Raw genomic sequence first — 60,948 nt, 5'->3', positions numbered from 1 at the left:
CAGCCCTGTGACAGGCAGGGTGGGGGTGGGGGACCACCACCATCCCCCAATTCACGGCAGGCGTCCAAGGTCAAAGTCAAAATGCCCTGTGCCAGGACCACCCAGCCCAGCCCTGCACAGTCCCACTAGCCCGGTCTGTCCAGCCTGCGGCAGGGAACCCCGCGCCCTCCCAGTCTGCCTGTGCCGGTGCCGGTGCCCCCAGGAGCAGCAGGGAGGTGGATCCTGACAGCAGCCTGCAGAGCGCGGGGCGGGGGGGATGGGGCGGGGACGAGGCGTGTGCTCCGCCCCACCCGCCTGCCCGCCCTTCGCGGTGGCCGTCGGTGGCGACGCGTCCTAGGAGCGCCAGACGGAAGCGCTGCTGGACTGACACGTGGCCTTGGGCGGTGCTGCCCGTGTGGGTCGCCGGCGGGAGCCCAATCTGGACGCGCTAAGCCCTGTGCCCGCGGACGGCCGCCCCCGATGCAGCCGCAGCCGCTGCCGCTGGAGGAGGCCCGCGGGGACGGGGCCCAGAACACCCAGTGGTCCAGGTGGGGCCAAGGTGTGGGTTGGGGGGCGTGGGGGGAGCGTGGTGGCTTGGGGAGGGGCCGAGGCCACCACTCCAAGCCCTGAGGCCGTGCACTACCCAGACCCAATCCGGGATCCTCCTCCCTTGCATCCAGTCCCAGGGCCAGCGAGTGCCCCTTGAGCCCTCTGCAGGCCTCCAGGGTCCTGGGGTTGCGCAGGCAGGAGGAATTGCAGGAGGCCTGCCTGGGGGCAGGGGGTGTTACCCTAGATGGTGGAGAGCCAGCTCACAGGCACGGCTGGGAGTCCTAGGACTGACCCTGCCAGGTAGGACCACACGGATTTCTAGGCTGAGGGCCGGGAGAGTGGTACAGGGTCACGCGGCAGAGCAGCTGGGGAGCCTGTGGGTGGGGGGTGGGGGAGTCCTGCCTCCACCTGCCAGCTGTGTGCTGTGGTCTCCATGGACGGGGCCCAGGCCGACTGCCCACTCCTTTTCATATTCTGTGTCCACGTCCACTGCCACGTGCAGAAGTCCCCAGGGCAGGAAGACACACAAGGGTCCCTCTGAGGAGGGACCCCCAGACCACATGCCTCAGCCCTTGCTCTAGTTCTGTGGACCACGGTCCCTCAGGCCAGCCAGCTGGACGCTGGATCCAAAATTGGGCCCTGGGATCCCAAGGCCAGTCCACCTCCAGCTCTGAGTGCCCGGGGAGCCTGCTCCCTGCAGGGCGACGGCTGGTTCCTGCCCCCTGCCCCTGCGTCCAGGCCCAGGCTTGCAGGAAACCTCTAAGGGGAAGCCCCCCCACCCCCCCGAGGCTGGGGCAAGATAAGGGCAAAGCTAGTGGGGAAGTTGGAGAGAGGCCAGCATTGCGAAGTGGCCCACAGAAGCTGGAAGTTTCCTGCAGGACGAGGTATGGAGAAGGGCCGGGTCTCCTGCCAAGCATCCGGGACAGGGCGCTGCGCTCAGGGGTACGGCCGGGGCCAAGAGTGCCCTGTGGCCTGCCGTGCTCTTGTCTTCCCTCCCCGCTGTCTGGTTATGGAGGTGCCGATCCGGGCTTCACGGCCGTGTGGGCAGAGTGTGTGGCTGTGGCTACAGCATGTCTCGCAAACTTCCCTCTTGGGTTCGGTTTCCGTGGCTCTGCCTGGCCTTCCCTTAACTTCTACCCTCTGTGGCTCAGGAGGGAGCACCTGCAGCTCCCCCGGCCCTTGGCAGGTGAGGCAGCAGGTCCGGAGGGGTCTGGGGGGTCCTGGATGGACCTGAGCTCTGCTGGGACGAGGTCATCCCCACCCCCGCCCCTGAGTGGACAGTTCTGTCAGTCACAGGAAGTGTGGCAGTTTATTGCAGCCGACGTGGCGTGCCCTCGGTGTTGACAACCTTGCATCTGCTCTTGTGGCCCTGGGAAGCTGGGCTGCCACTCACCAGCCGTGTCGCTGGGGTGGGGGCAGCCGGTGGCCCCGGACCTGTGTGTGCTCTCCAGGCCTGCAGTGCGAGCACAGTTCCCTTTTCTGAATCAAGGAGCCACGTGGCCACGCATTTGCTCAGCCGTGGATGCTTCTTATGCACAGGGGCCATTGGCAGAAAGCACAAGGTTCTAGAAGGTTCATAGGAAGCATTCTGCTGAGCTCGGGGCATGGACCTGAGGCCCAGGACCGGGCAGAGTGAGCAGGATGGAGCTTTCCTGACCGTCCTGCCGTAGCCTCTGTGTTCCCAGACAGCCCTCCGCAAGATCAAGGAGTCTGGGCCTGGCGTGCTCACCAGCCCTCAGGCAGCTGTCCTAGTCGAGTCGCCGCCTCTAGCCAGACTTGCTCGTTCTGTGTCCCCACCAGCTGTAGAGGAAGTCACTTCACCCGCCTCACTGGCAGTGCCAGGGGGCCTCCAGGGCCCAGGGAGGAACCCGCAGCACCTGGCCCCACGCAGGCTCACAGCACACTGGTGGTCTGCACGCTGAGGAGCCTTTCTTGGCATGCTCTGGTCAGGAGGAGGCCAGGGGACTGCCACCCTTCCGGAGCGGGTCAGCCTCAGCTGGCCTTCCGGTGTTTCCTTCTTTCTTTTTTTTTTAAGATTTTATTTATTTACTTGACAGAGAGAGATCACAAGTAGGCAGAGAGGCAGGCAGAGAGAGGAGGAAGCAGGCTCCTCACCGAGCAGAGAGCCTGATGTGGGGCTCGATCCCAGGACCCTGGGGTCTTGACCTGAGCTGAAGGCACAGGCTTTAACCCACTGAGACCCCAGGCGCCCCCAGTGTTTCCAGCTGGACTTCCCATGCGAGCTCTTGAGCTCACCAGGAAGATGCTCCCGATGGCCAGGTGGGCAGGTGACCCTCCATGGCTTTGACCACAGAAGGGAATAAAGCTCCTTTGTGTGGGCCCCTGCGGATGGTGGCTGTCAGGGGATGTTGAAAGCTTTGCTCCCACGTGCGTCCTCCTAGTGCCCTCGGGCAGGCACATGGATGCTGGCAGCGAGCCCGAGCGCGGAGGCACAGGGATACTGTGGGCCCACGTGGGTCACCCGGGATGGGGCATCTGGAGGCCACAGCAATGCCGTGGGGCAGGCACAACCCCAGGGGCTCCCCGGGCGGCAGCCGGCTAGGCACAGGCCAGCAGCTGGCCCGGCTCGAATGGGCCATTTGGACTGTGTTCCTCTGGGCCTCCCTAGTAGGCCAGCAGGGCTGTTTGCTCAGAAGTCCCCGACAGGCCTGCTGCCCTCAGGATGGGCACATGGGGACGGACCCGCTCACAGGGCGGGTTTGGTCTTAAGAACCAGGAAGGGGGGGCATGGTGTTGAGGGGTCACTGGCCCATTTCCCCGTGGAGCGCCCTCCCCCAGCCTAGCCAAAGCAGGGTCTGATGTCTGGCTTCTGGATCAACAGAACTGGGTGTATCTTTAGCATAGGATCCTATTTCCCACTGGACTCATATGTGAGTGCAGAGGGCAGCAGAGGGGTACCCCAGAGTCCCACCCATGGCACCCCTCGGACACCGAGACCTAGCTTGAAATCTGTGGTCCCACCTCTTCCCCGTGTACGTGGATGGACCCCCAGCCCCTCTGCCTACAGAGTTCTCTACTGCGCTGCACGCCCCTTGGAGAGCCAGCCGGCGCGTTGGACCTGGAATTCCCAAACCAGCCCCAGACGGGGCCTGGCCTACAGATATGGGGCTGCTGGGGGACGGAAGGCCGGGTTGTTGGAACCGGACTCATTCACCCCAAACCCCCTCGTGGTCCTGGCAAACCTCTCATCAGCTGTGTCTGCTGGTGGGACTGTGGCCTCTTCGAGGGCAGCGGCCATGAAGGGATGGTCCCGCCGCAGGCCTGGCCAGGTGGAGTGCCTCCTCCTCCTCCTATGGAAAAGTACATGGTGGTTTGCAAGGGGGTTGCTCGCCCTTGGGCATGCCGGCCAGAGGACGTGGACATGGTGGCCTTACCTCCCTCCCAGGCAGTTGCAGCGGCTCCTTATTGGGACATCAGGAACGGGCTGGTCACTCTGCTGTTTACTGACCTGTCAAGGGGCAGAAGTCACGGGCGTGAGCCCTTCTTCTTTGAGGACACAGGCTCCAAGAGGCCCGTCCACTACCCCAACCAGTGGTGCCCCCGGGCTAGCCGTGCGCTCCACGGACGGCAGGTGCAGACTCGCACTGCCCGTTGAGTCCCCAGAACGACTCCCACGGTCAGCTGTCCACCCTGCTGGGCGGGGCACCTTGACGTGCCCCTGGCCAGCTCTTACCCCGGAGAGGCGGGCCCTGTGCCAGGTTGGGGCCTGCCTGTGGGGTGACAGACACGTCTCATTAGGCCCATCAATCCGGTCCCTGGCTTGGGCACCACCTGCCGGCGAGAAGGTGCCCTCAGACGTAGGAGGCCGTTCTTCCTGGGGGAGAGGCCGGCCCCTGCCCGCGTGCCCTACTGGGGACGTCTGGTGCGGGTGGGGCCGCTGAGCTCCCTGCCAGTCTGTCGCCCTCGCCGCCTGCCCCCTGGCGCCACGCCCACTGCCTGAGGCATTGCCAGCCCCACCCCAGGACCGCCGGCGGCCGCAGCACCCTGCCCGTCTCCCACCCACGTGAATGGCTCCCACGGCTCCTCCCTCTCTCGTCGAAGAAAGTCAGCTTTGTCTCTGAGGACGGTTCTTGATTTCCAGAGTCTCTCTGAAGGGCCCAGGGTCCCTATGCCCAGGGCACCTCCTGCCACATCTGTCCGTGTCCTGCCTTTGTCCCGTCAGCAAATGCCAACATGGCACTAGGAGCCAAAGCCCATCGTTTGTGGAGATCCTGCTGTTTGTTTTGACGTCCCGGGACCCCATTGGGTTCTCACCGCTCCCGGCTGGGGCAGTTTCTGACTTGCCTGGCGTCAGGGCCCGTCACGGAGCGTGGGCCAGGACTCTGAAGGATGATCGCTGTGTGGACACCTGCCCTCGCCGGCAGGGCTGCTTCCGCCCTGCCCAGGTTCTCCAAGAGCCGACTGCCCTGAAGGCGCCGTGTCCCCTGCCCGAGATCCTCTGCCGGGCAGACACCGCTTTCCCGGGCACCCTCCGGGGACCCACGGTCCCGCTCCCACCCTGTGGGAGGCCCTCCCTCGGCCTCAGCCCCAGCACCCCCCGGGCGGCTTACTGAGCTGCCGGCCGGCTGGTCGTTCCCGGCCCTGCTGCTGTGAGAGGCCCATCGCAGGCTCAGCCGCAGACCTGGGGGCGGGGGTGTTTGGAGGAGGCCGTGCAGCTCCTCCAGGCCTGACGCGGCCCCTTCTGTCCCGCAGGCCCGAGTGCCAGGCGTGGACGGCGACGCTGCTGCTGGGCACGTGCCTGCTGTACTGCGCCCGCGTCAGCGTGCCCGTGTGCACCGTGTCCATGAGCCAAGACTTCGGCTGGAACAAGAAGGAGGCGGGCATTGTGCTCAGCAGCTTCTTTTGGGGCTACTGCCTGACGCAGGTGGTGGGCGGCCACCTTGGGGACCGGTGAGCAGCGCTGCTCCCCACGCGGGCTTGGGGCTGCCCTGGGGCTGGGGCTCCTGCAGAATGAATGTGCACCTGCCCGCCCACCCACCAAGCAACAGACGAGCTGGGAGAGCCGGGCTCCACGGGGGAGGCCGGGAGGGTGGTGCGGGCAGGTGCACAGCACCCTGAGGAGCCCCCGGCAGCCCAATGCGGTGCTTGTCGGGACAGATGGACAAGCTGGACCTGCGCTCCTACCGTCGGCCTCCTCTGCAGAGGAGGAGGCTCTGGCCGTGGTTTCTGCAGGTGGGATCTTCTCCGCCTGCCCGGCCGTCTGGCCGCCGCACTCCCGTCACTGTCCCCTGTCCTTCTGCAGGATCGGCGGGGAGAAGGTCATCCTGCTGTCCGCCTGCGCCTGGGGCTTCCTCACCGCCGCCACCCCGCTGCTCGCCCACCTCAGCGGCGCACACCTGGTCTTCATGACCTTCTCGCGCATCCTCACGGGCTTGCTCCAAGGTAGGGCTGCCTCGTAGCGTCCCTCTGGTCTCAGCCGTGGGAGAGCAAAGCGGGTGCACGTGTTGTCCACATGCGTGTGTGAGTGCACATGCGTGCACATGCCTGTCCTCACGAGTGCTCCCATGTGGGATGGGCCCTAGATCAGAGGAGGCATGTCCACGGCCCTGTGTGGCCGCTGATAGGGTGGCCGGAGCTTCGGGCCTGGCTGCGCGGCCCTGGAGAGGGCAGCGGGAGTGCAGACCGCGCTGGCCGACGCCCGCTCTCAGCGACTCTCACCAGCTGGTTTGCCTGCCCTGGAGATACTTCCCAGCCTGGCACATTCTAACATCAGACGCCCTCCTCTGCTCCAGAGACATGGCGGCAGCCAGCCTGATGTGCGGTATCTGTCGCCACCATGGCCTGTGGCGCAGTGGGGATTTGCTGAGTGTCCGTGTGTCGTGGGCACAGGCTGCCCCCGGGGCCAAGCCCCCCAGCATCTCTCCCAGTGTGCTAACCAGCACCAGCAGCCTGGCTTACTGGCATCAGCCCCTGCGGGAGCCGGCTCTCGGGGTGCCCAGCCAGGTGGCCCTCAGCTCAGGCCATGTCCGCATCTTTCCCAGTGGCCAGTCTGTGGCCCAGTACGGGGGCTTGAGGAGCAGCCATCGCTCTGGGCGACTGGCACTTGGGGGGGGCTGGGGGCGCGGGGCCCTGACGGGAGGGCAAAGTCCCGTCTCACCCGCTGGCCTCTTAGTTCCTCCTGGTACTTTTAGAGAAAAGCGTGGAAGAGGGAACCACAAAATCGGATTTTGAAAATCAAAATAAAAATCAGATTGAAATCATTGTAGACTCACAGGACGTTGTAAGGAAACTTCAGCTGCTCCCTTCCTGCCCCCCCGACGGCGATGGCCCTGGGGTGTGCAAGGCAGGGTCACACGGGGCGCTGCGGCTGCACAGGGCTGGGCGTGCACCTTGGACGGGAGTGGGCACGAGTATGCACGTGAGTGTGGACGTGAGCGTGGGCGTGCGTGGGCATGAGTGGGTGTCCATGCCAGGACACAGGCTGGTGCGGCCTGGGGCCAGCGTCAGGGTGATGGCAATAGGAGCCCCAGCTGGGACCCAACGTCGCTTCCACGGCCCACGCAGCGAGTGTGCTGCCGGCCGGCTGTGGGTGCCGGACTGTGGGTGCGGCTGTTTCCCATGCGGGATGCGGGGAGTCTAGCTGAGTCCTGCTGGTCCTTGGGGGTGAGGTCCGCAAGAAGGACACCCCAAACTCGACTCGTCCCAGCCTGGCTCCCACCCTGGCTGGCCCCGCTCGCAGGACCCCGGTGACTCTTGGGGTCACAGCTCCCCGCTCGTTTCAGGCGTGTACTTTCCGGCGCTGACCAGCCTGCTGTCCCAGAAGGTGCGAGAGAGCGAGCGAGCGTTCACCTACAGCACCGTGGGGGCCGGCTCCCAGTTTGGGTGAGTCCCGGCCCAGGGAGCCCGGGCGACCCAGGGTGTGCCCGTGGGGTCCAGGCAGGGACAGGCCACGTGGGCACATATGCAGCTCAGGGTGACGTGGGAGGCTGGTTCGGGGCTGCAGGAGACCGGCCGTCCTTGTGCTTCTCGGGGCCAGGCGCCAGGTCCCCGGCGCCTGGGCCAGTGGCGTGGCTTTGAGGCCCGTGGGCCGGGGCAGTGGCCAGTCCACTGAGGCTCCTTCCATCTGTGCTGGGGGGGTGGCGAGAGAGGGTGCAGTCCGCTGGGGGCACAGGGCGTGGTCCTGACGCCATGCCCGTGCTCCCGCATGGAGGCCTCACTCAGGGAGAAGGGCCACATCATTGTGCTGACGGGGCCTCGCTGCCCCAGGGCTCAGGCCCCCGGTGCCATTGCCCCCAGGATGGAGACAGGAAATCAGAGGGCCAGGGGATGCTACGGGTGGGCCAGGAGCCACCCAAATTAAACCCAGGGCACCCGTGCCATGGGAACTCTGGATAAGCTGCCTGGGGCTAACGTACCACGCAGGATGTGCCGTTTTCCTAAACCCCGCCTCAGCGGGGGCCTGAGCCTGTGTCACAGGCTGGGAGGCACCCGGAGAGACTCTGCCCACGGAGGGGCTGAGGGGAAGGCACCCCCGTGCCTGCCGGCCCTGCTCTCCCTCCTCCGTCCCCTCTTTAACTGTCCTGGCTGCAGCTCTGCAGACGCCTGGCATGCGGGAGGGCCGGCCCCATGGGGGGGCCTGGAACCCCGGAGCCGCCAGGCGTCTGGCTGTTGTGCTGCTTCTGGGTTTAGAAATCGCAGGATGTCAGCCTGTGTGCCTGTGAGATGGACAACAGGGGTTTCCTCTGAGTTCCCGAAACCGTCCCTTCTTCTCTGCCACCTTTTTAGTTTAGAAGTCACACCACCATGGGGGACCGGCTTGAAGGGCGGGAAGCAAGGAATTAAAGCAGTGCGGGGACCCTGGGTCCAAGGCATCCAGAAGTCTCCCCAAATTCTCCAAACCCCTCACAAAACATGCTCAGATGGGACCTCCTGAGCCTGCTTCCCTGGTGGCAAGGTCCCACGGGGCGGGGGGCCGGGGGTTTCTCAGAGGCATCACCTGGCCTGAGGGAAGCCTGGGGTCACGGCCACACCACGGTCTGTCCTCTAGGATGCTGCTGACAGGGGCCGTGGGCTCCCTCCTCCTGGACCGGTACGGCTGGCCGAGTGTCTTCTACTTCTCGGGTGGCCTCACGCTGCTGTGGGTGTGTTACGTGTACAAGTGCCTACTGAATGGAAAAGGTACCGTGGCCAGGTGGGCGAGTGCCAGCAAACACAGCTGCCCAGGGAGGGGCGGGGGCCCGGTGCCCGTCCCCTCCCGGAGCCGCTCACCGTCCGCTGGACGCAGGACCCTGAGCTGCGGCTTTGCCCCACCTGGAGCCTGAGGAAAGTGCCCACTCTCAGGCCCGTGCAGGCGCGCAGGGACAGCCGCCCCTCAGGCACGGGCAGCTGGGGGGCAGCTGGGCTGAGGGTGGCAGGAAGCAGGGCTTGGGAGATCGGCGGGCAGGGGAAGGACTGAGGGTCCACACAAGTGTGGGGCCCCCAAGGTAAATGCTGACAACCCAGGATGCGTGCGGGGAGGACGGCGTGGTGGGGTCACACCCGGGCCGGGCCCGCGGGAGCTGCCCCCCCAGCAGGAGCCGGTCGGCAGCAAGCGGTGCTGTGCCCTGACGGTGAGGATCTTTCATGTGCAAATGCCCTGCTCCCCTCAGACCTCATCCTGGCCTTGGGCATCTTGGCGCAAGGCCTGCCGATGTCCAGGCACACCAAAGTTCCCTGGAGACAGCTCTTCCGGAAGCCTTCAGTCTGGTGAGCCTCGGGACCACAGTGCATGTGGGGGTGTGGCGGGATAGGGTCGAGCGTGGTGGGTCTTGGGTGTTCCCTGGTGTGGGTCCAGCCCTGGCTCCTGACCTCCACGCCCGGGCCCTGTGCGGCGCGTGGGGGGCCATGCTCGCCAGAGCCCCCCTTGGGCAGGGCTGGGGTACAGACGGACGCTGAGCCCGGCACCTGTCCACAGGGCAGCCATCTCCTCCCAGCTGTCGTCGGCCGCCTCCTTCTTCGTCCTCCTCTCCTGGCTTCCCACCTTCTTTCAGGAGACGTTCCCCGGCTCCAAGGTGGGCGAGCCGTGCCGGCATTCTCAGGGACAGGGAGCGCCGCAGACCAGTGCTGGGACTCGGGGTCGGCTCCGGCATGCGGGTTCATGGCCCCGTGATGTCCACCGCCAGGCTTATGGTCGGCGCCTGGGCCTGGCGGGGTGGCTTCCTGCTGCCACAGCCCTTGCTCCCGGGATGGACCCCGAACGCTGCCCCTACAGCTCGGCAGCCGTTCTGTGGATGGTCATTTCTGAGGGTGGGCCAGCGGGGGTCAGGACGTGGGCAGGGCTGTCCCCTGCCGGCAGCCTGGTATACACCAGCCCAGCTGTCCAGCCACGCTCCCCATCTGGTGACCAGGACCCCCAAGGTGGGCCGTACCTGCAACTGAGCGGCTCACGGTGTGGGGAGCCCTAGGGGAGGCTCGACCTGCAGGGAGACCGCGCTGGTAGGCCTAGAGCTTGGCCAGTGGGGGGACTGTCAGGGCCAAAGAGGCCCCCACACCCGGGGGCCCAGGCTCTGTGGGGGAGAAACTTCCTGGGCATCAGTGGCCTTGGGCGGCCACCCAGCCCGTGCAAACTGTCCCCTCTGAGGCCTCCCTCCTCCTGCAGGGTTGGGTCTTCAACGTGGTGCCTTGGCTGGTGGCGATTCCTGCCAGTCTCTTCAGCGGGTTTCTGTCTGACCGTCTTATCAGTCAGGGTGAGCCATGGGGGGGGCACTGGGAACCAGCCCGGGCTTTGCCACACTTGGGGGGCGGGAGGCACCCCTCCTGGGGAGTTCTAGAGGGATGGGAAGGGGCCTTGCTCCTGAGGACCTCCTGTCAGCATGAGACCCCAGCCTCAGTTTCCCTGGGGGAGGGGGGCGCCATGAGAGGACCTGAGTCCCGTGGCCGTGGCGCTTCTCCCCAGGGGCTGGATGTGGCCCCGAGCTTCTTCAGAAGAGGAGAGGTCATCTGAAGGGGTCAGAGGTCATAGGTCGGGTGGGCCGTGTGTGTGGCCCGGAGCCCCTTTGAGCACCCCCCGAGGGTGAAGAGCTCAGACGCGCTTGGATGTTAGTCCTTCCTGGTCACCGAAGTGCGGTCCGCGCACGGTGAGAGGAGGAGACGCTGTGGAGACCCGTGCAGAAAGCACGTCGGTGACCGTCCCAGCCGCCTTTCCTCCGAGCGTCTGCTGCACCGCGACCTGGGGGGTCCTCGGGGGCACGCCCAGTGCAGGGCTCGCACACGGACACACATACGCTCACGCACTCACACCGCACCTGGGGTCACACATGGCTAACACACGCGCTCACACACGGCACCCGCACGCACAGACACACTCACGCACACGTGCACGCACGTGTGCACCGAGCACACAGGACACCGGGAGCAGGTACGTGCTCACGTGTGTACGCACGCCTCCTGCACAACAAGGGACGCCCCGCCTCGAGCCCAGGGCCTGTCCCTTCCCGCCCTGTCCCCTCTCTGCAGCCGCGCCGGCTGGGACCCAGCAGGGGCCGTCAGGGGCTCAGCACAAATGGGCCGACGGGACCGTCTCCCCGTCTCCCCCTGCTCAGGTTACAGGACCATCACCGTGCGGAAGTTCATGCAGGTAGAGAGGGGGTGGGATGAGCCTCTTTGGACACCCGTTTGTTCCCGGGACCCGAGGGGTTTGACCGCCAGTTGCCCGACCCAGAAGGCATTTGGAGGGTGCCCTCGGTCAGTGCTGGGGGCTGGCTTGGCTGCCTTGAGCGCTTCTCCCAGCTGTGTTTGTGGGTTCTCTGTGCCGCCGAGCCTGGCACACGGGCTGGGCTGCTCCCTCTGAGTCTGACCAGCGGGACTGGCTTATCACGGAGCCTCGCATCACACATCCCCAGGAGCGGGGGGCTTTCCAGTGTCCACCACGGCCTGTGCCCTGCCACCCCCCTTCTCCCGCAGGTGATGGGCCTCGGGCTGTCCAGCGTGTTTGCCCTGTGTTTGGGTCACACCTCCAGCTTCTGTACGTCTGTGGTCTTCGCATCTGCGTCCATTGGCCTGCAGACCTTTAACCACAGGTAAGTGCCGGGCACCCCCCACCAGAGCTGTCCCATGCTGACCACGGGCACCTGGCAGCATCCCGGGCCGCCGGCATCCGGGTCCGTGGGAGAAGACACGGGGCTCAGGCTCACCTGAGAGCGAACCACAGGGCCACGTTTCTCCGCGTATCACGCTTGCGCGGACCCAGGATATTGGGAAAAACTAGATTTGCAGATGGGGAGGGGCTGGAGAGGAGCGCCCTCTGGCCCCTTTCCTCTGGTTCAGTGGCCCTCCTGAGGTGCTCAGCAGGCCCAGCATTTGACAAGGAAAATGTCACTGGAAATTGTTTTAGCAATCAGCCGCTTAATGGTTTTCAAATTAGTAGATAGCAAGTGACTATCTTGTCTTCCCGTTGTTCCTTTCATCCTGGGAGTGGACTCCTGCACTGTGTCGCGGTGGGAATGGGACAGCAGGGTGGGCACGGTGGCCTGAGTGGGGCTGTGGCCCTGGTGTGGTCTCGAATCCCGGTGCCCCAGCGTGGCAGGCCGGCCCTGGCTGGGCTCAGGTCTGAGGACCCACTTGGCAGTTTCTAGGCTCCAGGCGCTCAGAGGGCAGCCCTGGGCGTAGGGGAGTGGTGGCCGTCCCGTGGTCACTGCTTTCCTCTCTCCCGTAGTGGCATTTCAGTCAACATCCAGGACCTGGCTCCATCCTGTGCCGGCTTTCTGTTTGGTGAGAACCCCTGGCCCATGTTTGAATAGGAAGTGACTGTTCCCCCACAGGCATCCCTCACCCAACCTCACCCCTCCCTGGGCCCCTAGGGACCGTCCCAGGGTAGGGGGGCCTCCTGTGACCTCCTCTGTCCTGTTCACAGGTGTGGCCAACACAGCTGGAGCCTTGGCAGGTGAGAGGCAGGTGTGGTGCCTCCTGGTGGCCCCGCCCCCATGTCTCCCCACCCCTCGGGTACCCAGCCCTGCAGGGTGGCCACGGTGCCCTTGAGGGTCCCACAGTGCCACACCAGTGGGGAGGGGAGGGCGCAGCCCCTGGAGCCGGCAGGGCGAGAACCCAGCCACTTTCCACGGTGTTCGCTTTTCTGATGGCGTACCCCAGCCCCCACGAGACCCCCAGATGGGCGTCAAATCCTTGAGGCCCAGGGTTCGCGGGGTTGAGTGTCTGGATGCCAATGTCAGGGCTCGTTCTCCATAGGGGCTGGAGAGGGACCTGTTGGGGGGGCACTATCCTGGGCAGCCCATGAGGTCTCTGGCCCTCTGAGACCCTCGGAGGCCGGCCTTCCCTCGGCCTGGTGGTGTGGACCCCTGAGTCCAGGTTCTGTCCCTCAGGCCGCCCCTGGCCTCTCCTCCTGGAGCTCCGGCACCAGATGCGCTCCTCGGCCCTGCCCTCGGGACCACCTGGAGCGCTCGGCCGGTCTGCCCCCCTCTGCTGCAGGTGTCGTGGGCGTGTGCCTGGGGGGCTATCTCCTCGAGACCACAGGCTCCTGGACGTCCATGTTCAACCTGGTGGCCGCCGTCGGCAGCCTGGGGCTGTGCACGTTCCTGCTGTTTGGAGAGGCCCAGCGAGTGGACCTGAGTCCTGCCCACGAGGACCTCTAGCTGCCCCTGCCCTACGTTTCCTTCAGTGCCATCTCCCTTGGGTGACAGGCTCTGTTTGCGAGCCTCCTGCTCGGGACGGAGCAAGCAGAGGGAGGGTGAGCAGGAGCCAAGCTGGGCAGCCCTGGGGGGAACGTCGGTTTCTCCAGCGAGGTGATCGCACCCTCCCCCAGGGCTCGTGGATGGTCAGCGGGGAGAGAAATTAGTAGTTTTAGTAGTGGCTGTGTCGTCACACACACAGTCTGTTCCATGTAGATCCACGTGCCCCCAAGGTCATGACGGTGGGAGGGTTGCCCATCACTGCAGGGGCTGGGGCACCGCTGGCCTAGACACCCCCCACCCCCGGCATGTGAGGCCAGATCATTCTTCATGGGGGGAGGGGACTGTCCTGTGCACTGCGATTGCATACCTGGCCCCACTACAAGGGGACCCCCCCCACTCACGACAACCAGCATGGGCTCCTGGCATCACCACATGTCCCCAGGGGAACCAGCCATGGGTGGGAACCACAGTTCTCATGAAGGCCATTAGTGGCTGTGGCATCAGTGCTTCTCCAGGAAGCCAGACTGAGACCCCGATTCAGTGGGCGGGCCGTGGACTAGATGCCCATCTTTGGGGACCCGCCCCGCCTCCCCTGTGGGTCCTTGGCGCTGGCGAAGTGCTCTGCCTCCCTGGCAGCCCCTGACGCCAGCCTAAGGGGACTGTGGGTCCCTCTCCCACCCAGGGCGCTCCCTGGGACCAGGGAGCCTCCCGCATCGTCCTTCTCTCCTAACAGAGGAACTGGTCGCCTTGGGGATTAGGAATAGGTCCTGCAAGATGTATACGTATTAAACAGAAACTGAGAACGTGGAAGAATCACCCCAGACTTATTTAAATGATGGCTATTAAACTGGAAGAGGAAGACTGTTACTTTATTACTCTTTCTTATTTTTTTTAAAGAATAACCACTAGGAGGAGAGCTTTGCTGGGCTCGCAGCCCAGGAAGCCTGCAGAGATTGCAGGCAGGTGGAGGAGAGTGAGCAGGGGAGAGGGGAGGGGTGGCTCGTGTTCCGCTGCCTGCCGCCGGCGCCCCCAGAATCCGGCCGCAGGGCTGGGGAGCACCCCACAAGGATGGCAGGCGTCTTTCCCTGTTTCTCCCTCTGCTGGATCAGAAAGAACCTGAAAGAAGGGTTCTTGGTTCTCAGACTGTACTCTGGCCTCCGTGGCTTTGACCAGGGCTGCACTAGGAATATTACTTTTCCACAAAAGCCTTCGCGGTCCTTGGTTGGAGGTTTCACCGAGCCACCCTGGCGGGCGATGGCGGAGCCCAGCCCCAGAGACTCCCCGTGGCCAGAGTCCCGCCCCCGGCCTGGTCGGGTCCTCGGATGCTGTAGCTAGGCTCTCCTTGTTCCCGGGCGCGGAACGAGCAGGGTCCTAGCACAGCCGTCCCCACCAACCGTTTCCGGACTCTTCCACCTTCCCCACCTGAAACTGTCCCCGTTAAGCGACACGCCCTTGCCCTGCTCGCAGCCTCTTGTGCCCACTGTCCACGTTCTGTCCCGGCGGATGTGGAGGCTCTGGGTCCCTCACAGCATGGGACTTGAGCAGTACGTGTCCTTCAGTGACTGGCCTGTTCCACGGAGCGTGATGGCCTCCAGGTGTGTCCACCCGGAAACGGCCGCCAGAGTTCCCCTCCCTTTTCAGGCTGAGCCATACTCCACTGGGTGGACAGGCCACATTTTGTGCATCTGTGGATGGACACGGGTTGTTTCCACCTCTTGGGTGCTGCGAACATGGGCGTCTCTAACCTGTAGCGAGCCATAAGCTCTTTGAGGGCACAAGCGAGGAGGTGGCCCTTCCCGTCCTTCCTCGGTCTTGCAGGGTCTAGGACTTTGAGCCCCTGAACGAATGTGGGACTCAGGAGGCGAAGGTGGGTCTTATCAGAAGGGGAGCCGGAGACTCACGGTGTCAGCCAAGGCCCCGGCCTCTGGAATGCCACAGGGGTCCCCTCAGATCACTTCCTCAACATCAGAGGAGGGAGGGTGGTATGTGGGGTTTGGGGACACAGGCCTGGTGCCCGGCAGAGGGGCCCAGCTCCTCCCAGCACTGCCGTTCGTGGTCTGGAGCATCCTGGAGCTGGGTGCGCTCTCCATACCCCACCCAAGGTCAGTGGTGGACCTCGGTCAGGCCTCCCCAGAGTCTGGGGGACACGGCTGCCGGCAGAGAGGGTGCTGGTGGCAAAGGGGTGCTGGAGGGTGGTGGCAGCAGCCCTGGGCGGAGTGCTAGATGCCACACGCGGTTGGACACATTCCTGCCCCGGGCACTGCTCCTGCAGGTCCCACCGGCTGATGGGGCCGGGTCCGGTGGTGACATGGGCGGGGGGCCAAGAGGGCAGAGCTTCGGCCACCTCCTTCAGCACACAGTGAACCGAGCCTCCCAAACACTGCTGAGCCCAGAGGAGGGGCTCCAACCCCCTGGGTTCTGGAGCGGGGCGTGCGCCTGCGCTTAGGGCACCTGGGTTCGCCTTGGGAGGCCCCGGGCTGCTGCCGCCCACAGCTGGCCAACAGAGGGCGCCGTCGGACAGGGCTGTGTCCCGCGGCCGTCCAGAGCCAGACCCTGGTCTGCCGTCCTTTTGGCGCCACCTCCCCATCTCCGCCCCCGTCCACCCCCGGCTCTGGGTCCGGCTGCTCAGCGCCCAGGGCAGGCGGAGTTCCCAGCGCTGGGCTGCACTGTGGGGACTGTTGGGAGGACCATGCGGTGCAGGGGTCGTGTGGCCACCGCAGCAGGGGCGGGGGGGGGGGCGGGAGCGGCTGCTGGGAAGGCTCTGGAACAGGGCGATTAACGGGCCAGGGAGTGGAGCTCCAGGGCTCGTCCCCCTCCCCTCCCCCTTCCCCAGGGTTGGGGACCCTTCGTCCTCAGGGGCACAGGCCTCCTCCAATGGGGCTGTCCCCCGACCTGGGCAAGCAGGCAGTGGGACTGTGGGAGTGCAGACTCGGGGAACAGTGGCCTCCACGGGAGATCCCTCCAGTGCTGGTCCCCGGGGCCTCCCTTCATCCTCCACCCACGTACAGGACCGTCCTCTCCTGGTCACCACAAAGGACACTTTTCCCTCATTTCTCACTTCTTTCTTTTTTATGGAGAGAGAGTGTGAGCTGGGGGGAGCAGAGGGGGAGGGAGAACCCCAAGCAGGGTTCTGCTCAGAGCAGAGCTGGGAGGACGACCCTGAGGCCACCAGCTGAGCCACAATCAGGAGTCCGATGCTCAAAGGACTGAGCCCAGCGCCCCTCCCTCGCGCCTTTTTTTTTTTTTTAGATTTTATTTATTTATTTGACAGAGATCACAAGTAGATGGAGAGGCGGGCAGAGAGAGAGAGGAGGAAGCAGGCCCCCCGCTGAGCCGAGAGCCCGATGTGGGGCTTGATCCCAGGACCTTGGGATCATGACCTGAGCCGAAAGCAGAGGTTTTAACCCACTGAGCCACCCAGGCGCCCCGCCCTCGCGTCTTTAATGGGCACTTAGGGCTCGTCAGTAACAGGGAACCGTCCCCACCTCTCTCGTTGCCCTCCTTGGCCCTGTTTCTGGCTTTGTCCTTCCTCTGTGGGACTACAGTGCCCTGGGGGTCCCCACTTGCCCCCTCGGGAGTTCCTGGACCTGCTCCCTCCCGGGGGTCCTCCCTCAGAACCAGGGAGACTTGCGGAGGCCTCCCCAGGCTGTGCTCTGTCCCGACCGTCTGCAGTGGGTCATTCCGTCACCCTCTTCCGGTGTCCGAGGAAGGAGAGAGATGAGCGACACGTCGGGCGGCACTTTCACGGGGATTTATTTTATTATGTTTAATTGAAAAGCATTGAGGTGGCGGCATGAATATTCAGCAGGGCGGCTGCGGCGCGGGAGTCGGGGCTGATCCTGGGACGTGCCCCAGCACGAGACCCGTCACAGAGGGAGTGAGGTGGGGAAGCTATTAATTGAAATAGCTTCATTAATTAGTAATTAACAGCAGGGAGATGACTGTGTCACACGTCCTATTTCAGTGGATGCCCTTCATGTGTTATGGGGCCTTTAATTAAAGGACGTGCATTTTAATTAAAGGCAAGCATGGCCCTTTGGCCTTTGGAATACAAAAGACACTCCCAAGTTTCAAAGAAGCCATCGGGGAGGCTGGTCCAGGTGGCGGGGAGTCACGTCCTCCATGTTGGACCCCATCGCCCTCTAGGCCCTCCCTGGTCAGTGGCCCCAGGCTGATCCCCCTTCGAATCTGCTTAGCATCCTTCCTGAGCCTACGGTGGTGGCCTTTGGGGCTGTGAGTAGGGGCTGGGTGTTGGGCGGAGACGCCCTGGGCCAGTGCTGAGCCTGCACCGTCCACTTGCCCCAGGCTCCACATCTCTGCCTGTCCTGAGGGACCAGCACTTACCCACAGCTGTGCCTAGAACCGGCGGGGGTGGGCCAGGGTGGGGGACGCTCAGCCTGCCCCTAACATCCTGGGATCCAGGTGGGGTGTTTCCTCTCACTGGCCAGGACCCAGCAGGCAGATCGTGAGCTGCCAGCAAGCGGTCGCCTGCAGAGACCTTGGGTCCCCTCCTGACAACAAAGATGTAACTGGGCAGCTTGGGACCCACACCCCTGTCCTGCTCTCTCTGTCTCTGCCTCTGTCCCCCAGAGTGTCCTGTGCCCGTCACCCTGACCACCTCCTGAATGACATTTGCCGAGGTCACAGACACAGCTGGGTCTGAGCCTGGGGGGTGGGGCAGAGGGTAGACTCCAGGCTCCGCATGCCCTCCCAGCCTTCAGACCGGGCGCCTGGGTCGCTCGGATGTACCTGCCCTTTGCCCTGCCTATATTGTCCACCTTGAGATCTTGGCCCGGCCTCTGTCTCTGCCTAGATCACCCCTGGCCCCCCAAGCAGCGGACAGGGGCTCGCACACACACACGTACGCGTGCACACCTGTACACGCAGACACACACACCCAGCACTGGTGGAGGTTCCCACTAGACAAGGGCTCGGAGGGCAGAACTCATGAACGGTGCTCCTTCGTGCCCCCCGCCTGGGGTCTGTCCCGGGGGTTACTTGGTGGGGGGGCTCCATGGAAGCGGGACACAGGGGCCTGGCCCAGGAGCAGAGCGCTCTGCCCTCCCGTCTCTTTGGCCGGGTGGAAATACTCAGCATCAAGAGGAACTGAGTCACCTGGGGCGGAAATCCTGGGGCTGCCCGCCTTCCCACCATCAGGCAGCTTTGCGCCCACCTCAGGGGGAAGTGGGCTCAGGACAGGGACACCCATCTGCCCCGAGAAGCCCGTCTCTTATTTCAAGAGCAGACCCCAAATTCCTTCCCTTGAGCACCTTGAATCTAGGTGCTCTCTAAGACTGGAAGGTGATTTCCGGATCGGGGCAGGAAGGGCTCCCCAAGGACACTGGGTCACTGGAGCCCCCGCCATGCTGTGAGAAGTTCAGTCAGGCCTCCAGGGTGACACAGGGGAGGCCTTCTGGCTAACTGCCCGAGGAACTGCCGCGAAACGACCAGCAGAGCCCCCGCATGTGCCTGACCACGGAGGCCACCAGGAGAATACAAGAGTCACGAAAAGGAGCTTGGGTTTGGGGTGGTTCCTTAGGGTTCCCTTGGGAGGGAGGAGAGGGGTGAGCCTGTCCCGGTGGGCACTGGAGCGTCCAGATGCGTTTGAGCTGGGCCTGGGACGGGCATGAGCGAGAAGGGGGCTCGTTCTCTCTGGGGGACTGCAGGAGGGCCTCTCGGCGGGGCACCCCACTCTGGTCAGCAGCCACATTCGGAGGGTCCCAGCCGCTCTTCACTCAAGATGTGTGCTCAGAGAGAATCTGACCGATGCCCACTCCCCGCCCCTCACAGAAGCAACGCCTGCCTTTGCGCAGGTGGGCAGAGGACCCGGGAACCTCTTTAGGAAAGGGCTGGGAAAGCATCTGTGCCAAGGACAGACCAACGGAGACACCAGTAAAAATGCCAGCGATGTGCGGCATGAAGTACAGCCCGTCCGATTCAATGACTGAACACATTAGCATTCACTGCTGTCCCGCACTCCCTGCACCTCCTGCATCTCCCTCTTCCTCTGGCTCGGAGGGCCTTCAGCCGGCACTCACGCTATGTCCTCCTGCGCCCTGTGGAAAGGAGGCCTGGGGGACAGGCCCCCCACATTCGAGCCGGTGGAAACCGCTGCTGCCTGCGTGGCCCTGCCCCTCCCCACCACCCGCCAATACCTCCTGCCTGCATGCAAGCTCTCCCTTCCCAGGACCAGGCACCTCCACAGGGGCCAGCCCAGGGCCGCCGGACGGTCTGATGGCGGTGGACAAAGTGCAGCAGACCGCGGCTTTTCCCACGGCTCTGGAGGCTCTGGAGGCTGGAGTTCCGAGGACAAGGTGTCAGCGCTGGGCTCCTCCCGAGGCTCCGTCCTCCCTCTGTGTCTGGGTCCTGATCTCTTCTTCCACACACAGTCAGACTGGAGAAGGGCGCGCCCTAATTCCTTGTTTCGACTGAATCACCTCCGTGAAGACCCCGTTTCCCAGATGCTAGGGGTTAGAGCTTCCACATGTGGACGGCGCACACAGATCGGCCCTCAGCAGCGTGGCTTCCCTGTTTGCACCTGCCCGGAACCCAGGACGGTAGAGGCCAGGTGAGGCTGCCCTGCAGGCCGTAGGCGGTGCCGTGGGCCACCTAGACCCCACTCAGAATGGGGGTGGGGGCTGCTGGCAGCTGTTGGTCCAGCCCCTTTCCGAGGATCGACCCCCCATGGTCAGCTTGCTCTCCCAGGCTGGGCAGCCTGAGGGGTAGAGCTAGCTCCTTCCCGGCCTCAGCTGGACCATCTGAGCCCCATCGCGGCCCCAGAGTTTCCCGTGGTGTTAGGGAGACTCTCCGTGGCCACAAGGTGCCCCAAATTCTCCCTGGCTCTGTCCCTCCCCACGGGTAGTGGTGAGACGCCTGCGACCCCTGCAGCATCCACCCCGGCCTTGTCTGCGGGGGCCCCACCTGAGGGGTCTCTAGGGCAGCCACTCCTGGTCGGGAGAGACCCACGTCCGCCGTGTGTGAGACTCCATGAGCAGAAGTGCCGGAGCAGGAGACCCCGGGGGCGACGATGGACGGCGCCTGGCAGCCCGCGTCCCGCAGAGACGGACAGCTCAGTCCTGCTCCCTGCGGAGCCGCCGTGGGACCGTGAAGCCTGGTGCACACGACAGCTGCCGAGAGATGCATGACGTCGTCATTCTCCCGCTACAAGCCCGCCGGCCCGGGGCTCCTCGCTCGCCTGCCCGGCGGCTGGAAGCGGCAGACAGGCCAGGGAAGGTGTGAGCGGGCACGTGGAGAAGAGGGAGCCCTGACGCGCCACGGGGGCGTCCCACGTGCTGTCTCTGGGAGAGGCACATGTGACGTTACCATGACGACCCAGCCACGCCACGGCCACGTCTGCGCCCACAGCAAACAGAAGCGTGATCGGACACTTGCCACGAATGTGCACGGCAGCCAGAAGCTGGGAACACCGCGACGCCCGTCATGGACGAAGGGCGCCCCGACGGCGGCCCGTGCACCCAGCCGCTGTCACTCGGGCTCAGGAAGGGGAGACGCAGGGGCGTCGAAGGAGCCTTGGGAACCCGACACGGCGTGAGAGATGCCAGACACGAGGTCCCAGAGCGTATGAGCCTGTTTCAGGAAAGGCCACAGACACAGAAGACATGTCAGTGGTGCCAGAGACTGGGGTGGCAGGGAGTGACTGTTACGCATCACGGGGCCTCCTTTTTGGGCAGGGGAACGTTCTGGAACGAGAGGGGTGTGGCTGGTCAGCACAGCAGGTGGGCTCACTGCCCCAGGTCGTTCACTGGTTAATTCAGCGTCCTGTGAATGTCCCCTCAGCGGCAATTTCGGGGGCACAGGGGGATTCAGGGGTGAGGTGCCACACACCCCCCCACCCCCCGCACCCAGGCACGTGGCCAGACAGGTGCCCCAAGCAAGCAGCCCCCCTCAGGTCTGGAGGGACAGAGGCCGTGGACAGTCCCGAGGCCTGCCTGGTGTCTGAGAACAACCAAACCTCCTTGGAATGTGGGGAGACAGGCCCAGCCCCTTCGAGGGAGACGTCAGTGCCCGCAGCTCTCATCACTTGGCTCTGGGCGGTGGGCACCATCAGCCCCCCGGAGCCATACTTTTCTCCTTCATGGATGGAGGATGTTTCCTTGATGGACCTTGGCTGGGAAAGTGGAAGCCAAGTGCGTGGGGATACAGACCCCAGGGGAAGACAGGCAGCACGTGCAGACGATGCTTCAAGCCACTGTGTGAGCCCGCCTCGGTCCAGCTGGGTCCCTCTGTGAGGACACTTCGTCCCCGCTGGGGCCATGTGGTCAACCGTCCGGGGCCATGACTGTGTCGGCCGGCCTCCCTCTCGGGCGTCTCCAGCCCTGGTCCCTGGGTATCCCTGGACCACCGGCTCCAGCCGGCTGCGCCCCGGCGTCCAACTCCAGGGCTCGTCTCAGTGTCCCCGCAGGCCGGCGGCCCTGTCCTACAGGGATGAGAATGCTGTTCAACAGTAAAATGTCCAAAAGCTTTTCTGAAAGTCATCTGGGAGTTTGGGGCTGGGGAGTCCCCTCACCAAGCCCCTCCAGCACAGGGACAGAGACAGGAAGACCCAGCCCCCCCAATGCTCACCACCCATTGTGTTCCCAAACCAATGTTCCTCGTTCCTCGGGATCCCTGAGTCCCCCGAGTCCCCACGGCCGGGCTGGGTGAGGGGGCTGGGGACGAGCCCCTGGGTGGCCCTGGTCTGCTCGGCAGGGTGGGGCTTCAGGGTTCCGGTGTTTTTCCCACTGACCTCTGCTGCCACCCTGCTGTTTTCTCCCAGGATGATGGCTTTGCAGGCAGGAGAGCTGCTCTGCTGTCCAGACTCCTGTCCTGTCCCCGCTACTTTCCCCCAGTGGGTGATCTTAGCATAGACAGATCTAAAGGCACCACGTGAGAGGACACCAGAGCCCAGACCCCAAACCCTTTGACCCCAGAATGTTTCCATCCTGTGACGGGCTCTCCGGGTTTCCTCAGGGAGCCAGCTGAAGTCCGTGGTCATCAGTCTCCGTGGCCACACACATTTCCACGTCCCCTGTGTGGATGTGACTTTCACCAGGGTTGATTCCTGTTGGTGAAGAATGTACAAGCCTTTGCTCCTTGGTCCATTGCCACACTGGCCACATGGTCAAAGCTGGCTAACTAGAACTTCTCTCTTAGGGTCTCCATGTCCACCTGTCCTATTGTCCTGGGAAGGTCTGAAGCCCTGAGCTGAGCCCAGCAGCAACGCACAGGCCCCGGGTCAAGAAGGGCCAAGAACCGGAGTGACGGCTACTTTCTTAGGGCCACAGCAGCTGGACCAAAGTCCGCAGTGCTGGCTGGTCAATTGGTGCAGCCGCCTGGGCCTGACCTGACTTGGATACCCCGGCCCCATTCTTCCGCCCCGTCTGGTGACGATCATGGATGTGCCGCTGGCCAACCTGGTCTCCCTTCCCTGCTGTCCAGTGGGGTTGAGATGATGGTGGGCTTCGCCAGGAGCGGGGCTTTCTGCCCCTGCTGTCCCCAGTGCAATCCTTTCACTAACCTTCAAAGTTTGACCCACGTGGTGGAGTGCACTGGACAGCAAGGCCCTTAGGCCAATTTCTGTGCCAGAAACCATCTGTTGTTTGCAGGCATTGGGACTCGGGAAGCAGGTTGTCCCAAACTTCTGGTGCGGAGACCCCCCAGAGCTGGCCTGACCCTGCTCTGGCTGCCGGGTTGGCTGCCACTCCGGACCGACCCACCACTCTGACCCAGTCCTGGGCTTGGGGCCTTGAGTTCCCATCAGCAGCCTTCTCCAGAATTGGCCCTAACTGGTGGCTTCTCAGCAGCTCTGGTGGAGGTGAAAGCAAGGGCCCTGCCCCTGCCTCCCTGTGGGCAGAGAACCCACCTCCTCAGCCGTCATCCGGCACGAGGACTCTGCAGGGGAGGACAGCAGGTGGGGCCAGCCAGGGTGGCCAGCCATCGGGATGGGCTGCTCTCCAGACCCAGTGGGGGCCCCGACAGGGGTGCGTCCTGTCCAGCCAGCTGCGCCCGAGGCAGCGGGGACAGACAGCCCTGCCCCGACAGGCCCGGGGTGGGATTCATCGCGGGCCCTGCTGGACGGGGTCCTCTCTCTAGCCTTGCTCTGTCCCTGATGCTGCCCCGGGGAGCCCCCTCCCTGTTGACACACTTGTGTGCCTGTACCAGGCAGAATCGGCCCTGTCTTGTGCTCACTGGCAAGATTCAAAGGGGTTTGAAGAATAAATGTTTTCCTAAGTTTTAGCTGACATTCAATTTTAATGACTTTTTAAACAAAGTAACTATTAAACGTGTGTTGTTTTATGGTCTCCTGATGTCTGACAGGTGTTTTTGCCCATGTGGGAAGCAGATGCTGATTGCATTCTCCCTAATAGCTCATAAGTAACAAGCCCTTGGCATTTCCCTTTGTCTGTGGCACTGCCAATGGCCAATTTGTTCTTCAGAAGTGGCCACGTCGGCCTGTCAATCAACTCTTGCCGTAGGCGGTTTTTGGTGATTAGAAGCCCCTTAGAGAGTGAGAGCTCCAAATTAGTTTTCAATAAAAAATCAGAATATTCATGCTGCTGAACATCTAAAGGTAAGAGGACAGCAGAGCCCAAACCAGCCGGCTGGGGTCCTGGCGCTGCTGGCGGAGGGGGCTGCGGGGCCCAGACCCACGAGGACGCGGCCACAGAGCTGGGGGGTACTCAAGTGACCCGGCGTCAGCCCGAGACCCTCAGCCACGTGAGGGTGGCCTTGGCGGCCCAGTTCATGTCTGCTGGTGCCTTCATGGGGACATGAAGGTTCATCCCCAGGAGCCGGTCTCCTTGAGAGGAGAACAGATGTCCCTGTTTGAAGAAGCTGGTGGAGGACACAGCGTCCAGAGTGGGCAGTGGCGTGGGCGTGTGGGCTGCGATGCCTCCTCCCCTTGGGGCCAGTGGAGCAGGTGCTGCCCCTGCTGCTACCCTCCTCCGCAGAGAAGTCTTGTCTGGCTGCTGTGCCCTTTGGGAGGTGGGGTGAACCAGCCTGAACCCCTTCCACGGTCCTCGCTGGGCACCCCAGGCCTTTGGCCCTGTCCGAGGTGCTGAAGCCAGGCGTCTAGGATGGGGCCCTGCCCAGCACGCCGTGGGATGGGGACACGGACTGGCCTGGGCGGGGAAGCCGGAGTAGCCCCCCCCCCCCGACGGTGATGGGGAAGAGATGGGAGGAAGTTTGGGCTCTGATAACAGGGTGCAGAAGCCAGGACTGTGGGGGGGGGCTGCAGGCCAAGGCCCCTCTGGGCAGTATCCGGGGAAATGGTCTAGGAGTGCTTCTTGGGTATGTGGAAGCCTCGGGAATCTTCTTTGCTCCTCCAACTCCCCAGAAAGTCCTGGCACTAGGGTTGGGGATGGATCCAGGGGCACAGAGGTGCCTTGGCCAACCTGCCATGGGGTCAAGTGGGTCCGTCTCTGACCTCCCACCCAGCGCCTGCAGACATGCGGGCAGGCAGGAGGTGGGGGAGAGGGGGCAGCGAGCATAGGGGCAGGGACAGGCCTGGAGGGAGGCAATGGGACTGAAGAGGGTCGGGTGGGCCCATCTGAGGCCAGCTGGGTGCAGGAACCCTGCTCACTGACTGTTGGCCTCTCTGGGGACAGGATCGTGAGTGACCCAGACCATCACCCCAGAAGGCGCCGCCTACTGTGCCCCCTACGCCAGCCTCTGAGGCCTGGCAGTCCCTCCAGACTGGAGAGGGCTCAGTTTCCCCTTGGTGTCCGGGATCTGGCCCTCCTCTCTGTGTCCTTTGTTGTGACTCCTGTCAGCTTGGCCCTGGGTGAGGACTTCGGGTGCTCTGGGCAGATGCTGATGGCAGCATCTACTGCTCTGAGCCATCCCCCAGGCTCAGGCATTTGCGGATGGGGTCCTCAGACTGTGTGGCTCTGGGGCCGGAGCCCTTCTCTGCTGGCCGGCAAGAGGAGGTCAGTCTGAGGCAGAAGCACACATAGGTTGTTTGGTTGCTCCTGCAAGGCCATGACGCACTGTGTGCCTGGTGGTGGCCTCTTCAGGTGGCCCAGGAGAGGATGTGGGATAGAGATAGGTCCTCACCAGGGCTGAGAACTCTGCATGACACCGGGGACCTCCGCTTCCTGGGAGCAGGCTGTCGCACCACAGACTTTGGGCCAGTTTCTTGGGACCTGTCAGGAGTCTTATGCCTGGGGGTGTTTCCCGGAGCAGGCACTGGAAGGGGGCTCCCTGTAGCCCTGAGGCAGGCTTGACGCCTCACCTGGAAGTTGCATGGCGTTCCCAGTGACCCAGCTTCCCTACACCGCAGTGTCCTCTGCAGGGAAGGGTAGGGGCCGTGACGGAAGAGCTTCACCAGGTCTGGGACACGGGAGGTGCTCAGGCTCAGGGAAGGGCCCAAGGGGGCGTGCAAACTGCCCTGGGGTCCACCTTCTTTCTACATGGGTGACCCACTTCTCCCGGGGCAGGATCAGGGTACCTGCCACCACCCCCGACCTCTTTATTCTCCACCCCAGTCATCCTTCTCTCGTCCCCAAGAGCCACACTGCTTCCTCAGGGCCTCCCCACACCTGCTGCCCCCCTGCCTGGAACGCCCCCCCCCCATCGTCCTGAGCTCAGCCTAATACCACCTCTTCCAGGAAGTCTTCCTTCTACTCAGGCTGACTTATCTGATTTCTGTCCATGCCTGCTCTCAGCAGTGCGTTCTGCAGGACCAAAGCCAGCTGTTTTGTTCATTACTGTGGCCTCGGGAGAGAGCTGTGCTGGACACTCAGCGCACTTCCTTGATTATGAATGACCTCTGATGATCAGGGTCAAGGCCATTACAATCAATACCAGCACCGTGTCATCTTTGTGACTGTTTTTGACAAATTTACGATTTTAAGCATTTTTATATTTTATTTACTTATTTTTAAAGACTTTATTTATTCATTTGACACAGAGCACGGGCAGGGGGAGGGGCAGAGGGAGAGGGAGAAGCAGGCTCCCCGCTGAGCAGAGAGCCTGATGTGGGGCTCCATCCCAGGACCCTGAGATCATGACCTGAGCCGAAGGCAGAGGCTTCACCTACTGAGCCGCCCGGGTGCCCTTTAATGTTGTGCATCCTCACTGTCTAGTTCCAGAACCTTCTTGCCTACCCTGAATGCCAGCCCATGCCTGCCCCTGCCCCTGCCCCTGTCCCCCTAGCTCCTGGAAGCCATGCCTCTACCTTCTGTCCTCTTCGTTTGCCTCTTGTGGACCCTTGGTGAAGTGGGATCCCATGCTCTGTGGCCTTTCATGCCTGGCTTCCCGTTTAGTGTCCAGCCACACCAGAGTGGGCCATAACTCCATCCTTATTATGGTGAAGAATGAACCACTGTCGAGACAGACCACATTCCGTTTATGCGTTCGCCGGCGGATGGGTGTTTGGGCTGATTTCGCCCTCGGCTACGTCTTGGTCCCAAGCAGCACCGAGCAGTGTGTTGACAGGGCCGCTGTGGACGCGTGTGTCTAGGGCTTATTGGAGCCCATTTTCAACTGTGTTCGGACTTCCCAGATCCTCCTGCCGAGGGAGGGTGGACCACAAAGCCATCACCAGGTGGTGAGGGGAGCACATTCTCCCTCCTCCAGCGGGAAGAGCCATGCCCACCGCGAGGGCCCGTGGTTCGTGGCTGGCGCCGCTGCGTGCCCGCAGGTGCCACGGCGGCCCAGGTCTCCAGCAAAACCCTGCCACACTATTAAATATTTTAGCAAATAAAATAATTTTTGCCATGCGGCCAGATGTCCAAGTTGACAAAGTGCTTAAGGCATTTGACTGATGAAAAAAAGCCCCAGCCCTCAGTAAATGGGATTGAAGACAGGCCCCGAGGCAAGTGTGTGATATTGAAAACATCCCGGGCCCCTTTGTGCTGCGCTTGGGAGCAGGGAGGTTTGGAGGCGAATGTCCATCTGTCGCCACCGTGCGTCCTGACACTCAACAAAGCTGGGGAGATCTCGGAGCCCACCGCTCTGCGGAGGCCGGAGCGGGACGCTCCTCACAAAGGCCGTGCCATCAATATTCATGGCTGGGCCTGCTGGTGGCCAGGGGAGAGCCTTGCTGGGGCTGGCCTGGCGGTTTACAGAAAGGACAGCAGCGGCTTGGGCGCTGATCTGCAGCCTCCGCTCTTGGCTTCAGTTGACAAAGAGTAACCGCTTGCTGGCGAGCTGCCTCCCAAGTCTATGGAGGCATCCGAGGGACGGGTGGGGACCCCCAGAGGTCACAGTCCCCTCCTGGGTGGAGGGAAAGCTTGGGCCAGACCTCACGGGACGTGGACTTCTCCCCATGCTGACAGGAAGAGAGTGGCCCTGGGCGGGGATGGGAGGCTGGGGTGGGGGTTGGGGGGCCAGGGAGAGAAATGCAAGCTGAGAACAGTCAGGCAGAACAACTCTCAGAATTAGCAGGAAGTTGGGGTCCCTGGGGGGCGCAGTCATTATGTGTCTGCCTTCGGCTCAGGTCAGGATCCTAGGGTGCTTCTCCTTCTCCCACTCCCCCTGTCTATGTTTGGTCTCTCGGTGTCCCTCTCTCTCTAATAAATAAATAAAAATCTTAATAAAAAAAGAAGAATTAGCAGAAGTCTGAGCTCAGTTTTCGAAAATCCAGGCGCGTGGTTTCCAACAACCCCCTTCTGGTGGTCGTGCGTGGGTCTGAAATACTGAGGTGAGACGGCAGCTGGGACGGCTGGGACGCCTGGGTTTGCTGACGAGGCGTCCGTCAGTCCTACTCTGGTTTGTGCCACTAACTTGTTAGTGTGTGGATGAGCGATGGCGGAAACTAGTATCCTGGTCCGTGGCCCCCTGGTCAGCTTCCAGCCCTGTCGACCTCCAGGTCAGGAGCACCGCCCCCTGCAGAGGAAGGGCCCTGCACCTGGGGCGGGCTCTGGTTTAGGGCTTCCGCACCCTAACCTTGGATGCTCCTGTTCCTATATCTGGGAAGCGTGGCTGCCTGTGTCCTCCCTGCCGGCTGCGAGGGGTCAGTGGGCAGTTGGCATGGGTGCTGGTGACCAAGCAAAGGTCCCGGATAAGTCCAGGAGCTGATCCACTTGGGAGAGAAAATGTACCAGCTGCACGAGTCGGCTTCCAGGGACCCCATTCCCTACGTGCTGCCCAGGGGCCCTGAGCAGGTCATTTGTACAAGGGCGGCCTGCCTGGGTGCTGCGGGGCCATCTGTGGAGCCCAAGGGGGACAGGCGTGCACCTCCCCAGCCTGGAGGGTCTTCATGTCCCCCCACAGACAGGGACACTGAGGCGCAGGCGGCCAGAGGCTTGTCGAGACCTCTGGCTCTGTTGGGGGTGTCAGTGTCCCGTTTGCAGTCTGGCCTCCACGGGAATCGACGGGTGCTGAGGACACGTTCCAGATCCCGGGATCTGAGGGCCACACCCTGCCCCACACCCTATTCCCAAGCCAAGCATAGGTGTGGGGCTCCCGCAGCCCCTTGAGAATGTTCTAGCATAACTCTGCTTCATTTCAGAACAATGGAAACGTAATGAAAATGCCGCAGAGGAAATTTTATCATTGAGGGTTTTATGTAAGACCCAGAAGGGCCACTCCTGTGACAGTCATCACGGCTGTTAAACCCATTCCATTAATTAGCACAGGCATTTATTACTGCCAATAAAAGGCAATACCAGGGGACTGACAGATCCGGTGGATCTGCGTGTCTTCCCCCGGCCTGCCACCCCTGGGGCAGCGTGCCGGGGGACAGAGGGACGCCGGGAGACGTCTGGGAGACCCAGTGTGGTCTGAGGGGAGGGGTCCTGCTGAAGGCCAGGAAGCAACCTCATCACTTACGCAGTGCCTCACACCCGAGCACCACGCAGGCGCTGAACCTGGGGCCACGGGGCCACGTGTGGCCCAAGGGACACATGTCACTGTCTGTAAGGATGGTCAACCAAGACCCCTAGACCGAGGACAGCAACGTGCTCTGGGAAAGGACCCAGAAAGGAGCTTCCTCACCGGGGGTCCCTGGGGACACCCAGCCCCACGCCGGAGCTTAACTCAAGCTTAACTCAAACAAACAAACTTCTGAAGGTGAAATCCAGGCCCTATGCTCGTTCGCAGGGGGACAATTTTCTGACCAGGAAGGGGGTCTTTTCTTCAAATCCCTGAGTGAACCAACCCAGTGTGTGCTCTTAACAAGGGGCAGCTTTCTGGGAAAACTGTCCCCTCAGAAGGAGGCTTTAATTCCCTCTTGCTGAATGTGAGCTGGACCGAGGCATCCTCTGAGCACCGTGCAGGGGGAGAGGAAGCTGTGAGTCACCAGATGAGGGTGTGAGCCATAGCTCGCAGGGGGCCAGCCAGTGCCCCGGGGAGAGGCCACGTGGCGAGAACCTGAGGCGGCCACAGGCCCCACGAGGGGGCCTCCTTGGAAGGGGATTCCCAGACCCTTCAGGTGACCACAGCCTCCACCAACAACCTCAGGGGAGTCCCTGCCCGGAACTGCCCAGCTGGGCCACTCCTGAACTCGGACCCTTGCGAACCGTGACACGGTTGTTTTAGGCTGCGGCGTCTGGGGCTGCTTTGTTATGCAGCAACAGACTTTTGATGCGCCCGCGAGGGACCCAGTCAGGTATCCAGGCCGGAGGAAAATACTGGGGTGGGCTGTGGGCCCCTCGCCTTGGGTCCCCAGCTGACTCCTTTGTTGTGACGCGTCTTCACCGCCAGCCGGAGCGGGGACTCCTGTGACCCCATTGGTCAGAGGCTCAGCGGGCCTCAGCTGCCCGTTGGAGGGCTCAGGACCCCTGCCAAGCCCCACAGTGGGACATCACCTGCGTCCCAGGACCCCACCGGGCTTGCTGAAGCGGAGACCACGCTCTGGCTCCTCCAACCCCGGTGAGTGACGTGGCCGGCCCCTCCATTGTCTCCGTCCCTCACACCACCTGCCAGGTGATGTCCGCGGAGTGCGCCACGGGAGGGCACCCACCACGCTCCGCTTGGTCAGTACCGCGAAGCCCCAACCGTCCAGCAGCCCTGACGAGGGCGCCAGGCAGATGCAGCGGGATGGCCCGTCCCTCCAGGTGCCTCTGCCGCTCAGTGCAGGCATCCTGCCGGCCGGGCTGTGCCGTGGAGCCGCCACGACGCGGGGGATCGCACGTACACGCTTGTGGCGAGGGTCCTGGAGCAGCCACGGCCACGTGTCCTCCTCTGGAGGACACAGGTCATGTGGGGGAAATGGGACTCTGCCGTTGGAGGCGCAGGTGGGCCTGTGCCCACCGAGTGTAGACCTCTCCACCTCCCCCGCAGGAGTTAGGGTCAGGGTTCTCCTGCTGCTGTGGGGTCGAAGTCTGTGACCCCCAGAGGGCGGGTCAGTGCCGCTGGGCCACCTCCACAGGCTCTGGGACAGGATCGCCCTGGCCTCCTCCTGCCCTGTGGCTGGCTGTCCACCCAGGCTCATGGCCACCCCCGCCCCCCGCACCAGCTCCCCGGACTCCCTCCACTGTCGCTCACTTGGGAGCCAGCTGGGGCGTCCAGGTCAGGTGCCTCTTCTCCAGGCCCTTAACTTGACGGCACAGTTTCCCGTCTGCGTAATAGCCGCAAGGCCCAGGGTTAGGACCAGAGCCTCCGCTCGGCCCACAACTGCTGCTTTCCGGTTTGGGGGTTTTTGCTTGTTTGTTTTGTTTTGTAATTAAGATTTATTTATTTATTTTAGAGAGAGCGTGTGCGAGCGGGGGAGGAGCGGAGGGAGAGAACCTCAAGCAGACCCTCCCCCTGGCAGGAGCAGATCCGCGGCTCGAGCCCACGACCCTTGGGTCAGGACCTGAGCCAGAATCCAGAGCCCGCAGGGCGCCTCTGCTTCCTGGTGTTCAGAAAAGATATTCACGGTGTGGGGAGACGACTCAGTATAGAGGTGCTGCTGGGGGCCGGGCTCCCTCTCGTCCGGCCTGCGGGCCCGGAGCCTCCTCTGCAGAAGCCCCGCGGCGGGCCGTGCCCCTGCTCCCTCCAGAGAGAACTACAGCTGCGCCAGTTTTCTTCCTGTAGGACGGCAATCAGCCTGTTGCAGACAGTGCTTCTGGTCACGCTTTACTTGGTAAATCTTGGAAACTCCGGGTCCGTGAGCGTGACTGTCTCTTGTTCCTGGTGGCGGCCGCACAGCCTTCATCATGGGTGTCCAGGTCGCATGTAATATGTGGAATGTGCAGAGAAGCAGGTCAAGGTTTCAGATTAGGGCCCGGCGGAGATCGAGGGCAGCAGCCGTCCATCTGGGACGGGTGCCGGGGAGGCCAGCCGCAGCTCAGCCCGCAGCCCGGCCCACCGACGTCTGCCCGTCTCCATTCAATGAGTGACCTCGGATTAAACGGGAGCCAGCAACAGGGCAGGAGTCCCTATTAAATCTCCACAAAATGGAAATTGCAAAGATTTACCTCGGGTCGCTACGTGCGGAAACATAATCATAGCCTCATCTGGAACGTTCCCTCGTCGCCGGGCAGATCATGGAGCTGCCACACAGGGGATTATGAATGCCTCCTGTTCATGAAGATAGCTCCCCGCTGACGTCTGGGGCCCTCACACAGAGGCGCGGCCACGGACACTCGGGTCACTTGCGGCCAGGCCCCGCGTGACGTTGGCGACTCACCCTGATGACCCTCACATTGCTGGTACGACAGGAGGAGGCGGTTGGCACCTGGTCTGAGGAGGATGAAAGTCCTCCCACCCTGCCCGGCCGTGTCCCTCCCACCGTGCCCGGCCGTGTCCCTCCCACCGTGCCCGGCCGTGTCCCTCCCACCGTGCCCGGCCGTGTCCCTCCCACCCTGCCCGGCCGTGTCCCTCCCACCGTGCCCGGCCGTGTCCCTCCCACCCTGCCCGGCCGTGTCCCTCCCACCGTGCCCGGCCGTGTCCCTCCCACCCTGCCCGGCCGTGTCCCTCCCACCGTGCCCGGCCGTGTCCCTCCCACCGTGCCCGGCCGTGTCCCTCCCACCCTGCCCGGCCGTGTCCCTCCCACCCTGCCCGGCCGTGTCCCTCCCACCGTGCCCGGCCGTGTCCCTCCCACCGTGCCCGGCCGTGTCCCTCCCACCCTGCCCGGCCGTGTCCCTCCCACCGTGCCCGGCCGTGTCCCTCCCACCGTGCCCGGCCGTGTCCCTCCCACCCTGCCCGGCCGTGTCCCTCCCACCCTGCCCGGCCGTGTCCCTCCCACCCTGCCCGGCCGTGTCCCTCCCACCCTGCCCGGCCGTGTCCCTCCCACCGTGCCCGGCCGTGTCCCTCCCACCGTGCCCGGCCGTGTCCCTCCCACCGTGCCCGGCCGTGTCCCTCCCACCGTGCCCGGCCGTGTCCCTCCCACCCTGCCCGGCCGTGTCCCTCCCACCCTGCCCGGCCGTGTCCCTCCCACCGTGCCCGGCCGTGTCCGCTGTCTGGACGTTTCTGTCACTGCGCATGTGCCGCAGGTGTTTCCTGTCTCGTGACGAGGTTGTGCAGACGGCTTCCTGAGCGCCCCAGGAGGAAGTGGGGTGGCTCTGGGTTAATGCCGGCTGACGCAGTAGAGGGAAAGGGATATCATGAGGCCATCCCGGCCGGGCACTCCTCAGGGCCCCCTCCCCGATCACAACTGTCACGTCCTATTCAATCCGTGCAGGACCCCCGTCCCAGGCCCTTCACAAGCAAGGGGTGGGGAGGGGTACCTGGCCGTGCTTTGTCTCCCCTTCCTGAGTACGGGCCACCTCGGTGGCTCCTTGCCCAAACCCTCGGCCCCTTTCACCTGTCACAGAGACCACCACCGGCAGCCAGGCATGCCGTGTGTTTTTTAAAAAATATTTAATTAATTAACTTATTTGAGAGAGAGAGAGAGAGACAGAGATAGTGACGGAGAGCATTAGCAGGCGGAGAGGGGGAAGCAGGCTCCCTGCCAAACAGGGAGCCTGACTCAGGGCCCGATCCTAGGACCCAGGGATCTCGATCTGAGCCGAAGGCAGCACCCAACCCACTGAGACACCCAGGTGCCCCAGTGCCATGTGAGTATTAACCCAAAAGACGTGTCTCTGAGAAGGGGAGGAAACGTGGGGGACACGCAGGCTGCCTCCGAGAGAGGTCAGCATGGATGGTGCTGGGGACCCTGTCTCGCAGGAGCCACAGCCAGAACTGTCTTGGGAAATGTCGATACACCCCAAGCAGGTCTTTCTGTAAAGACTAGGGTTGGCCTACTCACTTTCCCCAAGAAGTCTCTTCACGTCGCAGTGGCTCGTGCGAGGCTTCTGCAAACACTGAGGTAGGGCAGGTGGGGTGCTAAGATTTATGAAAACAGCTCAAACAGCCCCTCAAGACCCCGCATGCCACCGAGATCACCGCCCCACTCTGCAGATGGTGAGACTGAGGTGCAGACAGGGGACCCCGGCGAGCCTCACGTGCGCTATGCCGAGGCCGCCTGTGAACAATCCCTCCCTAGGAGATGTTCTGGAAAAAGCAAGACTCTAGGCCCAGAAAGCCCGCCGGCCGGCCGGGGGTGGCGTGCGCAGGACGGCCTCCTGGGGCGATGGCGGCGTTCTCTATCTTGGCCGCGGGGCGGTTCCCCAGCTGCGCGAGTTTCCCACGTTCCTGAGCGGTGCGTCGAAGCACGTGTTTTACTGGATGCACGTTGTACCCTAACGAGCCCGGCTTGAAACCAGTCAAATTACAGATGGAAGACGGGCCTTCCGGAAGGAGCAGTGGCGACGGCCGCACGGCGCTGAGAACACCCTTCACGCCGCTGGACGGGGCCTCACCTCGCTGAAACGTCAGCCAGTTAGGTCTGTCTTACCACAACACCGACAGGAGACAGTCACACTGGGAGACGGCGGGCCACCCCTTCAGCGGCTGGCCCTGCGGGGGACCGGGAGCGCTCGCGAAATGCCTCCTGTCTACTGGCGCGGAGCGTGCCTCCCGCAGACCGTGGGGACCAGGCAGCTGACCACGAAGCTGATGTGGGCCTGGGGAGAGCGAAGCCCCTGGTGCGGGTCCCTCAATACCCATGGGTGCATCCGCACTGTCCCTGGACAGAGGAGGAGAGGGGCGCCGAGCCCGCCCCCCACCATCCTGCTGCCTGCGGCACTCTGCTCCGCCGTCCTGGCCCTGGGCGCTGGGTAAACGCCTGCTGGATCCCTCCCGGAGGGGCCTCTGACCTTGTTTGTTCATTTGTAATTATTTTGGAAACAGTATTCATTCACTTAGGTGGGGGGAGGGGGAGGGGAAGCCACTGAAAGCCGAGCATTCCCTTTAAAATGACATATTTAGCACTCGGCCGCCCTAATGAGGCTGCTTAATGAAGTCGGTATCCTTGAAAGGCCATCGCCGTCCCTCATCTGTCAGCACAGCCACCTTCCAGAGCGGTAGTAATGAAGCGACACACCCCCACCGTGCCGGAGAGAGGCCCCTCACCATGACGAGCGGGTCTAGGGGAGGCGTGGATCCTCAAAATTACGTCTCAAACCAGCCTTATTAAGCAAAAATTAGAGTGAAATCGCCCGACGACGTGCTCATTAGGAGACGCTGATTCCCGTGGGCTCTCCTTGCTCCGACAGTTTTCCTCCGTGGCGGTGGCCGCCGTCTGTCCTTCCTTCCTGGCCGGCTCCTGGGCCTTCAGCCCCGCCCAACGGTCTCTCCTAAAACCTCGGTGGGGTCGGTTTGGTGTCCAGGGCTGGCCGGGCTGGGTGGAGGCATCTTTAGGGGAGAAGCAGGGTTCCGGGCAGGGGCCACGGCTCGGGGAACGGCCCGTCCCTAGTCCAGCCCTTGACTCCTCTCTGCAGTGGCCCCGAGCACGGCGGCATCCAGCGCCGTTGCCCCTCTAGCCCCTGCTGGGAGGAGGTCCCCTCACCGAACCACTTCTCTCTCGGGCGCTGCCTGTGGTCTGCGTCAAGCAGCCTCGCCTCACTTGTGGGACGGCCACGGGCGCGGCAGTGAGCCTCCACCGGCGCTGGCCCATTTGCTCCCAGCCAGGCTCACAGTCGTGGTTTGGCCTAGGCTGCAGGGAAGGGCGTCCGCGGGGAGACTGAGGATGTCCACGGGGGTGTGAGAGCAGGACACTGTGCCTGTGTTTTATTTATGGGGCTCACCCTCTCTCCTGTTTTCAGAAAGGGTTTGAGGACCTAACCCCTGGGTGATCAACTCGGCCTTTGGTGTAGGATTTGCCAGGGCTTAAAATGGAACATCTGTGTCTGGGGAAACCCGGTCCCAGCAAGTGGGCAAGGGGCTCGACCTGCTAACCTCCGTCAAGCCCGCTCAAGGCCAGACCATCTACGAAAAGGCGGGGAGTTGCTAAGACCTCTTAGGGCAAGGTGGGGGCTGGCGGCGGTGCCACTGTTCGGTACCCTGGCGGCAGCCGAGGACCCAGGGACTGTGGGGGGTGAAACCGTGCAGAGCGGGACACGCGTAGGGGCACATGTGCACACACACACAGGCCGCCTGTGTTCAGGGTTCAGGACACACTCCCTGGCAGAGGATGACAGAGGCCGCAGCCCGTTGTCACCTGCACCCCCCAGGCCGCGGGCGGGGCTGGCAGCCACCGGCCAGCTGCTCTTTTGCATCTGCCTTTCCCTTGCCTATTGGCCGGGCTTTCCCGAATCCCGAAGCAGTCGGGTCTGCCGACAGTAGTGCCCAGGGTCCGGAGACACCAGAACACGTGTGGGGTATTTTAAGGACCACGTGTGCTCGTTAGGGGAGCAGCGCTGCCCAGGGACAGGGAAAGAGTGATAGGCTCTTCTGCCCCCCCACCCCCAAAAGCAGCTTCAGGAGAAAACGAGCCAGAGACAGACAGACAAAATGAGCAAGGGTATGTGTGCCAGTGAAGGGGCCTGGGGACACACTCTGTTCCCTGAACACAGGCATTTCTGGAAGCAGCCTGTGGGGACGCTGGGGCGAAGCTCTCACCCCCTCGGGCACCCTCACTCTGGGCACCTCTGCCGACGCCACAGCCCCAAGGGGAGACTCGAGCGCAAACAGAGAGTGGTGTTTTGCAGCAAGAAGCCTTTCCATTTATTCTAGAATCCCGGATTCCCAAATATGAAATCAATGTCTTCCCTGTTGTCTGTGATGTTGACATGCAGGTGCTGCCCGCACAGTCTCTCCGTGGGAGCCCGAGGAAGGGCGCCGGCCGTCGGGCTGGTCCAGCCTAACGGGTTGGGAGGGGCTACGCTCGGAAGAAGGGATCTTTACACCTCAACCTTCCCGTTCAGAGGCCCTTTCCCATCAGCCGTCTGGCTGCCCGTTGGCATCAACCGACTCCCAGATGTAGAGTTTCTGAATCTCAGTTACCAAAAATCATGGGTGTCCCTGCTCCCGAGTGATGAGCTGCTCCCTCCCCAGCTTGCATTCCATGGACAGAGCCCCGGGGGGTGGGGGGCTCTTCGGCAGAGCACACCTGGCTTCCGCCAGCACCACCTCGAGCTGGTGGGCAGGGTCCCACGGGCACCCTCTCCGACAGGCTCTGGAGCCGCCTGGGCAGCTGCGGGGGGCTGGGACAGATCCTGGACTCTGCCCCGGGCGTTCGAGACTTAGAGGCCGTCCCCAGGGATTTGTGACTTCAGTGCCTCCGTGACACAGGGCTGCAGGCCTAGAGCCGGCCAGTCCCGTCAGATGCCTCCTGGCCATCGGAGAGCGTTGCAGGGCCTACTGGTGTCTGGGCTTTGTGGCCACTTCCTGGACTGGCTGTGGCCTCGTGAGCACCCAAGCCCCGTCCACACGCGGCTGCGAGGTTGGGCTCCTGTCAGGCTGAATCAGGGCCCCCAGGACAGCAACTGACAGTGGCCTCGCCATTTCAGACAAAACAGGCTTGGAGGTGAAACCGGGCTCGTTGGGAAGGCTTTCCCGTCCAGCACACAGGCACGCTGCTGCTAAGAAGCCCTTGAGCTAGGACCCTGTCCCAGGTGCCCCACAGGCCCCCGTCAGCTGGGCACGCCCATGAGGCCTGAGCATCATTGGGGACAGAGGCCACCGGCCAGGCCCGCATCCGGTTCCGCTCTGCGTTCTGACAGCCGTGTCTCTGGGAACGCAGACCACAGCGGCCACGGGAGCCACAGAGCGACGGCCCTCGGCCCTCGGCCTTCTGACCCGCACCAGCCCGGGGAGCCTGCACAGCCAGCCGCAGAAGCACAGACACAGCCTTATTCCGAGACCCCCTTCTAGCCCCGCATTTCACAAGCTCCTGCCCTACGCTCACTTTCAAAATAACCCAGCTCGCCTCCTGCTCAGAGAGCCTCACAGATCACAGCTTCTCTCCCCTCTTCTCCGTACAAAGGCCTGGGGCACTTCAGACTCATTCTAGAACATGGGAAGACACTGGCCTCAAAGGAGATTTTGCTAACGATCAGAGCCTTTTTGCTTCTGTGTGTATTAATTTATGTGTATTAATTTTTTAATGGTATGGAACTGACTTTTGTTTGGGTATAGAACATAACATCCAAAGAGGATGATCCAAAGAGGTAATTAATTGTTGGAGAAATGATTTAATACATTGTAAATCCCTCTGTTTCCATCCCTTAAAATGGGATGCCAAGAGCGACTAAAGACTCAGGACATGTCACAGGCAAATTCCTAGGATGCAATTGCCGTAACCACAGTCTGCGGGATTAACCGGGGCTCTGGGGTCCTGCCTGGTCGCTCTCATCAGACTTCTCTCGGCTAAGGGCGAGGCAAGACAGGCCGTGCTGCTCGGAAGGACACTCTGTGCATCTCACGCATCCTTTTAGGAAAACAACATTTGTCCTCTGGGAGGAGGTGCCTCTTCCTTTAATGTTCCAACCTGCAAGGGAAACAGACATGCATATTTGACAAAGCAGGTGTCTGCCCCAGAACACTTGGGAGCTTCCTCGTAAGGATGAACAGAGGTCCCCGCGGATCCGACTAACATCAGCACGAATGAAGACAAGCCCCGGGTTTGGGATGAAATCAACCAAGAAGCCAACACACTGGCACACGAGGGTCTGTGAGTGGACGTGCGAGGGCCGATGGCCCTTGCCTGTCCGAGCTCCGGGTCCCTTGGGGCGGAGCTAGGTGAGGACGGAGTTCTGCTCCCCGAGTGTGGATGCCGTTACCCAGTACTGAGAACCAGGGATGCTGTTTTAGGTGAGCGAGTTTCCTACCTGGAGGGAAACAAAGATCTTTGGGTGTCAGATGTCCTGAGCCCACAGGAACAGAAAGTGCTGGGCCCGTGGCATCTCACCAAGTAGGTAAAAATGTTCCCACCAAAATACCCAAAGGAGATGGAGAACTTTGCTGTTGGTCATTTTAAAGAAAGGAAGGAAGAGGAGGTGGCATCTGTTGTGAAATGCTCAATCATTAGCTTAACCCTAAAGACTCCCCACTTCCGTCTTCCAACCCGTGTGCCTTCTCTCTCTGCCGGGGAAGCTGGCATGTTCACAGCTGCGTGGGCCGTGGAGCGGCCAGTCAGGGAATGCAGGCAGGGGTACAGGACCTCAGCCCACCAGCCAGCCTCTCCTCACCCCAGCAAGGGCCCCCTGGGGGGGCCACTGGGTCAGGGAAGCCTGCCCCGAGCCCCCACGAGCCAGGTTCCACGGGCTCACAGCCTGATTTTGAACGAACCTCGGTCTTCGGGGCTCCAGCAGCGGCCAGCGGCCCCCAACGGCGTGGTTAATGGAGGAAGAAGGCAGTGTTGGCTACCTGACGCCCCCAGGCCGGAATGCCATCATGCCGCCGGCTCCCCGGGCTCGGGCGTGGGCGGCCAGTGGGCGGCTGGAAGGCGTCTGGAAGGCGGCTGGAAAGGGTGACTCTGTAGACAAACGGCCACCACTTCGCGGGAGAAAACGGACCGTAGCCATTCTTGCCCCTGCCCTGGCCTCAGCTGGCCTTGGTGACCCAGGCTTGGAAGAGTAACAAGGTTGAAGCATTTCCTATGTGTCTCGCTCTAGAATTTATTCCTTGAATCAGCGGCATTTCCTGCTTATTATGAGCATGAAGAAAACAAAGGTCCCTCACAGCTTTGCCTCAGGCCGCAGGGTCCACTGTGGGCATCACAAGCCTGCGCGGCCGCTGATCCTCAAAACGGGGGTGGTCTGAACGGAGAGCAGCTCTAAGTGCAAGACACACTGGGTTTTGAAGACTCAGTACGAAAAAAAGGAACGTGCAATATCCCCTGATAATTAAAAGATACTGACTGTGTTTTGAAACACTCTTTTGCATGCACGGGAATAAATAAAAGTCATTACAATTAATTTCATGTATTTACTCTTACATAGCCAGTAGAAAAGCTACCATTTCGTGTGTGGCCGGGTCTCTGTGCGGCTGGCCCAGGTTTACTGCGACACTCCCTCACACCATATCCAGACCTACCAGCAGGTACGCCTTCCCTTGCCCTAAGAAGGTTCTAAAAACAAGCACCTGGGAAAAGGCTGTTCAAACACCGTTATAAGCAAAGCCCTCTCCTGTTCAACTCTCCAGCGCTGGAGAAGGGTCGGCTCTGGAGGGTTAGATGCCCGAGCCGTTCTGGGAGTGCCTGCCCAGAGCCCACGTCGGATGTTTCCAGACAGTGGTGGGCTTGCCAGCGGGGAGGCTGCTTCACTGTATTTTGGGCACAGGGGCCGTGGAGGACCAGACCTTTTGTGCTGGGAGCTCTTAGAATGGGGGAGGCCAAATGACTTGTATTTGCTAGAGCAGTTGCTATGTTAGCCTTGTTGAAAAGCCTAATTTCACGTACGGAATGATCCCTCTGTTCCACACCACGAGAGGCAGCCTGACGCTCTGGAGAGACCAACGGATCATGTAGCACATGACTGAGCAGCCAAAAAGAAACACATTTCATTTTTTTGAAAACCAAGTAAATGGAAGAACAGACGATTAGTTAGATGGTCCTTTTAAAAACTTAATGCTTTTTCATTCAAGGGGGGGGGTGCAGAGATTTTTTTTCCTTCCCCTGTTTTCTTCATATTTTATACATCTACTGAGGGGTTGTTCACACAGCAGCCGTCCGCCCCCCACAGACTTTCTAGGCTCTGACCGAGAAGCGCGGGGTCCAGACCAGCACAGCTCTCTGAGAACCTAACCTCAGCCACCAGTGACCATGTTTAATGTGGTATTAAAATTTAATCACATTATTTTAAAAACGAAGTTAAAACTGTAACTTCATTCTAAATAGAAAGGATGCACCAGAGGCGTCTGTTTCAGCCAGGATGAGCAACGCTGTTTCAGGTTATGACCAGTGACTCATAAAGTTGATTCAGGAGCACTTTGAAATGGTCCTGGAAGTAAATGGCGTTGGAGTTCGCAGCTGTCCTGCCTTTGCTTACCTAAAAAGGATTCGAAACAGAGCCCCTAGCTCCCAGCCTTCTGAATGTGCAAAACCGATAACGTAGTGTGTTAGGAAGAAGAAGACAGTGAAGATATAAATATGGAAATTAACAAAAACCAGTATTAAGCATATGTCTTTATGAATAAAGCTTAATCACACACTTCATTTTGCAGATACAAAAGGGCCTTTTGAAATGGCAGTAATTAAAGTTAAATGCTTCAGACAGGCCGCTCTGTAGGGCCGAGGTCCTCTCCTCATTAGCACAGCGGCAGCGGCAGCCGGCCGAGGAAACTGGGTTACTAAGGCCGAACACTGCGGCAGGGCGGCTGGAGGGCAAATGCGCTGGGACAGCCCAGTCCCCAGGGTAGCTGGCCGGCTGAGCAGAGCGTGTGGACCCCTACGGCGGCAGAATTCTGCACCGTGCACCCTCATCAAGGAGACAGACCCCAACACCAAGAGACAAACCCATCACCTTTTCCCAGGTCAGGAAGCAGCCCCTCCCCCCAGCCTACTCACCCATGGCCCGGCCTCCTCCCCTGGAAACACGCAGGGGGCTGGTGTGGAGGTCAGTGGGGCTAGACCCGGCCCTTCCCTGATAGCCCAGGCCAAGTGTGGGGACTGTCCTCTGTACAACTGCCTGTGAGCAGAGGGCACTCGGCGGGTCTCCATCCAACTCCGTGCAGGCCACACCCTGGCGGGGACATTCCAGCATAAGCGGTGGTGGCTGGGGAGTCCAGGGACGGTTTAGGGGAGATTCCGCAGACTTGGAGGCCGCCAGCGTTGGCATCCACTCACCCCCAGAGGCTCGTGCCTCTAGGCAGGCAAGAAACTGAACATAACACACTGACTTCAGCTACTGCCCGGGGTCTTCCAGCGTCAAGGGCAGTCCAGATGCGTAGCAAACAGTCGTGGGCTGGGTCCGTGTGCATCCCCACTGGGCTGCAGGGGCGCTGGGGCTGCCAAGCCTCGGACGCAGACTACCCTGGCGCCAGCGGTTGTCGTTGGGAGCACGCCCGGCTGGAGCCGGCCCTGCAGTCCCCGGAGAATCCAACGCCGGGGCCGGGAGCTGCCAAGCCCAGCCAAGCGCTCTCCCTGCGCTGGCCGAGATCTGGGCTGGCGACCAGCAGGACCACTCCCCCTGGGGTCACACAGGTCCCTGCTCCCAACGTGGTCCTGGTCTTCTTTTTCAGGGTGAGCAGCGGTGTCCAGACAAGCAGGGTTTGTCTCCCGGCGGAGGTTGCCCCGTGGGCGCGCTGCGGCCTCCAGGGCGCAGATGCCAGTGCCCTGCTCTCGCGCTCAAACCCGTGCCCAGACGTGCTCCGCGCTTCTCGCGGCCCTACCCGCGCTGTTCAGCGGGCGGGGGCTGGAAGCGACGTCCGCAGCCTTCTCCCGTGGTCGGGGTTCAGTCGGGGCAGGGTGGCACAAGGTAAAATGCAGGGCTGGTGCGGGAGGAGGAGCAGCCCGGGCCCTCATGGCTTCTCGTTGCAGTGTTTGCACAGCGCCGAGGGCGTCCCAGAGAAGGCAGCGCGCTTCTCAGGGCAGGGCAGTGGGGCGCCCGAGGAGAACGGGTATACAGCGGCCTGGCCGAAGGGCGTCAGGGGCGCAGCGGCCACCGGCGCCGCCAGGCCCTGGCCCTGGTTGAGGTAAGCCACGAGGCGCCGCATCTCGTCCAGGGCCTGCGCCTGCATGAGGATGTAGTTCTTGGCGAGCAGCAGCGTGGCGATCTTGGAGAGCTTGCGCACCGACGGGCTGTGCGCGTAGGGGAGGACGGCGCGCAGCCCGTCCAGAGCGTCGTTCAGGTCGTGCATCCGCCGCCGCTCGCGCGCGTTGATGCTCAGCCGCAGCGAGCGCTGCTCCCGGGGCCGCCGCCGCGCGTCCGCCGCGCCCCCGGGCCCCCCCCCCCGCCGCCGCCGCCGCCGCCGCTGCTCGAAGGCGTCGTCCTCGTAGCAGCTCTGCTCGCCGCTGCTCTCGGCCACGGCCGCGGGGTGGGGCGCGGGCGCCGCAGGGAGGTCGCCGCCGGGGCCCGGCGCGCCGTAGCCGCGGGCCGCCTCGGGCTCCCGCGCCGCCCCGTAGGCCAGGCCCGCGGTCGCCGCGGCGTAGCCGTGGCTCAGCGCCAGGTACGCGTCCCCCGACAGCGACTTGAGCTCGGCCATGGCCGCGCGTCCGCCGCGGCGCAGCTCCGGGGCCGCTCGTCCGTCCGGCTGTCGGTCGGTCCCCGAGCCTCCGAGCCTCCGCGCGCCGGGCCTCTCTGGCCGCCTCGGCCACGCCTCCGGGTCGCCGCCTCCTCCTCTTCTCCCGGCCCTCGTCCTTCTCGGCCCGTCTCTCCGTCCTGCTCTCCTCCCCGACCCCTCGCGGCCGCGCGCAGGGCTGGGCCGGTGGCCGGGCTCCAGCTCCCACACACTCCGCTCTTTTAAGGTGCGGGGGCGCCCGCTGGGACTTCGCGGCCATCCAATCAGAAGGGACTTGGTGACCGCCTCTTTTCGGAGCCTGGCACCAGCGGCGGCGGAGACCGACGGCCGGGGTGGGGGTCCGCTGGGATGGAGGGAGCTGGAGGTCTGGGTGGAGAGGGCGGGTGCGGCTTTTCTGGCTTCTCGGGGTCTCAGGCGGTCTCCGTCTGCCGCCTGGGGGTTGCCACCTCAGAACGCTCGCGCCTCACGTGGGCACCTGCCTCCTCCATCCCGTCTTCCGTTCCTCTGGCCGGAGCGCCGGGGAGCGCGCAGCACAGCCCGGCACACTGGCAGGCTGGGGCAGACGGCCCAGCGGCCTGGGCCCGGGGCGGGGGCCCTCGCAGACCCGGAGCACAGCTGCGCCACTGAGTCAGTCCGCAAACCACTCACTCACTCAGGCGCGAGCCCTGGGGCGTCAGGCCTGGAGGCGTGGGGGGGGGCCCTCCCTGGGCCTCCAGTTCCCCCCACCCATCTTCCCGGGACTCCCGCGTCCTGAGGAGGTTTCCACACTCCCCCGAGGAGTGATGAACCGCTGGGATTGGAGTTTGAGGACAAAAACTTCCTTTTTAGGGTAAACCTCTTGTTTCCGTTTCCTGGTCTTCCAAGTATACGGTTTACACTTGTCCAAGGTCAGAGAGGGAACATTCTGGGTTTCTATTTGCCAGGCAGCTCTTCCGTGGGGGAGTCCGGAGGATGGCGGGTGCTAGACTGGGGGCTGGGGGAGGGGAGGCTAACGCGTCTGTCCACACTGGAGCCTCGCGTTTGCCCCACTTGTGCGTTCAGAAGGGCAGGTCTCACCCACAGGTGTGTCCTGGCCCAGAACGAATGTGGGTGGCAAGAGTTGGTGAGGATAAGAAGGGTCTGGGCTGAGGCCAGGCACGGGCGGGTGCTGGGGACAGCCTGGTGCGGCTAGGAGGCCGTGGTCTGGAGGGTGAGTGGGTGTTAACTCCGCCAAGGGGCTGGGGTGGGGGCATATAGCTGTCCCAAGGAGCATGGCACGTTGGCGGATAGCAGCCGGGGGCCAGCAGGGGGCCAGGGACTCCGGGTTGGGGGAGCAGCTACACTGGGGAGTTTGGTCTTGGGTAGAAGAGCAGGAGCAATCATGGAACGTGCTCAGGGACGTGTCCCGACAGACCGCTGTGGTCAGGGGGCTTGGGGCACTTCCTCCTGGGTGTCCCCCCAGGCCTGGCCGCGCAGTCAGGGGTGACAGGCGACACAGAGAGAAGTGGGCTGAGTCCACAGGCACCCTGAGGCCGACAGGAGCAGTCGGATGATGTCCTGCCTCCGGGACTCAGGCTTGGATGGAGGTGCGGGGGCTCGGGGGGGCGGTGTGCTCTGGACATACTGAATGGGGGGCGTCTGACCACCCGGGGGTGCCGCAGGAGAGCAGGTTGTGACCCAGCACAGGCGTGGATGAGACTGGCTTTCAAAACACGGCCTGGCTGGACGCATAGGGTGGAGTGGCAGGCGGCATGCAGAGTGAAGCCCTTGTCACGACATGGACGGAGCCAGAGGGTGTTACGCTAAGTGCAGCAGGTCAGGCAGAGAAAGACGACTACCACAGGGCTTCACTCCTCTGTGAAATTTAAGAAACAAACCAGAAGTTTTGTACGTAGCAGAGCAGCTCCCTCGCTGCGATCTATTGAAAGTCAGCCCTCGACACAAGGGTTTGTAATAAATTAAAAAAAAAAAAAATTTCCAAAAGAGAGAGAAAAAAAAAAAAAAAAGAAACAAACAAGAAAAGGGAAGAGAGAGAGAGAGAGAGAGAGGCAAACCACGAAACAGACCCTCAGCTCCGGTGAACGCGGCTGGCCACCAGAGGGGCGGGGCGCGGGGGGCAGGGGAAGCAGGTGATGGGGACGAAGGGACGCACCTGTGCTGAGCACCTGGGGGTTAAAGTAAAAACTTATAAAAATTCGAAGATTGAACCCTGAAACAAGCTGGCCCGGAGCAGCAGGTGGGCATCTGCGGGGGAGGGGGTTAAGGTGTAGCCTCCTCCGTCCCAGCCTGGGGCCGAGCCGCTCTGGGGCTGGGCGTGGCCGTCAGGAGGTCTAAACCTCCGGCCAAGGCCATTTTCGGACCGGCCAGGTAACCAGGCCCTTCAGCAGCTCAGAGGAGGACTGGAGGCAGGGGTGGGCCTGCGGCGGCGGGCAGGACCAGGTAACAGCCTTCAGGAAGGCCCACTGGGCTGGCGGTGGAAAACCAGCCACACATCCGGGAAAGGGCCGAGAGATGCACCGTTTTTGGTCGGGGGCTGCCACCTGCTGGCCACCCAGAAAACTGCACCCCACCGGAGGAGACCTGAGAGTCCCCGTCCCACAGCACAAGGGGCTGCTTCTCGTGGTCCACAGCCCTCAGGGTGCTTCAGCTGTTTCTTTCCAAACTTCGCTAACGAATAGCATATTTCACATAACGAGCTGCATTGGCGGTGCAGGGACGTGGGGTGGTTTGCACACAGATCTACTGGGTTGTGGCCTCTTGATGGGATACCTAGAACCCAGACCCCAGCACCCACCTCCTCCCGAGTGCTGCTTAGGATGCCCAAATCCTGCCCCACCAGCCGGACCTTCAGATCCCCCATACAGAGGGCACCTGCTGGCCGTTCAGGAAGGATGTCGTGGAGGCAGGTGCGGCACGCATCTGCATGACTTAGGTCCCCAAAATGTCTCCTTGGTTGGTGGCCCAGCCATTGACCTGGAATAGCCACAGGAGATCTAGTACTTCCTTCTGCTGTGCTCCCTCTTCTCCATCACCAGACAGGCTCCTGGCGGATCCGATCTCTTTCCACTTAAATGCCCAACGTGCTCTGTGTTGTTTGAATCCTTCATTCTCTTATTTTTGGTGTGTTTAGTAGCTGCTAAGCCATGGCTGAGTCTCACTGTGTACCTGAGCTACACCAGGCAGTGACAACCATGGGATAAGCCATTCTGCTGGGGGGGGGTGGTGGTCAGGATTGCTCTGAAAAATTTGCTTCCTAAAGACATTACCATGCTTACTTATCTTCTTTTTTGAAGATTGCTTTTGGCTCAGCATATGGTCAATTAATACATTTTTCTTTAAAAAAGGGCAGTTTTAAAGTTTACAGAAAAATTGATGGAAAAGTATAGTTTCCGGTTACCCCCTCCCACGGCCTGCCCCCATTATTAACATGGTGCATGGATGCTGCGTGCGTTCCAGCTGACGGCGCGGTGCTACTTACGATGGCTGACGTACACAGCTCACATTCGCCTTCACTCCCTGTGCTGGGCATTCTGCGGGTCTTGACAGGTGTAGAATAACAGGCACGTACCACACGGAATAGTTACAGTGCCTCAATGTCCCTTCCCCTGTGCCTACCGATCTTTGTCCCCCCCTCCCTCTCTCTCCCCAGATTTCTATAACTAACTTATATGGTTAATTTTTGTAAAATTTGTAAAAAAAATTTTTTCTGGTGAAAGCAGGTACATTTCTCAGTTATTGGCTGTAGGGTTCTATATAAGTTAATTTGGCCAAATTCACAATTGTATCACTGAAGGTGTCTACATAGTTACAAATATCTGTTTCTTCTTCTTTTAAAAAAATAATTTATTTTATTTATTCGACAGACCAAGATCACAAGTAGGTAGAGAGTCAGGCAGAGAGAGAGAGAAGGAGGGAGGAGGAAGCAGGTTCTCTGGTGAGCAGAGAGCCCGACGCGGGGCTCCATCCCAGGACCGTAGGATCATGGCCTCTGACCCACTGAGCCACCCAGGTGCCCCTGTTTCTTCTGTTAGTTGTTGGCAATTATGAATGAAGTTGCTCTGAAAGTCCATGCTTGTGACTGACAGCACAGAGATACAGTGGATCGTAGGAGACCGCTGTGAGCAAGTGTGCACCAACAAGCTGGACAGCCTGAAGACATGTGTAAATCCCTAGAAACGTACAAACTCCCAAGACTGAGTCATAGAGAAATAGAAAGGTGGAACGGATGAGTCACTAGCAAGATCGATTCAGTAATTGTGAACCTCCCAACAGAGAAGGTCCCAGGACCAGAGGGCTTCAGAAGAAGATTTTCTTGGATGTTTAAAGAATCAATGCTGATCCTTCTCAAAATCTTCCAAATAATTAAGAGAGGGAATTCTTCCAAACACGTTTTGCTAGTGCAGCATTACTCTGACAGCAGGCAAGGACACCACGAGAGAAGATTACAAGCCAGTGTCCCTGATGAAAGAAAATTTCAGAAAAGAAACCACAGGCATCCAAATCAGAAAGGGAGAAGTGAAACCATCTCTAGAAGATAATGGGCGTGGTATTACATAGAGACCTTCCATGACTTCTGATGGGGCCACATCTTGATAAACCACCATAAGTTCAAAGTATTGTAAGTAGAAAATGCATCTAACACACCCTTCAGCTACCAAACACCACACCTAACCCAGCTGACCCTAAACACGCTCAGAACACTGACCCGAGCCTACAGCTGGGCAGAATCATCTCCCTCAAAGACTATTTTAAAATGCTGAATATCTGACTTATTGAATACTGTATGAAAAGTGAAAAACAGGATGGTTGACTGGGTGCAGAACGGGTTCAAGTGTCTCTGTCGTTGACCTTCCCGATCACGTGGCTGCCTGGGAGCCGCCACTGCCCGGCATTGCAAGCAGGACCCAAGCACAGACTTAGCTGGAGCAGATCAAATCTCCAAGTGTGTCTATCGCTCTCACACCAGCGTAAAGTCAAATAATTGTAAGTCACACCATCACAAGTCGGGGCCTGTCTACATAGAAAATCCCGAAGATGCCACTAAAAACTGTCACAGCTAGGGACGCCTGGGTGGCTCAGTTGGTTAAGCAGCTGCCTTCGGCTCAGGTCATGATCCCAGAGTCCTGGGATCGAGTTCCACATCGGGCTCCTTGCTCGGCAGGGAGCCTGCTTCTCCCTCTGCCTCTGCCTGCCTCTCTGTCTGCCTGTGCTCGCTCGCTCTCTCTCCCTCTGTCTCTGACAAATAAATAAATAAAATCTTTAAAAAAAAACGGTCACAGCTAATAAAATAGTTTAAGAAAGGTGCAGGATACAAAATTAATACACAAAATCAGTTGTGTTTTTTTTTTTAAGATTTATTTATTTTAGAGGGAGAGCATGCAAGTGGGAAGGGGAACAGGGGAGGGAGAGAGAGAGAATCTCAAGCAGCCTCCCTACTGAGCACAGACCCCAACTCAAGGCTCATCTCATGACCTTGAGATCATGACCCTTATATCACAACCCTGAGATCATGACCCTGAGACCATGACCTGAGATTACGACCCTGAGCCCAGGACCCTGAGATCGGGACCCTGAGATCATGACCTGAACCACAACCAAGAATTGGACATTTAACCAACTGAGCTACCCAGGCGCCCTCAAAATTAGTTGTGTTTCTATACACTAAGAACAAACCATCAGAAAGAGGAATTAAGAAAAATAATCCCATTTACAATTGCATCAAAAAGAACAAAATAACTAGGAATAAATTTAACCAAGGAAGTGACTCTGAAAACTCTGACATTGATGAAAAGATATTGAAGAAGACGCAAATAAATGGAAAGATATTCTGTGCTCATGGATTGGAATTTAATATTGTTAAAATGTCCATGCTGTCCAAGGCCATTTATAGATTCAATGCAATCCTTACCAAGATTCCAATGGAATTTTTACAGAAATAAAAAAAATCCTAAAATCTGTATCAAGCCACAAAACACCCTGAAGAGCCAAGGCAGGACTGAGAAAGAAGAACAAAGCTGAAGGCATCATCATGCTTCCTTCTTTCAAACTATGCGACAACACCGTAGTAATCAAAACAGCGTGGTCCTGGCATAAAAACAGACACATGGGCCAGAGGAACAGAACAGACATCCCAGAAATAAACCCACACACATATGGCCAATGAGCTTATGACGAAGGAGCCAAGAATATCCAATGAGGAAAGGACAGTCTCTGGAGTTGTTGTTGAGAAATCTGGACAACCTCATGCGGGAGAATGAAACTGCTCCCCGATCTTATGCCTTCTACAAGAGTCAACTCAAAATGGGTTAAAAGACCTGAAAACACAAAACTCCTAGAAGAAAACACAGCAAACTCCCTGACATTGGTCTTGGTGATGATTTTTTTGGATTTGACACCAAAAACAAAGGCAAAAATAAACTCCTGGGCCTCCACCAAACTAAAAAGCTTCCACACAGCAGAGGAAACCATCAACAAAATGAAAAGGCGGCAGAATGGGAAAAAGTATTTGCAAGTGTGCGATAAGGGGGTAATAGCCTAACTATATAAAGAGCTCATTAACTTATTAGCAAAAAACATAATCCAATTAAAAATGGACAGAGACCGGGCCTCAGATTCTGGAGGAAGTGGAAGTTGGCCGCGTTCCGCATACTGCTGGCACTCTGTCGCTCTGGGACCCAAGGAGGGTGGTGGGTTCTGTTATCCAGGTCCTGGCTTGATCGCCTCATGCTGCCTGGAGTTGGCAGGAAGACAACGGGCCCCGGGCACCCTGGTGGCAGAGCATGTGTGAGGGGTCCTGGAGGCAGAGTCTGGAGAGGCCGGAGACAAGAGCAGAGGCCTGTGGGCCCCGGCTTCCCTTCCCAGAGGTGTCTGTGCTGCTGATGTGGGACAGTGTGGAAACGTCCCTCAGGCTCCCTGACACCTTCCTTTCTCTACCAGAGAGTGCTAGGAAGCGGTGTCCTAAGATTTGCCCCCATTTCTTGCCTTTTCTTCGGGGAGGGGTATGCCCCGGTTCACCCGTGGGGGGCCAGCTACCCCTGCGGCCTGTCACACAGCAGTAGGTGCCCGACACAGCCTCCCAGCCAGTCTCCTGCTGCTGTGTGGGGTCCCCGCATGTGCTCTCCCCCGAGAGATGGGGGGACCCTGGTGAAGCGCGTCAGGCGTGTCCCCGCCATGGTCCCTCACTCAGGAAAAAACCGTGGTCTGCCTGCCCTTTGCAATGGCCCCCGGTTACCCCTCTGAGCTGGAGAGAGCAGCAGCCTCAACACCCCCGGCCCGTTCTCACCCTTGCCCAGGTGGCCTCAGCCCTGGACACCTACCTGTAACGCAGAGCTTTCCCTGCAAGTCCGATGCCGCTCCCCCCTCCCCTGCCAAACTTCCTCCTCTGTGTCCCCTGCTTGGTCCTAGTGCATTAACAGCTGAGCTGTGCTGGTCCTGGGTTGCCACCTGCCCCCTTGCCCATGTTCTCTGCAGCCACTTGGAGATGAGGCAGTCACTGCCTCGTACTTGCTGAGGGCACCTGAGGTCACCGTGCCCCGAGCCCTGCCAGACACTACCGGCGTTGGTGTGAGTGGGGGCTCTGTGGGGGGGGGGGCTCTGCCACAGCACCTTGTGGTGCTGATCGGAGGACGGCCTGGGAGTCCAGGGCCCCGGGGGGAGGGAGGGAGGGCAGGACGGCCCACTCCCTCCCAGTCCCTCCCCACAGCCCCGCCCCCGCCCCTTCAGCTGGCAGGGCTGAGGGTGGGGTGACCCATAAGGGGTTGTTCTCCTTCTGGCCTCCGGGGGGCAGCAAGCCCCTGGGTTTGTGTGTCCAGCAGGCAGTTCCAGGGGACTGGGGAGGCGGACGCATGGGGTCTGAGTTCGTCCTTGCTGCTCTTGGGGACATCTCAGGCCCTGGACTCTGGAGCGACCGGGACGCAACCCGGAGGGCCCCGCCTGCAGCCCCTCGGTCCCCCCACCTGCCCCCTACGGCTCTGTGTCAAGGTGAGGCCCAGTGTGTGTGTTGGGAAGGACTGCACTCCGACCGCAGTTCTGGGCCTGGGAAGGGGGAGCACTGAGGGGGCAGGGCTGTGGGGAGGGGGCAGGGGCGTCTCTGCAGTGCCCGGGGGTGCCCAGACTAGTGCCCGTGGGCGGCGGGATCTGGCCGCAGCAGGAATCTAGGCCCAGGAAACTGAGGATGGGCCCAGACGTAGAAGGAGTGGGCCTCAGAGGACAGCGGTCAGGGCCCAGGAACTTGGGGCCAGGCCAGGGCAGCCCACGCTGGACCCCCAGCTCCGCCTCACTTGTAAGACGGCAAACCAGGGCCAGCCACGGCACCCGGCTCCCGCGTGCGAGTGTGGGGAGGCTCCAGTGTGCGCCACGCGCCTCCTTGCACTTTGGTGGGTCACCTCACTGGGATGGGCCCAGGGGCCCTGCCCAACCCTCAGGAAGGCCTCACCCTTTCCCGTCTGCAAAATGGGGTAGCGAGGCTGAGGATGGCCTGGAGAGATGGTGGCAGGTCAGCCTCTCACGTGGGGGCCCCTCTCCTTGGCCCCTCAGCCCTAGCCACACCAGTCGGGACCCCAGTCTGAGCCCTGCCTCCGTGGCAGGCTGTGTGGACGCAGACACCCCACGCTGGGTCGGTGAGTGCAGCCGTTTCGCGGCTCCGCTGCGCACAGCAGGTGCCCACCGCAGACAGCAGGACACAAGGCTGGCTCAGGGGCCATTGGGATCTCTGCCGCCAGAGCCAGAGCCGTGCGGGACGACGGGCCACCCCCAGGCCAAGAGCTCTCTGACACCCGCTGCTCTGTGTGGACGCCTGCGGGCAGCTCCTTGGGCGGCGGCCGGCGGCGAGGGACGTCCGCCTGGCCCTGTCCTGTGGGGTTTGGGCACGTGCGCCTTTGCCATCCTCGATGAGCGGGCTCTGCTCCCGGATCAAACAGGCATGGACCCGAGAAGAGCTGCCGCCATCCTCTGGGCCCGTCCCTGCTGCCTCCGGGACACCCCACCCCCGCCCCGTGGCCGCCGGTTCCTTCTCTCCCTGAATCCCTTCGGGCTGCGCGTGACGACGATCCCACGTCCACCTCCACCCGTGGCCCATCGGCCGTGGCCGTGAGCTTCGCATTCAGGCGGCGGCTCTGCCCGCGTGCAGGCGTGTCCTCCACCTCGGCGCACGCTTTGCACACCCGCGACCCTGTGCTCCCGCCCCACGCCTGCGTGCCGCTGCTGCCCGGCCCGCGGGGTGTGGGCGCGAACGGAGGGTCCCCGGTACCTCATGAACAAGTCGGCTTGAAACCCTCGATTTTCTTCTGAAAATGAGCAGAGTTTTAAGGTGACCCGCATGTCTTCCGTGTCCTCCAGTGGGGACCCGTCTGCTGTCGTTTCCCTGGTGCCTGAAGGACTTTGATTTCTTCTTTCCCCGAGAGCTTGCTGGTGATAAATTGTCTGACTTTTTCTTGTTTGTTTAACCAAGTTCTATCTGTGAAGGTATTTCCGTGCGGTGCGGGGTTTTAGCCGGGCAGATCTTTCCCGCTGGACGCTTTCAACACGCCGCCTTGCTGTGTTCGGCCCGGAGCGCTCGGAGAGGCCGCTGTGCTCCGACCGGCCCGCGGCGGGGGCTCGTCTGTGTCCTGGGCTGCGGGAGGCCTTCCCTGCCGGTTCTCCTCCGTCGGACTCAACCGGGCCGCGGTTTCTTTGTGTTTATTCTGCTGGGGCGCAGTGTGGTCTTCTTCCTTCTCCGGATTTTCCACAGATTTGGAAAACAAGCGTTATTTCTCAGGGCCCGATTTTTCTGTCCCTCGGCCACCTTCGCGCAGGCCCTTGCGCCACAGAGCGTTTCTCTTCAGAGCCTGGCGGCCTCGTCTGCAGACTCCCCCCCCCCCCCCGCCGCGTGGCCCCCATTGTCCCTTATGCTTCTCACTTCTGGGGCTGCGGTTCTCAGGTCTGGAAGGAACAGACCCTTTGGGTCTTCAGGCCTCGTTCCTCCTGTTCCCAACCTTCTGACGGGGGGAGGGTCCCCCTGGGTCCCAACCACCCGCCCAGCGCCCCTGGCCAGCTCCTGTTTCTCCGGCTGGGGTCGGGTGTCCCCCGGATGCTGACCCCAGGGCGCTAGACAGCATGTGAGGAGCCTGCTGTGCAGCTCGATCAGTGGGCAGAGGTCCCCCTCTCCAGGCTTCCTTTTGTGTTGCCGGAGCGCCTTGGAGCACTCTGCGGGGCTCAGCTACCCCCAAAGAGTCCCTCTGGGGCCATGCCCGATGCCCCCCGCTAGGGATGCAGAAGGCCCCGCCCCAGGTGAGCCCCACCACCATCCCAGTCTGGGGGAGCTTCATGCTGAGTTCGGGGCCCCTCTGCCGCTCTCTGGGGCTCCCTCCGGACAGCTCTCGGGTCCTTGGCCCTGGGGCTTCCTACTGCCTCCTCCTCCCGGATCCCAGCTTCTGTCTGCTCTGCTCAGAGAGGCCTGCGGGCACGTGACCCTTCCTGAGCTCAGTGTGGACTGTCCCCAGCCGCTCAGCTGGGAGCCAAGGGCCCCGAGACCGACTTCTCTCCCTTGAAGACCACAGTCCTGCCGGGCCCGAGGTCCGGTGCGAGAGAGCGGCTCCAGGGCTGCTCATTCACGGTGGAAGGGCAGGTGTCCCTGCTGCCCTCCCCCGCCCCCGTGCCGGCCAGAGCCTGGCTGGACTTCGGCGGGGTCTCCTTCCACAGGCCCACCACCTGGGAGCTGGGGGCTTTGGAGTCGGGGATATTTACAGAACAAGGGAGGCAGGACTTCCGCGGATGCTGCGCTCTCGGCCAGGCACGAGGCGACCTCATTCCGTTCCTCTCCGGGGCTCAGTGCGCCCAGCGTCACGTGGCCCTAGGGCACAGCTGGGCTCGGGCTGCCATCCGTCTGGGTGCAGACAGGAGAACGTGCAGCCCCAGGCTGGGGACCTGGGGCCCGGCATCCAGAGTCCTAGGCTATTGGGGCTGCATTCTTGCCTGGGGGACCCGATGTCCCCTGGTTCTATCCATCTGCGCCCCCCCCCATTCCTGCATCCAAAGTCTCCGTCCAGAAGCACTGGCCGTAGCTTCCTGTCAGAACATCCAGAGGGGAGGGACCCCCTTTGGACATGACATCTGTGGGGGCACGGGGACCTGGCCGGGGGGCCGCCTGGACGCTCTGAAGGACCTTGGAAGAGTGGAGCCCCTGTCACCTCAGCTCCCCTGCGCACACCACAGACGGCCCACGGCGCTGCCTCTGACCTTGTCCCTCCCTGGCCGCCCTTCCTGGCCATGGCATCCCGGGGGGCCTGCGTGTCCAAGACGCGTGATCGCCGGAGCAGGCGGGGACCCTCGAGACGCAGCGAGAGCAGCTCACACGTGCCCGTTACGATTCTCACTCCTGTGGCATCCACGCCGCTGCACGGCTGATTCTGCACTTGGTTGAGATTAAATATTAATACACAGAAAATTAAAAGAAGAGATTGTCCAGGCCCCTGAACAATGCTCACGTAACAGTTCAAAAGCAAATGAAGGAGAAGTTAGAGCAAGTGCCGGCGGGCGTCCAGGGGGTCAGGACAGGAGGCGTCCCTGGTGGGGGGTGTGCCGGCGGCATGGCCCGGCCCACATGTTCCTCAGGGGGGTGTTTGCTGTTTATCCGGTGAGACTGATTGGTGGGGGAGGGAGTCTCAGCAGCAGGGAGCGAGCAGGCTGGGGGCCGGGGGCCCAGAGGTCGGCGGGCAGGCGGGGTCTCCGTGGTGGCTCCAGCTGCCCGGGGCCAAGTGCACACCTGTCTGGCTTCTCTTTGAGCTTGGACCTTCCTGGGAGCTGGGACCTGGCCCCTTACAACTGGAGGAAACTTGACTAATTCAAACTGGCTTAAGAAGAAAAGGGACCTCTGAGTTTGCAGTTACGTGAGCCCAGGATGGCTTCAGGCACTGTTGGATCTAGATGTCCAGATGATGGCCTGAGGGCTCACTGCCCCCCCACCTCCACCTTTCAGCTTTGCCGTGCTCCGTGCTGACTTTGCTCTCGGGCAGGCAAGCCCGGGAGAGGCAGGAGCTTCGCTCCCCAGCGGGAAGCAGGCACTTTGTTCCCCTTCCAGCGCCTGCTTCTCTTGGTCTGGTAATTCTGTCCTGAGTGTCATTCCCGACTCTTGGTCCTTGTGGTTCGGTTGGCTGACCCCCCACCCCAACTTAATAGCTGGACACCCACCTCCCGCACACGAGGCCCAGCTCAGGCCAGTCCAGTGAGCTCCAGTTCCTGGGCCTGTGCTGAGGCCCCCCCGTGAGGGCTGGTCCCTAGAACTCCCCAACCTAGGTTTATCTCCATCTGTGGGTCCCCCTCCTCTCCATGCAGGCCCCTCCACCCAGTCTAGAAGGTGGCAGGCCCTGGCCCAGGGCTGGGCTGGGGGAGATTGGAGCATCACTTTCCTGGGCTAGTCCCAGGAAGGCTTCCTGGAAGAGGTGGCAATGGGCGGCACCCTATTTGAGCAGAGGGCTGCTGTCTTGCGGGGACTGGCCCACATTGATACTGGGGACCACCAGCCTCCCTTCCCCATGCTCCTCGTCCCTCCCCCTTCCCTGGGTCCATCCTAGTGAAAGGGACAGCGCCAACCAGACAAGCGTTTTTACTGTCAACACACGTCCTGCTTGCTCCGCGGGAAGGGCAACGGCCAGGGAGAGGACGCGGGCTGTGTGCTGGGTGCGAAGCTTCTCGCCGAGAGCAGCAGCGACTGTCCCTGTCCAGGGAGCCCAGCGGCAGACGAGGCCAGTGACCCTGGACCAGCCTGGCGCAGCCCTCGGGGTCCTGGGGGCCGTGGGAGCGGCTCCCTGTGGTGGCGCCACCTGGTGGGCACGGACGGTTACAGCCGCCTCCGCGGGAGTTTTCCAGGTCAGGCCAAGTGGGTGACTTTGGAAACGGGGCGGGGGGAGGGGGGGATGATCCGTGTTCTGTCACGATTTCTGGGCAAGGTGAGACTCCAGAACGGCGTGAAAATCAGGTGGCTCAGCACGGAGATGCCAGTGGGCCGGGAACGCCTCCAGGCCACGCGCACATACACGCGCACGTCCCTGAGCGGTGCCTTGCCGTGTGGGTGCTGACTGCTGGGCCGTGGCTCTCAGGCACCCTGCCGCTGGGTCACTGGCCAGCGCTGGCCACAGTGTCACTGAGCTGCCACGGCTGGCAGGCCCCCTGTGCCCATGGCCCTCGCGGCGTGTGCGTGGCCTGACTCTCGTGTGCCGACTGCCCCCGGGGGAGGGACTCCTGCCTGGAGTGGCCGTGACTTCTGTGGTGGCCATATCCCTGTCGCCTGGGCAGGGACCCCTGGAGCAGACAAAAGAGGGGTCTCGCCTGGAGGGCACTTGAGCTCCCTGCCGTCCGTGGACATCACCGGGAATGTCCCCAGCTGTGTCCGGTTTCCTTTCCGAGTTTCCTCATTGTGCAGCAGTTTCCGTGCTGGGAGAGGGGAGCCCATGGTTCTCAGGTTGGGCTGTGGAGTGGAGGGGATGGGCCGCTTAAGGGGTGGTATTAGGCGTGCACCTCATGCACCCCCAAGTTCTCTTTCCCACTGAGGATCAGCACATCACCAAGTGGCCTTGGAGAGATTTTTGTGTTTTTAGATGAATAAAAACTGGAGTAACCAACTGAAATATTTTGGCCACGAAAGCAGTCCATGTTGGGGAGAGCGTGAGTTTCCTAGGTGCCCCCAGACCCCGTGTTTGCTACCAAACCTCACGTCCTCACCCTGATGCTGGCAGTCCTGCCTGCGCCCCGCGATCTCAGCCCCTCAGAGCAGGACTGGACACCTGCCGGACACCTGCCGGCAGAGCGGAGGTGTGCAGAGAGCAGACTCCCCGGGCTCTTAGCAAAGCCCTGCCCCGTCCCCTCCCCCTCTTCCTCCTCCCTCTCCTCCTCCCCCTCCCCCTCTTACTTCCCCCTCTGAGCAAGCACTCCTTGCTGGGACTCTGGCCTCCCTCTGGAGCACAAGAGAAAACGTTCTCTGCCTTTGTCACAACACTGCCCCGTGACTCTGGAAGGGATGTTCCAGAGGGAACCCAGGGCCTCAAGAGTGCTGGGCAGGGCTGAGAGGGTCCGGCGAGCAGGGAGAGCCCAGCCACGGCATCGGCTTCCCAGCGGGCCGGGGGCGGAGACCCGCTAGCTGTGAGGTGTGTGCAGAGGAGCCCTCGAGGGGGACCGATGGCCGCCCTGCACCCTGTCCTCAGGCAGGCTGTGACGCTGCGGTCACTCCATCTGGCTCTTGCTGGGGCTGCTGACACCAGATACAGGGCCGGGGGGGTGCCGGGCTGTCTCTGCCTCACCTCCGGGAAGCTCCCTCCGTTCTGGGCCTGCATCGTCACCTGGCCTCCTCCCCGGGCGCCCTGTATCCCAAGTCCCCTGCCTGCCAGGACGGCCACACTGGGGCAGTGAGACCACACCGGCCTAACTCCCTCTGCAAGGACCTGCGTTCCCCACGAGCATTCTGAGGCCTGGGCTCAAGGACTTCAACAGGTGAGTTTTGGGGACACAATCCCGTGTACGAGGGGTGCCTACCCCGCGATGGGGTGGAGACGGGTCCCCTCCCTGCCAGGTACTCTGCTGCCCCCACGCTCCGCGGAGCTTCTCATCTGCATTCCCACTGCCTGTGCAGTCCCTTCGTCCCCCCGCGGGCGCTGTCCCCATCGCTCATAACTTGTAATCCCCGAGAGCTTGTTCCTTCCCCTTGCTCACTCCGTTCCCCTTGCTCTGCCTGTGCTGGCCCCTTGCAGGGTGTTTTGGGGCTCTGATGGGTGAAGGCAGAAGGGGGCGGGGCCTGGCGGGCAGGGGCCAGGAAATTTGGGGTCCTTTCCTGCAGAGTAGCTGGACGCGACCTGTCCAGTCCCCAGACTGGCCATCCTGGCAGCTGAGTCTTGTTGGAGGCCGGCATGGCCAGGAGCCCACTGTGTTCCACCTCCAGGTTCCCCGGAAAGCCGAGAGAGGCGGCCTTTGCCCCCACAGAGGCAGCACCAGCTCAGAGTTCGCCGGCCCAGTACAAAAGAAAATTCCGGGGCCCTTTGTTCAAACATGATGACTCAGTCCTCGACAGTGACCGTGGAGCTGTAAGCGATTCAGCCTTCTGAGCACGAGGTGACGCGGCAGGGAGTGACTGTCCAGCCCCCCGCCCAGGGGACCCGGTGGGGGGCTTCTTGCTGGACTGATGGTACAAGGAAGGACCCACGGGCCTGGTCCCAAAGGGGCGTGGAGGAGCTTGTCCCAGAGGGGGCTGTGTCGGACCCTCCTCAGCGCCCGTGCCGGGTGAGCCTGCGGCCTCACCCCAGGCGGAGCTCGGAGGACGGAGGGACGATTCCCGTTGGGGAGTTTGGGGTGTCCTCACCCTTCTCCTGCCTGCGTGGCTCCTGTCGTGGGCCGTGTTCCGGAAGCAGCTCACGAGATGTGCGTTGACCGCTCGGAAGTGTGCGGTGTGTCCACATCCGGTGCCTTTACGGGCGGCGCTACCCCACCGGTCCGGTTCCGGACATGCCCTCACCGCCAAAGGACAGCCGCCCCGGGCCCCCACGGAGCCGCCTCTTGTCCTGGCTCGGCCGCTTCGGGCCTTTCGTGGAAGTGGAACCCCACGGCCCGACTCCACATTTTCACCCCAAGTCAGACAACTGAAGTTAGGCAGGCCAAGACGGTGAATCCCGGGCCGGCCCCGCCTCTCTGGGGCAGCAGCTTATTAATACGCTGATTTCTCGGGCAGCCGCCTGGGAAGCCGGCTGACTCGCCTCTTCTGTGTTTTCCCCTTTATGGCAGAGGGTCATCTCTGTGGGGGCAAAGCCACGTTCCTTCGCTTTTCCTGATCTCAGAATGGGCGGCTGTGTGCGGGGCTCACCCACTTCCCCCCGGACAGAGACGAACAAAGAGCAGGAGGGCCGCGTTCGGCCGCAGCCCTGGCGGCGGGAGAGAGGGAGCTGACCCACTGACCCACGCTGTTGAATAGGGTGCGGGCCTCCTGGGGGAGCGGCGCGCACCCACTCTCCGGGGGCCCTGCCCGCCAGAAGGCCCTAATGTGCGTGAAGTTAAAGCGGGAAGCTTCTCGGCAGGAGCCCCCTGTCCTCCCCTTCCCTGCTCCTTGTGATGAAGTCCTACGTGGGGAGCGGTCTGGGCAGTCTTCCTGCCTCCCAGCACTCTGGGAAACCCGCAGTGCCCTCCGCCGGCCTCGCCGGCCTCGTCCGGAGCGTGGGGTGTCTGGGTGGAGCTCCTCCGCCCCAGGGGTCTCAGGTACGTGCCAGCTGTGGGGGGGGGGGACGCCTGAGGACGCAGGGGCCTGGCAGGGCTGGCCCGGCCCAAGCTGGCTCCTTCCAGCCTCATCCAGGGTCGTGGGAGTGAGGGCGGGGGGTGGCCGGGGCCAGGCCCCCTCCCTGACAGAGGTGTGACGTGAGACCTTCAGCAGCGTGACGGGCGGCCGGAGAGATGGCCAGAGCCCCCACCCCCAGTCCGGAGAACACGCGCATCCCCAACCTGCCGTGCGCGGCTCCAAGGAAGGGGCCGTTTCAGGCAGTGGGATGCTCCTGCATTGCTTTAAAAGATTTTATTTATTTCTTTTAGAGAGAGAGGGAGCGCGCGTGCATGAGCGTGGGGGAGGGGAGGTCTGTGGGGGAGGGGAGAGACTGTGCAAGAGGCTCCCCGTTGAACACAGAGCTTGACGTGGGGACGCTGAGATCAGACCGGAGCCGAACCCAGGAGTTGAGCACAAACCCCCTGAGCCACCCAGGCGCCCCTCGTTCTGCTTGAGTCTCAGAATGCTGAAGAAGCGGGGTCAGGGGAAGCAGCTACCCCGCTTACGAGCACAGGGGTAGACCGGGCCGAGCCCACGCAGAGACACAGTTTGTCTCTACTGGGGGTGATCTCACTCATTTCCGGTGAGGGCTCCACGTGCTTCCAGCCCCCCAGGCCTCTGGTTGTGCGGACCCCAGCCCCGCATGAGCCTGCCTGCTCTGCTCCCCGGCCCCCTGCGCACCCCAGTGGCGACAGCTGGCTGGACCGTGGTCTGCAGGACGAGGTTAGCCCCCCACCCCCACCGCCGTTCCCACCTCCACTGCACACAGCACCCCAAGGGCAATGACCCTGAGCTGCGTGGGAGCCGGGCCGGCCGGGCTGGGGCTGCGGGGTTGCACGGGGCCAGCGAGCCTCCCACAGACGCTCCCCCTGGCCCAGCTCTGTGGGGGCCGCGGCTTGTGTCTCCGCTCCCATGTTTGAGGTTATCGACTAACAATTCTCTCTTTGGTCCCACAGGGAGCTGGTCTGAGGCGGTTTGAGCACAGACACTCCATGAGGAGAGATAAATATTTCATGGTCTGGGCCAGTGAGGGAAGAAAATAAATAGCTCCGTCCTCAATTAGGTGTGGGCTTCCCCCCAAAGAGAGTGCGGCCTGCCTTCGCACGTCTGGTTTTCCTCATCCTTTTAGGCGAGGCCACAGGCTGCCAAGTACAGAGGCCGGGAACAGGCTGGGCTGGTGCAGAATCGTATGGAAAGCCAGGCACATGCCATGGGCCTCCTGGAGGTTTGGGGGCTGCGTGGCGGATGGAGGGGCCCTGGCCCAGAATGGGGAACCCAAGCTGTCATCCCTGACCTGCTCGCAGGTCCTGGGGCCGGGGAAGCCCCAGCCAGGGGTGCGGCCTCCGGACAGCATTTCCGGCAGGGCCGGCTGCCCTGGAGCTGTGACCTCCTGGAACGCGGGACCTCAGGTTCGGGGCCCACTGGCCAACTCCCTTGTGCCGTGCAGGCTCTCCTCAGCGCGGCTGAGCTCACGTCGCATAACCGCTTGCTGACCGACTCCCATGATCCTGTCTGAGCCCGTCTGGAAGGTGCAGGCATGGCTACTGCGCTCTGTCCACTTACTAAGACCACCTGGCATCCACCACCCTGCTCCCCCTGTTCCCCCAAGATCGGGCCGACTCCTTCTTGGACCAGGAGCCAGTGCGCCCTGTGCCGGGAAGAGTGTGTGGGATCCTCTGTCTTTATGAAGGGGGCCGTCCTGCCGTCTCCTGCGGCAGGTGGGCTGTATAAGGAAGGGCTGCCCCTGTGACATCCGGGGAGGCGGAGGGTAGCAGGCAGGACATGGCGGCCCCTCCCAGCCCCTCTGGTGGCTCCTGGGGCCTCTGCAAGGAGGGGGTGGGGGGCACGCGGGTGTGCAGGAGGGACCCAGTGTGGTTGTGGTGGGGGCTTCAGGGCTCACGCCGTGAGCTGAGGAGGCGCTGTGCTGTGTGGCACCGTCTTCATCCAGGGAAAGGAGGCAGGGGTGCCCAGCACAACGCTGCCTTTGGGGGTGAAGAAACGAAACCCCATTTCCATCAAAGACGCCGGTCGATGCGGCTCTGGAACGTTCACTTGTCCACAGGGTGGGGCTCTCCTGATCAGCCTCTTGCCCTCTACCCTCGTGGGAAAGCCCAGAGTCATCCTTTTGGGATACGGACTTGGGAGGAGATGGGCCTGGAGAGGACTCGGTGGGCC

General features: G+C 61.9%; 2 protein-coding genes across 2 annotated transcripts; one reads left to right on the top strand and one right to left on the bottom strand.

Annotated features, from left to right (window-relative positions):
• Positions 1-459: 459 nt before the first annotated feature.
• On the top strand, positions 460-13,197 carry SLC17A9 (solute carrier family 17 member 9). The gene is made up of 13 exons (XM_044262694.1): positions 460-527; positions 5,242-5,439; positions 5,792-5,931; positions 7,272-7,371; positions 8,537-8,667; positions 9,138-9,234; positions 9,443-9,539; positions 10,127-10,214; positions 11,070-11,104; positions 11,431-11,546; positions 12,182-12,237; positions 12,380-12,409; positions 12,952-13,197. Exons 1-13 carry the CDS (start codon positions 460-462, stop codon positions 13,113-13,115), a joined length of 1,320 nt encoding a protein of 439 aa, XP_044118629.1. The 3' UTR covers positions 13,116-13,197.
• A 28,610-nt stretch (positions 13,198-41,807) lies between these two features.
• On the bottom strand, positions 41,808-42,491 carry BHLHE23 (basic helix-loop-helix family member e23). Its single transcript, XM_044262270.1, has one exon. The coding sequence runs from the start codon at positions 42,489-42,491 to the stop codon at positions 41,808-41,810; it is 684 nt and encodes a 227-aa protein (XP_044118205.1).
• Positions 42,492-60,948: the final 18,457 nt, after the last annotated feature.

Source organism: Neovison vison, chromosome 8, assembly GCF_020171115.1.
Source record: "Neovison vison isolate M4711 chromosome 8, ASM_NN_V1, whole genome shotgun sequence".
In the NCBI taxonomy this organism is placed as follows: domain Eukaryota; kingdom Metazoa; phylum Chordata; class Mammalia; order Carnivora; family Mustelidae; genus Neogale; species Neogale vison.
Note: the sequence above shows the minus strand (reverse complement) of the source record. Positions and strands in the feature narration are given on the sequence as shown.

Bases quoted from the DNA above. Each gene is read 5' to 3' on its own strand.
- BHLHE23 (XM_044262270.1), bottom strand. From the start codon at position 42,491: ATGGCCGAGCTCAAGTCGCTGTCGGGGGACGCGTACCTGGCGCTGAGC.
- SLC17A9 (XM_044262694.1), top strand. From the start codon at position 460: ATGCAGCCGCAGCCGCTGCCGCTGGAGGAGGCCCGCGGGGACGGGGCC. The intron at 5,932-7,271 runs GTAGGGCTGCCT...CGCTCGTTTCAG, and splicing joins CCTCACGGGCTTGCTCCAAG to GCGTGTACTTTCCGGCGCTG. The intron at 7,372-8,536 runs GTGAGTCCCGGC...TCTGTCCTCTAG, and splicing joins GGGGCCGGCTCCCAGTTTGG to GATGCTGCTGACAGGGGCCG.